We start from the raw sequence: 72,089 nt of genomic DNA on the forward strand, positions 1-72,089 counted from the left end.
ATACATACATACATATATATATATTCATGTTATTGTTTTCATGAGACTATTGGAAAGTTTAATTAGTGACAAGTGAAGGTTGCAAACAAAAATGAGGAGTATAATTTTATTTGAGAAGATGATTCAATAGGTGATGATAATTTTAATTATTTGCAAATGATCATTATATAAATATTTGAACACAAAAAATATGAGATTTGAAATTTTAATTGCAATGCATTATGAAATATAGTTTAAATAATACACTTGTAATACGCAGTTGTATAACTATATGTAGAGTGAAATGATTAAACATGTCTTTATATTCCACCTGCTTTCACTTTTGATAAATACCACAAAATGTAAAATAATTCATGAATAGCTATATGGAAAAAGAGAAATCTTGTATAAATCTTTAGTAAATATGAAAATTGTATACCAAATGTTTTGTTAGAATTATAAAAACTAGTTATTAAAAAAGAATGGAAGAAATTATTAAGAACATCATCAAAAGTAACTGTCCATTTTATTGCACTCTTCAACGATGCAAGCGCTAGTATAAGTTTTTGTTTTAATGGTTCAAATTTAAGAAAGCTTGGCTGTGAAATTGAAGTTTCCGTTGACGAATACAATACATTGTACATCATTGTTGACTCGCACTAAGCAGGCGAGATGGGCGCAAACCAGATATTGAAGCGGATCCCCAGAATCAAATTCCCGAACAGACGTGCAGGTATTCAGCCTGATTTTATATGTAGCAAACTCAAACCCTAGCAACTTCTTATCACGCGAAAATAACAAAAATTTTCTAGGGCACTAGAGAGTTTTATGTAATTTATCGCATGAAAGAAGAAACAGTTTTTTTTTGTTACCTTGCGTTCATACAATGTCCATTACCTTATCGTTATGAGATCTTCATGTAGAATAAAATGGCATGGAAAGAAACGTTTCCAAAATTGCTTTTAAGTAACAGCGATCGTTTCATATTTGTTCCTCTTATGCAATCAGAAGTTGAATGTTAATTGGGTACACTCTCATAAATTTTGGGTAATTCTAAATAGACAATTAGACTGAAACCTATCCCATAATTGGATCTTTTTTTGATTTGGAGTAGCATGTTAGAACATATTATGCTTTGCTTTTTTCATTGTTTATATTTTGGTAAGGGCCATAGGCCTTTTTGATTGCCATCTTGGAGGAAGCATTATGTGACATCAATATATCGTTCAGTGGAATTCTGTTCGAAATGAAATAAATATGTAAAGGAAAATGGAAAGTATGCGCACCGAGTTTAACAGAGTTCTAAGCTCATATGTAGGATAAAATTGATATTTGTAGAATGAATTTGTTAACAGACCCATTTAGGACAGAGAACTTGTAGTAAATATTCCAGGCTGCGGTGAGTAATCATGGAGACAATTACAGTTGCTATTTTAGATTGAGGGCCATTTGTAGGTAGTAGGTGGTAACACAAAATTGAAATACGAAGATGCAGAAGTTCGGAAGGTAGGAGAATGGATCCAAGTAGAAAAATGGAAATGGCCGTTTCAGGCCAGAGTATCAATCCCATATTTGTCCAATTGTCCTTCCGGAGGTTGGTGATGAAAGAAACTTGTAGATTCCCAAGATATTACTGTAGAAATTTTTACAGCAGTAGTCAGACAATTTTGGTGGCTAAGCATACTGGATGTCTGTCAACAGCAGCTATCAACCTAGCACTAAAATTTCAAGTTCTAGACCAAATTCTCAATGGTGTTCTATGAAGTGAATCGTGTGTTTTGATATGTAGGTTTTACGGATTAAGCTTTTGCCTCTCGGAACCTTGAGGTGATTCACTAATACTGGAATGACAAGCTCTGTAAGGTCTCTGTAGTAGGTTTTTCTGTCATATAATTTCAAGCACCATAGATATGGTGTATTTTCCAAAATGACCCATAATTGTTTAGGACTCCTTGCTATTCTCTATATGGCTATCGGAGGCCAGGCCCTGCCAAAAGGCATGTCCTATTGCTCAGTTTGGATTAAAATTTGATAAATGTTTTAATGTAGTTTGAAATTGTCTTGACGAAATTGTAGCATCCTTACAAGTGAGTACCTATGTTACTGGCTTGTGTCAATCGGTACAGTAAATTTTTCTTGGCGGTTGGCTTTGTTTTGGTTTCTATATATATAAAAAAAACAGGAAATGTTCTTCAGAATACCATAGGTCACGCATTTAATAAACAAAATCACTATAAAGTTAAAAAATACTACTCAAATGTATATTTTTCAATCTTAAATATCACGATCGATATTTATTGTTTAATATGAAAATAATTAAATCAATAAGTGAATCATATGGGTCTCGATAGAGATGATGATGATCTTTGTCCTTACATGCTTTGAATCCTTTTTCTTTGCTTAGATTTGAATTGACACTCTTAGTAGTTTCAACCAGCTCTTTAATTCCCTTATTGTTATTTTCATTTTGTGCTGTTTGTGCCATATTGGATTGGAAAGCCTTGTAAGATATATTATTCATTCTTGGTAGGATCATCACAGTTTGTTTCTTGTGTGTTTGCCTTCGTTTTCGGATCTGTTTGCACTTCAAAACTCTCTTATATTGCACCACATTTACCATTATCAGTCTTTCATCTGTGTTGCCTGCACATTTTGAAAGAAATCTACTAGGAAAGAACCCCATGACCTTGTTAAATCGTCCAATTATGCAACAAGGTGAGGAGCTATGGGCCCATTTTCCAAATGTAGAGTGACTAAAACAAAAACAAGATCTCTATATTCACCACTCAAGGAGAAATATTATATTTTGGCTATTTTAATGAAAGGATTGCTAACAACGAATCTTTCTAGCTAAGTAGTTAATAAAAGGGGGAAACTAATTCTTTATGGTTGGAGGAAGGTGGAGGTTACTCTTAGGAAAGAATATCACAAAATCAACAAGTTCACCACATGAAAAAGAAAACCCTTCCCAAAGGTTAAATCCTCATGAATTAGGATCTGTAATGCTTCTCTTAATTATCATTTTCATGTTATAAAAATAACAATGAGAATAATTAACCAATGAGGCAGGTAGTTATGTTCATTGTAGTTTGCTGATTCCAATAATTTACAAGGCTTTAAGTCCCCAAAAGGTCTGATCCTAAGAAGGGGTCTACAAATATTTTTCTAGCAAACCTGTAGTATAATGAAGAATTCATAGTAGCCAAGAGACCACTGAAAGAGAGAGGAATGGACAAAGAAAACAAGAAAATATATTGAAAATTTTTCTAATAAAAAAGCAGAATATATGGATGCAAGAAGGTAGAAGCTAATCTCTCTTTGAAAACACAATCCCAAAGGCTTTTGGATATGAGACTCTTTTTGTTTTCTATTAGATGCCTAAGGGCGATGCAATGATCAATGGTAGAGTATCTAGGCTTGATACATGCTTATCCTTTTACTCTTTTTCCTTCACCTTCTGCCAAGCTGTTGATTCTGCCCTCTACCATGCTCCCAAAAAAGTTTGTCAGGAAGGTTGTTGATCAAAATAGTGTGGTAGTTAGATGGATTGTTGATATCCCCAGTTTTAAAGATGGGGTGAGCACACTAGTTGTCCAGTACTTTGGAAAGCCAACCTGAATGACACCATTGAAGGCCACTTTTAGTTTTATTTGAGGGGCAAGAATCTCACCTTCCATTTCTAAAATTCAGCTTGAAGCCCAAAATGTTCCCTGCATTACCATTTGCTAAATTCTTTATTCTTTACTGTTGTGTCTACTGTGAGAGAGGTGCCTTTATTGTGTATCCACTCATAAAGCAGTGTTGCATATTCTAGCCATTACACATTACTAATATTGTAATTAATCCATTTTCTTGTTTATTGTAGTTCATTCCATAAATCTTGCAGATTGTGTTTTTGAAGAGAGATCGACTCCTTTCTTCTTGCATTTACATACTCTTTTTTTATTGTTCCAATTTTTCATAGTTCTTCCCTTTTTTTTGTTCGATTCTCTCATTTGCAGGGATCGCTTGGCTGCGTTAAATTCTTCATCATATCACAAATTTATCGGAAACGTATTTGCAACACTCTTCCTCCGGCAAGGCCTTTTACATGCACTTAATTCCTTTTGGATTATAGGATCTACATACTACTATGAATATGACTTCCTGCTTCATTGGTCATTTTATCTATCATGCTATTATTTATACATGAAATTGCTTCTTAGATGTCTCTATTTTCTTGATTTATGAGAATTTTGACTTTGGTAACTATTTTCTTTTACATGTGCTGATCTTGATTATTATGTGGGCTAATTCAATCAAAATCCAACTTAACAAAAAGAGATGTGTGATCAAATTTCATCTCTATGGGGCACTTTCCAATTTCAAACTCCAACACTGTTGAGATTAAATTTTGAGAGCTTTTTATGCTGTCTACTACACTCTAGCCATTATATGTTTTGCATGTGATACCCCCCGAAGCTGGCAAATCTCTCTTACCATTGTAGATAACCATGCCAAACAAAGTACAAAGTCTTAATAATTATGCTTCGAAGTGTGTGACACTCCCATTAACATCTCGTGGAGTTCTTTCCCATGATTGACCTCAATCCTTTACCAAACATACTAGTTTGTTTTACCCTTTTCACCACTGTTCAATTATAGAGATTGACTATTAGCTATCCTTGCATGAAAATTGCCCATTAACACTACTTCTCTAAAGTTCTTGAACAAAGAGAGAATTTTTGTAAAAGAAGCATATGGTTCTGCATTGTCTAAATTTCTCCTCTTATACAACTTTGAGTGTTTTTGGAGCAAAATACCAAGCAACCAAGATAAAAATTATTTCATTCACTGTTATTTGTACCCAAACATATTGTTTATTTGAGTCCTCTTTTTCAATTTTACAATGCCACACTTACCATTTATTTGTATTGCGACTCTACTATGTCCTTTACCTGTCTTATTCTCTTTGTTCCAAATTAAAAATTTCTTATAACCTTCATAAATTGAGGAATTTGTAGCTATCAAGCTTATGTGTTTCAACAAGAATGATAATATCATTCCCCTCTACTATGGGCCCCACCATAGGACCTCTTCTCCATGGATAGTCTCTATAGTTCCAACTCCTCACCTAAGTTGACCTGTAGGGTCCTTATTTCTTAATTTCTTATTTTAGAAATACTCACTAGTTTGAGCTTTCCCGTTCTTCAACCATGCCCAGTTTTCATCAATTTTTGCCATTTTCACTTGTTCTCACTTTTTCCTTTGTTCCTTCTACCAAGCAAAAGTCAGATCTTCATCTAGATAAAAGTGTTCACTTCTAAGTAACCCTTTATTTCTAAGGATCGTATTTGTATCCTTTAAATTTCTGAGGATTCTTACATGTCTATCTCTTCCTCCATCTATCCTCTCTTATCAATTCTATTGGCTTGCTGAATTCCCCATTCACTTAAAATCATCTCTAACAAAGTCTCTTACTAGAAAGTTCTTTTTTTTTCACCAAAGTCTTTCAAATGTCTGATAATGATGTTTGCAGCCTTGTTTTGGTTATCTCACTCTTCCATTATTTGCATTTTGATTTGTTTCTCAACGATTCCTTTTTGTTTGTTTGCTAATTCATTTATAACTTGTGACCATGAATTAGCCTCTTCTACTCTTTGCATGTGTAGTTTACTGCTTTGTGAACTTTGTTGTCTTCATCCCAGCTCTTTGCTTCTAAGATCTTGAGCCTTTGTGTCATGCTCATGTGCTCCTCCACATATTTTTCAGATGACCACAATAATGCTGTTGGCATTGGGCTATAAAGTTGTTTACAATCCTGTTTATCAACATCTTTCTCCTTATATGTTTTGAATACTTTTGATTTGCTTAGATTTGAATTGGCACTCTTAATAGTTTCAACCGGCTGTTGAATTCCCTTATTTTTATTTTCATTTTGTGTTGTTTGTGCCATATTGGGTTGGAAAACCTTGTAAGATATATTCATTCTTGGTAGGATCATCGCAAATTTTTTCTTGTGTGTTTGCCTTCATTTTCGGATCTGTTTGCACCTTAAAACTGTCTTATATTGCACCACATTTACCATTATAAGTCTTTCATCTATGTTGCCTGCACATTTTGAAAGAAATCTACTATGAAAGAACTCCGTGACCTTGTTAAATCTTCCAACTATGCAACAAGGTGAGGAGCTATGGGCCCATTTACCAAATGAAGAGTGTGCTTCCAAGAGGAACTCAAATCCTTTTGGTATAGAATTTTTAGCATTGGGCCCTTCAATTGGGTTTGAATACCATTGAACCCACCTGCTCTACTGCGTCCGAGTGATTTATGTAACAGTTTCCAGTTGTAAATCACGTCCCTTTCATGTTGGACTTGTGGCATACCAATTCTAATTTTTTTTTTGAACCCTCACCCATTTTACTTTGTGTGTGTCGTGTCAGTTTATTTTATAAATCTTTTAACTAGTGCCATTTTTAAAAGAAAATGCAATGGTTAAAAAGTGGAGTCCGAAATAAAAGGAGAAATAAAATTGTTTGGGTACACTTGTTCTTGTTCGATATCAGCCTAGGAGACCTTGGATATAATGCCTAACAAACTTTGCTCCCTACATGTTGGGGAAGGGTTCTCTTGTAAATTGTGTCCCTTTTGGAAAAACTGAACCTCAATCTGAAAATTTGTTCTTGCCCGTGTCCCTTCTGGGAAAATTGAACCCAAGTCTGAAAATTTGTTCCTGCAGATTGGTCCCCCTGAACACCTATACCTAAACTGGTTCCCTCACAGAATAAAGTGTGAAGTAGTTCATGTGCTTCAAACTCAACATCTACATGTTCAAGTTGTCTCTTAAACTGTTGCAATAGAAGCCAGCCTTCAACCATCAAAGTGTCGCTAGTGTAGAACTAGTGAAGAATTCAGTAGAAGTCGTTGAGACCCTCCACAAAAGCCATAGGTTTCAAAAAAACCTCAGTACACACAAGACTCACTGAGTGGACTTGATCCTTGAACCCAAATTAAAATTGATTTCCACTAAATGTTTTTCAGGCAGACTTGACAACCGAAAACAATACAGGGAGGATAGAAAGCCTTCTACTTCAGAATAGATGCAATAAATTTGAACTTAGGGACTAGAAAACCATGATTTTTTTTTGGTTTGCTGGTCAAGCTAGTTGTCCTTTATGGTTGTGAAGTGTGGGGAAGGAGCATGTCAAATTGAAGTTGGAGACAAAGAATCCAAAAATATCTCTAATCACATGCAATCTCAAAGTCAAAACCCATGCCTCTGTTTAGAAATGAAGTTATCACATGCCTCTCTTTATTATGCCGGACTTTGTTCTAAGTAATCCACACAATAAACAAGACCCCCATAAGCAAAAGGTATTATATTATTATGGTAAAATAATGAATGTGTTATTAAACAAAGATCATGAATGATCTATATATACAAGATACAAGAGAATGTTTCTATGATGAACAAGAGAGAGGAAATAGAAACATTCTTGTAGAGTGAAAAAGAAAGTTTCCATAACAAACAGAAGGAGTTTATGGAAACATTACAAAAAGAGTGGCTGTTAGAAAAAGACGGAAGAGAGAAAATAAAAACTATCTAATATCGTAATAAAAGGAAGCTGTTAACAAAGGAGGGATCCTCATAAATCAGGAAAATAGGGGTATATTCAACATTGCTTTGTAAACAACAACTTCATGAAATAGACAATATTTAAGGAGATTGGCTATGTGCATAGTAGCTTGCTGATTCCTATTATACACAAGGCATTAAAGGCACCCAAAAGATCTTGCAATAAGATGAGGGCTGCAAATACTTTTCCGACATATCTCGGGTACAATGAAGAATGTAAGGCAGCCAAGAGATATGTGAGAGTGAACAATCTGAGCAAATAAAAAAAAAAGAAATATGCAAAATTGATCCAAGAAAAGAAGAAGTGTGTAAATGCAAGGAGGAGAGAGTTAATGTCTCTTGGCAAACACAATCCCAAGGACTTTTGGAAGGATTCATAACAGGGAAGAAAACCATTTGAGAATAATGTTATAGATGCTCAATTGTTAGAATATGCAAAGTTACTTTATGAGTAGACACACAAAGATAAATCTCCTCCCATAGTGAACACTTCGATGAAGTTCTTCACGGTGGATGATATCAATTAGGGAATAAAGAAATTGGCAATTCGTAAGGCAAGTGACATTGATGAGCTTCAAGCTAACTTTTTAAAGTGGAGAGATGGCTTCAAGCTGAATTTTTAAAGTGGGAAGATGACTTCCTTACCCCCCTCATAAAAGGAGTCTTCAATAGTGTCATCCTGGATAGTTTTGTGGTGGGCTGGACAACTGTTGTGACTATTCCTCTCTTTAATAAGGGGGACATCAATAACCCATCTAATTATCGATTGTTATGGTCAACCCTCTTTTTGGCAAACTTTTTGGGAGCATGTTGTAACATAGAATTAGTAGTTGAGCTGAGTTTGAAGGAAAAAGAGCAAAAGGGCAAGCTGGTTTCAGGCCTAGACATTCTACCTTTGATCATTGCATCACCCTTTGACATCTGATAGAGAAAATATGCGGCAATCAGAGAGGAAGCACATCGCATCATCCTTGTTGAAGAGTAAGGAAAAACAAAGTACCTTTCTTTTTGAAGTCAACACATCAGAAATTGTGAAAACATACAAAAATTTGGGGATTGAATTCCATTACAGACTTAGTTGGAGACTTGTAGAATGACAAGGATATAGGCAAGATCGAAAGCATCATATCTACTTCATAATAGATGTAGAAATGTTGAACTTTGGGTCTGCAAAACCAAGAAAATTTTTAATGATTTTCTGGGTACACTGGTTGTTCTTTATGGTTGCAAAGTTTGGGGAGGCAACATGACAAAATGTTGGAGACAATTAGAGAGAATTCAAAAATATTTAATCACAAGTAGCCTTGATGTCAGAACCTTAGTGCCATATGAAATTCTATTAGTAGAAGTTGACATTTTCCCTTTGGAGGCGACAACGATAACTCAGTTAATAACCTATTTAAAGAAACTTGAAAACATGGATAATCGGTAATGAGCCAAATTTGCAATGAAAGAGGGTTTGGTTAGCAGGAAGAAAACCCAGATGAAACAAAACATGAAGTTGCTGAATATGTGGAACATCAAGTTACAAGAGTGCCCTATTACCAATGAGGAAATAAAAATGTTTTGTCATAGAAAAATTTCAGACTGCCATGTGGACTAATAACATGGGTCAGAAAATAGCTCACTACATCAAAGTTTTCAACCCAACTCGGGAACATGGTGAGAAAGCATATCTATGGGCAGCTACTAAAGAGAAAGCTAGGCTGTTAGTGGTATGATTGAGGAGAGGTTCACATCATCTCAGATGTGAGACAGGTAGATGGGAAAGGCCAAAGGAGGCGTGGGAAGAGCGGACTTGCATGTTTTGTTGGACGTGTGTGATTGAGACAAAATGAAACTATTCTTATAGAATGCACAACATATGAAGATATCTAGGGTCAGTATGAAATCATCTTGAAGACCAACAACATGCACAATTTTTATTTGAGGAGGATAAGATCAACCAAACAACTATTTTGGTTGTCAAGATCCATAGCAAGAGGTTAGACATGGAAAGAAATATGAGATAGCTAGCTTAAGGCTGTGAATCTGTGGTCCTTTAGAGTGATCAATCTTGTGGACATCATTAAAATCCTTCATTCATTCAACCACAGTTTTGTATGTTTTCTTTTGGCTGAAGCAAGTACTTTAGCATTTGAGACATCAATGATGACTCGTTTGGTAAGTTGTTTAAAAAAGGTTGAAAATATGAACAACTATCATTGACCCAGAATAGTTGTGAAGGAGGTATGTTGGAAATATTGTCATTGATGTCAAGGGCACTTAGTTGTGTTCGTTAGTCATTGATATCAAAAGAGATGAATGCCAAAGGTGAGAAAGCAATGTTGTGATTGATTTCAAAGGAGAATGTCATTAGCTATTAAGGAATTGGGTAGTTGTGATTATATCAACAAAATTTAATACACAAACCAACAAAAGGTTAAGTTTAGTTTGTGGTATTGAAGAATAGATCATACGTGTCAAGACATTATCCATGCATGTAAAAGGCACCAACAACTTTAATAAAAGTTAGTTAGAAGAGACCAGCAACTTGTGAAGACATATGCATGCACATATAAAGCCAGCAGGGGCTTTATTAGATGTTGATTAGAAGAGAGAAGCAAATTAAAGACAGTGTTTGAGTATGGACAGTGATGTGCAAATAAAATAGGTCCCTATCTTAATGCACATTGATTACCATTAATAAGCAGTACTTATACCTTTTATTATTTTAAGGTCATGTTAAAAAATGACTCTTGAGTGAAGATTATAATCAGATGTCATGCATTGGTTGAGAGTCAATGAGTATGAGCCTTATGTCATTGCTGGTTGCCATCTTCATAGTTGGGCGGCATTGGATGTTGGCTTATCTGGAAAAACTTGCTGTTGGACATGAGACTATTAGAGTCTAATGTGCAACATTTACAAAAGACTGCGCTTTACAAGGAAATGATAATGATAAACAACATGAATCGTATAAGGGTTCAAACAAACAAGGATGTCTGACTTTTTTCAGCAATGTTGACTTTGAAGTAAAGATTTTAATGAAGGCAACAAAAAGATAATATAAGCATAGAAACTAAGTGAGTAAACTCTTCAAAAGGAGAGATTAAATTAAGGATATAAAAGATGGTGCTTCCTAAAGTAACATCAATTAATTAAGATTTCTCAAAGACTCGTGTGAGGAAAGAGGATCGTTGGTTGATGCTATTTCTAGCAATAAGATCATTGTATAACTATAAATAGTGACAATAATTTCTTTGATTGGGGACTTCTTTATGGAACAGTGATTATGAAGAAAGACAATAGATCGATAGTGATCTATGTTTCAAGGAGATATTTCGGAGGCAACATTTACGAAGGAGATGGCGATGTTGCATTAGCAATTTTAACTAGCAGCAATGAAATAATAAATTAATATGCAATGACCCAAGACAAGTGGTATTTAATGATAGAGGTACGATTTATTAAAAGAAAAAGAGGGATGCAAAGTAATCTTATAAAGGTGCGATTAATGAACAGTCAAGATATTGATAATTTTCTTTAATAAATATCATGTACTTTTGAAAGATCTCTATTCCATGAGATCATTGAAATATGAGAATATAAAAATGGTTAAAGAATTTAGAAAGAAAGGCGAGAATTGAGCGAGTTAAATATAGAAGATTAGCACTATGGACCAGCATCAATTTGGTGAGCAGATGTATGAGTAATATTTGTATCAGGAGATTTGATAAATATATGTTGTTGGGTGAATATTTTGCAATCATCTTAAATTGACCAATTGTAGTAATTTCAACCAGAGTGTGAGAGAATCTCTCCTCTAGGAAAGGGGAGGCTCCCTACTTATTGCTACTGAAGACAATAACACCTAACTAGAATATGTACGCTAAGCTAACAATAGGGTGTTATCTTCACCATATTCTCTCCTTTCAGAATAGCTAATCTTTCCTTCATTATATTCTCTTCTTTCACAATAGACGATCCTTTCTTATAACAAACTTTCTAATAAAATCTAGCAGAGTTAGTAACCAAGAAGCTCACAAAAGCTCGAAGACTTTCCATGACTTCGTATAAAAATTTAAGGAACAAAGATGAAATATACATGTGCTCCAAGACTCTAACATACGCTACACCTTATTTGCACAGACATAGAGGATAAAATCAGCTCAAAGACCAAGCTATCTCTAGGTTGAACATATAATAGTAGCTCCAAACATAATAAGCAACTCAAAGAATACAAAGTTAGGTTTGAATCCCTTTTTAGACAACTCTGCAATACTCACAATCAACTCTGTATAATTTCGTTACATAACAATTTGTTCCAATGCAAAGATTGAAAGATAATGTCCTTAATCACGATTTGGTCCAACACAAAGATTGAAAGCAACTTGCCTCTTTTATTGATTGCAATTAGATTTGAGAGTTTTTTAAACTGACAAAGTATGGTTGCATTGCCAAAAGATCATTATTTACAATCAGCACCCTTTTATGTTTAGGGTAAAGCTTATGAGCAAAAAGAGGGAAAAGTCAAACAATTAGCAATAAAAATCTTGAGGAATAAAGGCAAAACCCTAATGCTGATCAGAGTGAAAAACAGATCAGAATGCCCCTTAATACATCCCTAAACACACCGATTTTGATCAGCAAGCAAAGAGAAAGAGTAAGACCAACTGTTTAAGTTCAAATGATTTTCTTGGCCTAATGAAGCAAATTGGCCTAGATTGGGATTGCACCCTTTCAACTTTGAGGTCACCAAAATAAGAAGGGGAGGATGATTCATTTTCACCAAAAGAAAATAAGATTTTCTTCACTCGAATGGCAGCGAATTCATGTTTAGCAGAGATTTCACAACTTAAAGAAAACAGTTTTGGGGAGTTTAAGAGAAAACCTCCCTGACTTTCTTCAAAAGCAGAAGTGTAGAGTGCTAGAGAAAAACTAAATCTGGGCAGATATACAAATACCAAGCGTTATTAAATCCAAAACTTAGGAAAAATCAGAATTGAAAAAAATAAATTTGGTTTTGAACTAAAGAAACTCCATCTTCGAAATGCATTTTGCCTCCTTGTTTTTGTTAATGTTTTGGCCCAGAAAACAAAAATAAACAGCAATATGAGAAGTTAGAAAATGGCGCAAAAAGGCAGCGACTTTATCCTGAGAAAACCCTTCCACTTGAAGGGAAAAACCCAGCCACACCAAGAAAACATCACTTTTATTGATCAAGAAAATGATCAAGTACAAATCTTTTTGCTTGGTGGGATGCATTTACACAAAGTAATTATACAAATATATAGAATTGAGAGAGTCCTCACCATTGTAAAAATACTTGCTTGTTATTAATAGAGACCGAAAGGTCATTATATACAAAAGAATGGAACGATGTTTCCTTAGGAAATGATCATAAAGAATAGAAACATTCTATTTTAGTTAAAAAAGCTTAAAAAGCTACAGCTAACTGAAGCTAACTAGATATTCACAATAGATTACCATTAACTAATAATAGACGATTATCTATCTAGAACACCAAGCTGTCCTCTGAATTTGACAAACTTATCAAAACAAAGAGGCTTGGGGAGAATGTCTGCAGTCTGATTTGTGGTAAGAACATACTGCAAATCTACGGCCCTGTCTTCAACCAGCTGTCATATGTAGTGACAGTGAACATCCACATGCTTGGTTCATTCATGGAAGATTGGATTTTCTGTTAACTTGATAACGCTTTCGTTATCAAGAAACAAAGCAGTTGGTCCTGCTGGTGACATTTGCATATCCCCAAGCATCCGACAAAGCCAAACAATTTCACATCCTGCCTTAACAGTCCCTCTGTATTCGGCCTCTATAGAGGAGAGAGAAACTGCCTGCTGCTTCTTACTAGTCCATGTGACTGCACCAGATCCCAAACTGAACACATATTCAAAAGTTGACTTTTTATCATCAACAAAGCCTGCCAAATTTGCCAAATCTGAATCTGTGAAACCATTGAGTTTAGGATTAGAACTTCGAGAGTACAAAAGTCCATAATCGGAAGTGTCCTTCACATAATGGAGCACTCTTTGCTGCCATCTAATGATCAACCTTAGGAGTTGTCATAAAGCGTGAGATATAGTTGATTGCGAAGTTGATATCAGGCCTAGTAGTAGAGAGGTAGATGAGGATGCCTACTACTTGCCTGTATGTAGTATCATCAATGAAAGGAGAATTAGACTTTGCGGATAACTTGAGACCTTTCTCCATAGATGTAGATGCAGGCTTACAATCCTGCATACGAAATTTGTCTAACAGGGACCTAGTATATTTGGACTGAGAGATGAATATACTAGAAGACTGTTGCCAAACTTCAACACTTAGGCAATAATGCATGAGCCCAAGGTCAGTCATATCAAAAGACTGGCATAAATTTTGTTTGATTCCTTGAATCAAAGATGCCAAACTGCCAATGATGATCAAATTATCCACATAAATAACGAGAAGGATGATATCATTGTCAGTAGTCTTGATGTATAGATTTGAGTTTGAAGAACTCCTCTTGAAGCCTTGATCATTGAGGTACTTATCAATTTTTATGTACCATGCCCGAGAGGCTTGCTTCAAGCTGGAGAGAGCTTTTACTAATCTGAGAACTTGATGGTCTTTACCAGCAACCTTGAAACCAGGAGCCTGCGTCATGTAGACCTCTTCATGGAGATCAACATTCAGGAAAGCACTCTTGATGTCCATCTAATGGACCTTCCAGTCAAACTGTGCTTCCATGGCTAGGGCTAATCTGATGGTGCTCATCTTTGCAGTAGGAGCAAAGGTCTCCTCATAATCAATGCCCTAACATTGAGAAAAGCCCTTCGCAACTAAATGAGCTATGTACTTATCCAAAGTACCATCCTATTTGTATTCGATTTTGTTAACCCATTTGCAGCCAATGGGTTTCTTCCTATGTGGAAGATTAGAAAGGACCCAAATGCTATTCTTCAGTAGGCTCTGGTGTTCAGATGTCATGGCCTGTTCCCACTTTGGAATTTCATTAGCCTCAGAATATGGTTGAGGTTCAAACACGCTGTGAATGCTTGCCATGAGAGCAAAGTTAACAGACTTTGTAAGTTTGCTCTTTTTCTGAGCAGTTCTCCCTTCAATGAGCTCATCATCACGAAGATCAACAAGTTTCTTAGCCCACCGCTTAGGCCGGAGAGGAGAATGACCAACATTAGTATCAGAAGATGCTTGGTGATCTGGTTCCTCATCAGAAGAATTTGAATCAAACTTAGGCCAAGCATCTACAGATCAAGGTAATCTTGCAGGAGAAGATGAAGGTGTCTGTACAGGGATCACTGGTATAACTAGAGCCCTCCCATCAGGTGGACCTAATGGAAGCCGAACTCCCAAATCATGAGCCTTCATAGGTTGGTCTGCTAGACCAGGAACATGAGAAACAGGCATGAATGGTCCTCACTATCCATCAAAGATTATATCGTGACTGTAGACGAGACTAGATGTCTCAACATCGATCAGGCCGTAGGCTTTTTGAAGATTGTTGTATCCAGCAAGCATGAGTTTCTGACTCTTGGCATCCAACTTGGTGCATGACGCATCAAGGATCCAAACAAAAGCAAGAGAGCCAACAACCTTCAGGTGATTGATTCTGGGCTTGCGACCTGAACAAGCCTCTTCCATATTTTTACCTTTGATTGCCACTGTCGGTGACCGATTCAACAGATAAATTGCACTGTTGACTGCTTCTGCCCAAATCTTCTTTGGAACATGTTTGTGTTTGAGCATGGATCGAGCCATCTCGGTGATTGTTTTGTTTTAACGTTCAACTACACTGTTCTATTGTGGTGTGTAGGGTGTGGTTAATTGGCATTTGAGGCCATGAGTATCCAAGAGGCTAGAGAAAGCATTAGAACAAAATTGCCCCCCATTATCTGATCTAAGAGTGATAATAGATTTTCCAGACTCTTTTTCAACTAAAGTTTTAAACTTTTGAAATACAGGAAATGCATCTAATTTGTTTTTAAGGAAATACATCCACATTTTTCTACTAAAATCATCAACAAACAACATAAAATACTTAGACCCAAGAACAAAAGGAGTGGCCATAGGGCCGCAAATATCGGCATGAACAAGCTAAAGTACCTAAGAAGCTTGCCATGAATTGCTGCTAGTCAAAGGTGTGCGATGTTGCTTCCTAGCCTGGCATGTATCACAAACTCCAAGCTGTTGAGTCTCAATCTCTGATAATCCAAGAACAAGCTCATCCTGAGCAAGCTATGAGAGATAATGCACATTTAAGTGCCTGTATTGCTGATGCCAATGTGTGCTAATAGAAGACCGCCGAGCAGCCATAACTAAGTCCTGAGAATCACCAGAATAAAAGTAAGTCTGAAAAGATCATGATCCTCAAGACTCACTACAACAGTAGACTGAATTGCCCGATCAGTGATGGTGCACTGATGTGAAATGAAGGTGAAATCCATGTGTGGAGAATGTCGCAGCAACTGATTGAATGAGAGTAGATTTAGTTCCATCCTTGGAACGTAGTACATAGCGAGGAAAATGAGATTCCTCCCAGCAGATTGAATCTGAATGTTGTGTTCGCTAACAACTGTGTACTCTTCTCCACCACCAAAAATAATAGAGTCTGAATACGGCTGGTAGTCAGTAAACCAGTCTGCGGTGAGTGAAATGACGAGAGGCACCTGAATCAATGTACCAAGCATACGACTTTACATGATTTGCAGGTCTTTTAGCCATGAAGTTGTAAAAGGCAGATTTCGTATGCTCAGTGTGCTTTGCACTGTTCGCTTTGGGTTGCGAAGTTGATGGCTTAGATTGTGCAATTAAGCATTTCTAACATTCAACCTTCATGTGTCCAAACGTGTGGCAATAGTTGCATTGAATGTTCTTCTTCCAAAAGCCATATGATGCTGGAGCAAAAGACTTATCTTGAGATGGCTGCTAAAACTTGCATTTATCCTTTTGAAAGGATTTAGCAGCAAAGGCTTGCTTTGTGGAGGTGGAGGTGGAGGTGGAGTTGCTACCGAACTGTTGTTTCCATAGATCTTGCTAGAGTAGAAGTGTGCAGAGATTAGTGAACTTCAAATCAACACCAGAAGATGTGATTGTGAGAGTCTCTATAAAATGCTCATAGGACTTTGGTAAACTCCGTAGAGTGATAACCACAATATCCTCTTCCTCCATCTTGTGACTGATGGCAAGCAACTGATCACAAATTTCTTGAATCCTATTTAGGTGTGCTTGGAGCGAGGTTCACTCATCCATGACAATAGAAAATAGAGTGTTCTTCAAAAAGAAAGCTCTACTTTTGTTAGAAGTCTCATGAAGCCCCTTGAGAGATGTGTCCAGATCTCGATAGCTGTCTTGCCAGATGGAATTTGAGAGAGCTGATCATTAGCCACGGGTAACTTGAGAAGCATCACTGCCTCTCGATTATTCATATCCCACGTATCGTGATCAGGACGAAGAGGAGTCAGATGCTTCGTAACACCTAGAACAAGTTGATTGGTGTTCCGATATTCAAAAGTTGTGATGATCCGATGCTTTCAAGTGCCATAATTTTGATTGTTGAATTTGGAGTTGTGTTTGAGTAGAATGTTTGTTAGAGATGCCATGGCACATTTGCTAATGAAAAAATGTGAAAATTTGTGAATGCACATTCTTCGAGGCAAAAAATGCAAGACCCAGAAAATTTGGAGAGTGACCTAGAAGAGAGCTCGGAAAACTAGAAAGAATATGTTGTCGGTTTTTGGATCCATTGGCTTGAAAATTGAGGCATGAAAATCGAGGCACCTAGAAAAATCTAACGACAACCCAGTTGAGCTCTTAAAAAATCCACCAAGAATTTGAAATCAAAATATTTTTTTGAGCCAAAGAATTAGGGTTTTGAAGAAAACCCTAGTCGACAGCAATGGAAGAAGAAAATTGCAGAAGAAATGGCGATTTCTTGGAAAAAATTGCTGATTTTTGTCACAGATTGTGGTTACAAGTGGAGGTGGCATGGAAGATCATTGTGTTAACTCCAAACAATGGTCGAATTTTTAGTCACAGGTGTTTCAAAAGGGCAGAGCCGTTTGAAGAAAAATGCGAGTATGCACAGAAAACCACGATTTTGAGGTCGTGAGTTTGCTGAAAAAGATCACCAATGGTAGACGTTTCCAGTTCCAAGCTTTACCCTATTTTTTAGACAAGAAGCTACCAAAACTGGCACGATTTGTGTAGATGCATTTTGGAGCCACAATTTGTAGTCATGCCTAGCTTGCTATTTTTCTCTTGCTTGGACAAAGTTGCCATTTTTAGATCCTCAAATCCTAGATGGTATGTAATAAACTCACAAATAATTTTGAAAATTTTGTAGCCGATAATTTTGAATGAAATTATAAAGTTTTCAAAAAAATTTGAATTATTAGCTCTAATACCATATTACGAAGTAATTGGTAAAAATACTTCCTTGTTATTAACAAAGACCGAAAGATCATTATATACAAAAGAATAAAACAATGTTTCCTTAGGAAACGATCATAAAGAATAGAAACATTCTATTGTAGCTAAGAAAACTAAAATAGCTACAACTAACTAAAGCTAACTAGATATTTACAATAGATTACCATTAACTAATAATAGAAGATTATCTTTTATTGTAATATTCAAATCACAACTGGAGGTTTCTTCAATTTCTATAAACAAGTCTCATCACATTTCCATACACATGCCTCTTCTCATGACGCACGACACATGTCTCTTTATGTAACATTATCTCAAATATTATTACAAATGTCCTCTTCAATTGAAGATGACCAAAACGATTATAACTGTCATAATTCTATTTTCTAAAATCAAAGATAAAGATGTCTATCACAACAACAATCTTCAACACTCCCTCTTAGCAAGAGAGAGATCTTTTGTATGGTAGGTACACATAGCTGCAACCATAACAATATTGAATATAGCAAGCAAGGGTTGGTCATTGGCTAAAGTTGGGACAGAGGTACACATAGCTGCAACCATAGATGTCAATAATACATCACATAAAACATGTTATCTCAACATAACATAATTCACCTTAGTTACTTTATAAGCGCATAAAATTATAATCATAGAGTCACACACAAGACTTCAACCATGCCTACTCACAGAGGGTGGTCCACCATACCTATTTGCAGGGGATAGAATGAGGGCTTTCACCTTAGACTTCTCCCAAAGAAGAATGCATTTCCACTTTGCCTACTTGTAGAATGTGGTCTGCTATACTTGTTCGCAAAGGGTGGAATGAGGGCTTTCACCTCAAACTTCTCCCAGAGAAGAATACACTTACAACATGTAAGAATGGTTGAGATCTTTCTTAATAGACTCCCTCTTAACATGGACAACTTTGATCATTAAAATAAGGGAGTTGATGTAACCTCCCTCTGAAATTGAAACATCTCCCCTTGAATGCAAAGCAATATCATCTCATTGCTTCATCCTCAACAAATTTTGACAACAAGAAAAGGAATGCTTGCTTTTCCAGCAATGGCCTTCGCTAGTAGTGTTAAACATCAACACCCACAAATTCACTGGTTTTCTTCAAAAGTCTTACAACTTGTAACTCATGCTTGATGTATTCATGTTTGGCAAAACCACCAAATGTGAGATTTGTACTTGCTTCCGCGGTAATGAATTTGGCCCCGCCCTTTGCAAAAACTCCAAGTTCATTGTTCTTCTCAACAACAGAAGGTTCATCTTCTTCTTTAAACTTTGGGTGCTCAGGATTATTTCATGAGAAGATCCACTACCTTGTCATATGGAAAAATAACTGCAACTGAAAACCCAACTATTTCATTGTGCTACCAGCCGGCACCTTGGACACTCCCAATAAGGTAAGTTGGGGAAAATCTTTATCGGCTATTAGATAGTATTACCAAGAACTGATATGTATGCAACTTCCACTCCAGCAATGGAGAAGTTCTTTGATTCTAATAAGTTTAATTTCAATTGAAACAAACCTCTGTCCCAACTTTAGCCAATGACCAACCCTTGCTATATTCAATATTGTCGTCAACAACACAACATCCATAAGTATGATTTTATTTATATTGCTTCATCAAGAAGTATAACCCAATAATAAATACGTTGACTTAGAAACGACACTCTCTTCGCAGATCTTCTATACACGATTCCATATCTCTAGGAATCTCCAATGCACAATACATACAACCTCAATAAGATTTGCCAAAGGATACAAAAAATAATTCGATGATCAATAAGAAAGAGATGAAAGAATATGAGAAGATTTTTGTTACCCAAATAAGGATTATCATTACCCCAATGTTTCAAAGAATAACACTGCCTCTTGAGAGCTCGATCAAACATTGCATTGAACCCCTTTCTTGCCTTTACCATTCTAGAAAATACCAACAACATCCATAAATGATGAAATCAAGCTAAGAAAAACAAATGTCAATGAAGGATCCAAACAAACATAATAAGATGGGTGGAATTATGAAGACGAGAAATTTCTTGAGCGCATAATGCTAGGAAATGTTATTCCAATATGTGTATGAAGTCAAACATTATTCATGAATGCACAAGAACTTGGGAGTTGTGTTGGTATACTGGACTTGAAGAGCAACTCTTCTCTGAAACACCCAAGGTAGAAACCTTGATTCTACTCTTGTTCTTTAAGGTTTGACGGATGCCCTAAAACCCAAAGAGGGTGATTTGAAAATTGAAATGGGTTACCCCAAGCGTGTCTCGACAAGAATCGGTATTGAGAATGGATGTAAAATCTTCTTCACTTCATGTGGGTTCTGTTCAAGTCAAATTAAATCATCGCCCAAACAAGGAAGTCGATGAAGAATTGTAACCGATGGAGAGAGAAAACTGATTACATCAAAATGAGGCCAACATTAATACGACAAAAATGGAATGTTCTCGTCTTTCAAATGACCAAGATGATGGAGTCCAAGAATGCCTGAAAAGAAAACAAATATGAACTCTGTGTTGTTGATCACACAAAATATCGTTGCTATCTATCTTGAATGATACCATCATTGTATCATCAGATAAAAACTAGCAAGGATTCATCTGCCATTAGAATGCTAAATGTAACACAACACATGAGATGCCAAATAAGCCACTATTCAGTAACAAGACAAATGTCATCCGATGATAGAAAAAGGAAACTTAAAGTAACAATAATTCATTGTTAAAGAAACATATACGACTTCGAAAAATGCATTGAGACAAGTGAAGCAAAACAAAACTGCAATTCCATAGTGATACTCAGATTAGGAGCAGTAGTATTGCTTGCAAAAGCTTCAATAGAACCATATTCAATAGCTTGTAAACATTGCAAAAAGAAGAGTACAATCAATACAGGCTTGGTAACCATATTTCATTGCTCATCATCGAAACCATAACACCACATGAGTACACATTGCATTAAAAGAGAAACTAGGATATCACAAACAACTCAGATTCAATACATAGCCGAATGCAATGAAGGCAATGCAAAATACACACAATGCCATCATAAAACATATAGAATGCCAAGTCACCATTTCCTCAACGAACAAAGTAAGAACTATTACAATATTAGATAGTTTCTATTTACTCTCTCGTCAGTCTTTTTCTAACGGTCACTCTTTTTGTAATGTTTCTATTAACTCCTCTTGTTTGTTATGGAAACTTTCTTTTTCACTCTACAAGAATGTTTCAATTGCCTCTCTTGTTTGTTATAGAAACATTCTCTTGTATCTTGTATATATAGATCATTCATGATCTCTATTTAATAACACATTCTCTATTTTACCATAATATGGTATCAGAGCAAATTCCTAGCCTCTTCGAAAATTTTTAATTTCTTTTTTGAAAAAATTAGTTCAAAATTTTCAAAATATTTGCTCGAGTGTGTTCAAAATTTGCATCTTTCTTTTCCTCCAAACTCGACTAGGGATTTAATGTCCAATTTTTATTGCAATTTTCTTTGTGCTGTGTGGTTTAAAATCTATGTTTGTTTTAAAATCTGCCCTTTGCTCAAAAACTCCACAAAATATTTCAAGTTTTTTTAATCCAACTACGGTTTTTTTTGAAAACCCTCGATTCCTGTGTTGGATTGACATTTTTTTTGCATATTCCTGGTGAGTTTTTGCAAATCTCAACTAGGTTAGTCTCACTTCTTTCTGGGTGCATTGTTTTTAACCTTTTCGTGCCGCAATTTTCAAGCCAATGGATTCAAAATCTATTGCAGATTCTTTGTGGGTTTCCCGAGCTCTTATCCAGATGTCTCTTCAAATTTTCTGGGTCTTCCGTCAATCTGCCTTGAAGTTTGTGCCATTTGAGTTTTTTTCACTCATTTTCATTGAAAAATGTTTAATGACATATCTCACCAGTCTCATGCTAGAAGGTAGTCAATGATACAACGAAAAGAACTACAACACCTGGAAACAGAGTGATGACGATCTTCAAGTATCGTCACCTTGAGGCACTTGTCTTGGGTACCAAAGACTCGTCCTACCACAGACCGACATTGTAGAACATGCAAACCTGTCTTATCAATCCTAGGCTGCCTTTTACGCTTTTTGAGGACATGCAAATTTCTGTGTTTTGAAGATAGATTGACCTCTAAGGGAGGGTATTACAATATTAGATAGTTTCTATTTACTCTCTCTTCCATCCTTTTCTAATGGTCACTCTTTTTGTAATGTTTCCATTAACTCCTCCTGTTTGTTATGGGAACTTTCTTTTTCACTCTACAAAACTGTTGCTATTTCTTCTCTCTTGTTTGTTGTAGAAATATTCTCTTGTATCTTGTATATGTAGATCATTCATGATCTCTGTTTAATAACAAATTCATTATTTTACCATAATAAAAACCCAAACAATATCTAAGAACTGCACAATAGGACCATCACCATTGACAATAATCATCATCCATTCTTCTTTGAACACTTACACATATACGAGATACTATTTCTACACTATTAAGGATTACAAAGATCCTCAAGATTTAATTTGTCTTGTGAGAGAGTCAAGGCTAACTAGGCTTTGATACCATGTTAGTGTTGTGGCCCAGAAAACAAAGATTAACAACAAAATGAAAAGTTAGAAAATAGTTAAAAAAGACGACGTCTTTATCTTGGGGAAACCCTTACACTTAAAGGGAAAAACCCAGCCACACCAAGAAAGTATCAATTTTGTTAGAAAATGTTCAAGTACAAATCTTTTTGCTTGATGTGATGCATATACACAAAGTAATCATACAAATATATAGAAAGAGAGTCTTCACATCACAACTGAATGTCTTTTCAATTTCCAAAAACAAGTCTCTTCACATTTCCATACACATGCTTCTTCGTATGAGGCATGACATGTCTCTTTATGTAATATTATATCAAATATTATTACAAATGTCCTCTTCAACTGAAGATGATCACGATGATTATAAGTGTCATTTCTATTTCATAAAATCAGAGATAAAGATCTCTATCACAACTACAATCTTCAATAGTTTTGATATAGAAGAAAAGGTTGATCAAAAGCAAATCTAGTTTTGATCTCATAGCATGCAAGCTTTCCTTCATTTCGTATATACTCAATTTTTTGAGCTTAATGTCATTTCGCCTTTTGTTTTGCAATGTAACTATGAAGAATGAAATGCTTGGAGAGCATGGGAATGATGACAAGTCCAGTTCAAGACCTCAAGCAATGCGAGGAGGTGATGCTACAGGCTCAAGCTCGAGGACTTCAAATGAGAAGGAGGTTCAAATTCAGATTATCATAGTGCAAATTCAAGTCAAGATCAAGATGGAGTACAAGAAAAATCAAAGAACAAGGAGAAGGATTAATCCTAAACTTGAATTTCCTCCGGGAATCCAAGTTCACTTTGATGGATCCAGCTACATGAAAGCTTCACTACTTCAAGAAGATCATGGTGTCAAAAGAGACATCAAGCTTACAAGGACGATCAAGTTCAAATTATGGCAATGAGAAAATTCCCAAGAGCAAGGATTAAGAAAATTCGAAAAGATGAAATAATTTGGGAATATGCCATCACAATTGGAGACTTGATAATATTAAGTATGAAGAGATATTTTCTCAACCACCAAAGAATTGGTCAACTCTACAAGATGAGAAAGTTGAGGTTGTGCCCACTTGTCCTCAACTAGTCAGAAATTTCTAGTTACAGGTGTTCAAGCACATTCAATCATATTATGTCAAGCGTACCTATTTTCTCACTGACTCTCAAAAGCATTGTAATTTTCTTATTGGTCCATGGGGTGGCACCTTCATGCAATTGGATGATAGAGTGACAACCCTAATTAGAATTTGTAATGGCTTAATCTTATCCCTTGATCTTGAATTGATCTTGGCCCTTCATTATAATTGAGCAACTATAAAAGGTCAAGTCCTTATTTGTTAAAGATTAGATTCATTAGGCCAAGTGTAGGGGTAGAGTAGGGAGAGAAGACTTGTTGAGATTGTTGCCATAATGCTATCAAAGTAATTGTTGATTCATTGTTGGTCGTTATGGTGGACGACTTGTGTTGCTTTGGAGTATTACATGGTTTCTTTTATTCCTCACTATAGATTTCATTTCATGTTGAGTAGGATTAGTTGGATGGAAGTCATCTTTGGCGAACTCACTTAGACCACACTAATAGTTACTAATTTTAAGTTTTCCTTGTGTAGTCAAATGGCTTTTAGCATGAACTTAATTTTGATTATTTGCTTGTATATTGATATGCATCAATGTATGGTGTTAATGGAATGGTGGTAGTTTGAACATCTTACATTTACCTTAGGAGATAGTGCTAGCTTGGTTTATGTTGATGGCTAAATAAAGTCTAGTGGAATCACAAAGACATCCACAATTTGTTGCATTTTAGGTCTAGAGTAGCTTTCTAAATCCTTCCCCTTTGAATTTGTTTGATTGGAAGAAGTTAAAGCATTTGATGTCCATTGATTGAACAATGTAAGTCTCTCTGTGTTAACCAACATATCACATCATTAAAATTGAGTGAAAGTCCACAATAAGAAGGAACCTTGAGGTTGTCTCATTTGATCACATAATTCATTGACATTGTTTTAACATATGAGCATCCTTATTCAAGAGGTGGAAATTTGGTATTTCATCTTGGAATGCTAGGTATTTGATTCTGTATGTTGTAGTGGAACAAAACTCACATCAACAGGACCACTATTGTTATGCATAAACTCTTCTGAATTGGTGTTGAAACTGAATGCAGCAGAGATGCGGAAATAGCTAAAAAGTTATCAACCGAGTCCAAGAGTTGGACATTCTGGTGCAGTGAGCAGATAGGCAATTGGTGGTGTCTTGAGTGAGACCAGACAACAGTGTAAACTGATCAAGCACCAGTTTGAGTACGAGATATCCGAGTCTGTAAGAAATTAGAAAGATTCAAATTTCAGACCGAAGAAACCTTATGGTCAATAAAGTATTGGTAACTATAAGTATATACTATGGAGAAGTGCCTGCCATTTTCTGATTTCCAGTTTTTATCTTCAAGTTCATTGTGTAGGGATAACATATGCCTACATTTTGACAGATCTGGGAAGTAAAAGCATATTCTGGTTCTAGTCCTCAAAATGAGTTGATATGGATGGAAAATATATTTCTGGTGTTTTTAGTTTACTAAGATTTTTAGCTTAGATTTCTATACAGATGCAGTCAGTAGGAGAATTAGCTGGGGCAGTTATTTACTTTATTTTAGAGGAGGCGTCTAATCACTTTAGCATAACATTCTCTAAAATAATTAATACCTATAAGCCATAAGGCAACTCAATGGTTGAGGAAATTAAAGCTAATCATCCAAGTAATTCCTCTCGATAAATCTAACTAAACATTTTCAGTGCAGGAAATGATATTTTTCCTCAAATGAACCATGCCCATCTCACTGTCTTTTCTATATAGTTTTTCTTTTCCATCAACCCAAATTTTTGTCGGTGCCAAATATGTTTAATCAGTTCATGCCTCTTCATGAAGTACTTTTTGGTAGATAGCACAGTGAAATAGAAAATCACCCAACTTCCACAATGTTTTTGCTTGGGACTTTTTTCTGCAATTTTACTTATCAAGTCTTTTGTTTCTCTTGAGAGAGGCTCTGTTGTGTAGCTAATAGTTACATTCTGAAATTGTTAATACTGGGTAGAATTACTGTATAAAGGTCATCTTGCTGATTACTTGAATTAAAGTTACAACCACAAGAGTATTATAGTGTCTAAAAGTTGAGCTAGAGAAAACTTAGAACTTTTTTGTTGACGTTTACAGGTGAACATTTGTCACGTCAGGTGTCTCCTGAAGCACCTAAAACTGAGAGCAAATCAACAGAAACATCATCTTTTTCTGTAGCCCCTCCCAGGAACCTTGGTGTTGGAGGAAAGGCTTCAGAACAACCAAAGCGGACTCCAGTTTCTGAGAAGGAAATAGAAGCGATATTGGTAATTTATGCTTTCTATCACTTCTGAGTATGGAATGAAACTTGAATAATATCTTTCTTTAGTTATTATTTCAGTAAACCATCTGATAGGTTGTATAATTGTATTTGTAATCTGGAAGAGTTAATCTTTCACATCTTGGATATCTATTACTGTTTAGTACAACATTTCTTACTTTCTAAAATTAGTAAGAGTGCCTAAGACTGATTTAGGCATTGCCTATAAAGCTGGTTCTATATGATAGGTGGCTTTTCCTCTTCAGCAACCACCAAAAGAAATTTAAAGGCATGCTTGAAATAGGAATACAATTGGCTCTCATACAGAGATTCTTCATGCCATATTTAAAAGATATTGAGTACCCCTGTAGAATAATTATATCTTGGGATTGAAAGTCCTGATTTCTTTCATCATTTCAACAGCAAGTTACAAACCATATTCTTTAATGGATTGGTTCTACAAGCTGTGCTCCCAAGGATTTTGTGCTTAATATTACCTCCCGAAGCAGATGCATGCCATACTTCTGACATAATATCAATATAAGCTTAATTATTCAGACTGGTTCGACAATTAAAATCTTTTCTTTTGAAACCATTTTTTTGTGGTTTTATTTTGGCAGTTCTGGCACCTGTGTAATGCCCCATCACTAAAAAATCAATTACTTATAATTTTTTTTCATTTTTTATTTTTCAAACAACCACCACAATACTCAGTTGGGTAGATTACTTGGGCAAAACGATTGCATCAAGTCTGTGGTTCCAAAAACTAATGCACATAAAAGATCAAGTTTAAGAATGCATATTATGATTAAGTGAATCCAAAGCTTCTAACTCAAATTGTCTAGAAGAAACTACGTTTTGTACAGAAATTGTTATATCCTTGGACTAAATTTTTGATCAGGCTGTGAATAAATGCAAGCTGCAAATTATTACCAGGAGCTGCAATTTTTTTCTTCTATGCTGAATTTCTTCAAAAACTGATTGCTGGAATTTCCAGTGACTTCGCTGGCTTATTTGCTCAATTAAACAAGAAAGAAATGGAATTGTTGAAGGCCATCCAGAGTCCAGACTAAAGCTCTTCTACATCAGATAGTAATTGTTGCAATCTCTATTTGTACAGTTGGGTGCCTTTAATGACTTTGATTGATTGAAGAATTCAACAGCTGCTTAGGATTGCATCCCAGCGTAGACTTTTCTAGGATTTCGTCCTTAAAAGCTGAAACTCACTTTTATAAAGAGAAACCTAAACAAATTGATAGATATAATTGAAGTTACAAGATTCAAATTCAAATTCGAGTTTGCAATTTTAAATCTCAGATGAAGTTCTACAAGTAATACATCCACAAATTGTCAAAATAGTTTAACATTGCTAGACAATTTAACCAAATAATGCAATGTTATTTTAAAATAAAATAATATTATATTAAATATCTTAAAATTTGGACGAAGTTCGGCAAGGGTAAAATTTGCCAAAATTTGAATTCCATGGTGAAGCTCGTTGAATTCTATGACTTAGGATACAATGATTACCCTAATTGGTCCTTTATAAAAATCTTCAGCCAAAAGTCATTCGATTCCCTCCTCTATTTCTGGCCTTTGAATTTAGGCATTTATTGACACTTCAAATCAATTAAATCACCACCTTGGTTCTTCTCCTAGACATGAGAAGTCATTACTTAAGTGGCTCTGTTTAATGATGGCAAATGAATTATTAAATTCTTATTTATCATATATCTAATTATCACCTTGTCCCCTTTATTAACTTATTGCTTTAGCCTATGGGAAGGAAAAATAATAGGCTAGCATTTTTATTTATTTTATTTATTGACGTGCTAGGCGAAAAGGGATATTACGAATTAGAAAACAAAATAAGGAATAATTGAGTTGGAATTTGAGAAGAATTCGTTGATAAACCTTAGTTAGAAACAAAGAACAGCGATTAAGATTACTTATGGAGCAATTAAGAACGTGTAAGGTACACCACTTTTGGGAAGGCACATTAAGTTGTGAAGTTGTGAAGGCACAAGATCAGCAATCATGCTTAGCGATAATAACTCAACTTCAAGTCTTTCACATCAAAACAAATAGCAATCAAACTTAACCTAGGCGTCCTTAAGTTTAGTTTGTTGGAATTGCAGAGGTTATCCATGGAGACGTGGGCCTGGGTTAGGACCTATTGCGGAAGGCAAAGACATTATTTGTCTCATAGAGACACATGAGCATGAGGGATGTAAGACCCATTGTTTGAAGGCTACTGGAAGATGGCAGTGTGGAATGAGGTAGTGGGAAATGGTAAAGGTTATGGAGGTATAATGGTTCTAGTAAAAGAAAGGGAAGGTCGTGCCATTCAGTTGGAAAAGACTGATTCTAATAAACAATTCATATGGCTCAAAATTGTGGAAAATAACACTCTTATCAAGATTGCAGCTTGTTACTTTGCTCCACAAGTATCTAAAACTTATAAAATGTGTGGCTTAGATCACAATGACCCCTATGCTGCGTTAAAGAAAGATGTTGCTATTTTTTCGCAGCATGGGGATGTTCTTCTTGTTGGAGATTTCAATGCTAGGACAGCAAATTGGCAAGCAAGTATTTTCAGCTCCAAAGTAAATGATAACCCTATTTGGCTCACAGAAGAAAGAAATCATCAATGGGAAAGAATATCCGAAGATGCTAAAGGTTGCAATCATTTTGGGGAAGAATTGATCACTCTATGTGGCACATTTGATCTCATAATTTGTAATGGTTTGGCTAGATGGGCTAAGTCAGGCACTTTCACTTGCAACACATACAACGGAGCAAGTGTGGTAGATTATGTAATTTGCTCGCAGGATTTGTATGAAAATATTGAAGAAGTTGCAATTGGAGAACACATTTGGGATCTCAAATCAGATCATAGACCGCTGTACGTAAATTTGTATTGGGCAAAGGATAGGCGGATTGGAGCAAAAACCCAAGGCCCTCAATACCCCCCTTCTCAGGGCAGAATTTTGTTAACTTCAGAAAACAGTAACACTTTCAGAACTACTCTTGAGGAACTTTATATGGGACACCCTATGTATAAACATGGTGTTAACAGTTATGATTTATCAAATTTGATTCATGAGGCTATTTCAAAATGCAAGAGAGCAAAAAATAGAAAATTTGAAACTAATTGTTTTCCAGCCAATGCTTGGTTTGATAAGGAATGCAAGAGGGCTAGAAGAAACCTAAGGGAGTCAAATAAAACTAATCTTGACATTAAGGCCTACAAACATATCCTAAAGAAGAAAAAAACTGATTTTATGTTCACAAGGAGAGAGGAGTTAATTTTCTTGGGCAGAAATAACCCCAAACGTTTTTGGAAAGAACTCCAACCAAAGAGAAAACAAACTGAAAATAATAATATTACTGCCACCCAATGGTTTGAATATGCTAAGAAACTTTATGAACAAGAGGGTGGAGTGGGACAGCCACCTTTGGTCAATGATGATACAAATCTTTTCACTGTGCAAGAGATAGAGGCAGGGATTAAGAAGTTAGGTGGAGGTAAAGCAACAAACCTTGTTGCACTCCAAGCAGAATATCTGAAGTGGGGTATGAAAACTCTTGCACCGCACATCATTGAAATTTTCAACAAAATTCGCCAAGAAGGGTTTTCAAAAGATTGGACAATCAGCCTTGCAATACCACTTTTTAAGAGTGGTGATGTCAACAATCCCTCCAACTATAGGACTATAATGATCAATCCCCTCTTTGCTAACCTTTTTGGCAGCATGATAGAAACTAGGATCAGCAAATGGGCAGAAGAAAACCATAAACGTGCTAAAAGGCAAGCTGGTTTTAGGCCAAAGCACTCGACAGTGGATCACTATGTCACTTTGAGACACATTATTGAAAAAGAATGGGAGAAAAAGGAAGAGGTATTTTGTTGCTTTGTCGACTTTAAAAAGGCTTTTGACACCGTCCCGAGAGACAAGCTTTGGTTTAGGATGGAAGAATTGGGGATTCCTATGCATCTCAGAGTTGCTGTTCATAAGATGTACGAAGAGGTGAAAGTTAAAATCAGAACTTCAGATGGCATTTCAGAATGTTTTAGGAGCGATATTGGGGTCAAACAGGGCTGCCCTTTATCTCCTACTTTGTTTGGTTTATATATTGACAAACTGGAAGAGTGGTTAAACATGCAAAAGGGTGAAGGCATTCAGCTAGGTGAATTTGTTATAAAGCTGCTCCTATATGCGGACGATCTCATTTTAATTGCCAAATCTGCCTATGGTTTGCAAGATCATCTATCTTCTCTTGAGCGCTTTTGCGGAATGGTGGGGATGCAGGTCAATATCAGCAAGACTAAGGTTATGATTTTCTCTAATAATAAAAAACAACACCAACATGAATTTTATTACAATGGAACTGTTCTTGAAGAAGTTGCGGAGTATAAATACCTTGGCATCAATTTCAACAAAAAACTAAGCTGGTCTAGCTGCAGGTATAAAAGGATATTAGGTGGGTGGAAGGCTTTTTATGCTCTTCAGAATAGGTGCCGTGAAGCAGAGTTGTGGGACTGGAAAACTATTCAAACCTTGTTCGGTCTTCTTGTGCTGCCAGTTGTTCTTTATGGGTGTGAATTATGGGCCAGCAACACTACTATAGCACAATGGAAACAAATCGAAGGAATCCAAAAGCGCTTGATCACAAGCAAGTTTAAAATCAAAAGCACTGTTCCATATGATATCATGCTAAGTGAAATGGGGGCTGCTCCTATTGAGGCACTTGCTATAGTTCGCCTTCTAAGTTATCTAAAAAGAATCGAAAAAATGGAAGAGGATAGATGGCCTAAAGTGGTCTTTAGTGACACACTATGTCAGCGAAAAAGGACATGGATGCAACAAAACATCAAATGGATGAGTAAATGGAATATTCAATTCAATATGTGCCCCACAAATAATAAAGAAATAAAGGTCTTTGTCATGGAGAAATTCTACAAGAGAAATTGGAGAAGCGAGATTGGAAGGAAGAAATTATATTATATAAATGAGTTCAACCCCGCTTGTGATCAACTCCAAAAAGCATACATAGGAGCCAACATTTCTTGGAGGGCTAAAATTCTTATTGCTCAGGTGAGAACCAACTCTCACCAACTTCGTTGTGAGACTGGACGTTGGAAGAGGCCAAAGGAGGCTTGGGAAGAAAGAATTTGCAGATTCTGCAATTCTAGGAAAGTGGAAACTGAACAGCACTTTATTTTAGAATCTGAAGCCTACAAGAGTAGTAGAGATAAATTTGCGGACACTATATGTGACAGTTCTTGGCATAACCTATTCAACGAAGAGTACATTGAGCAATTGGGTGGACTCATCATCATCCTACACAAGCAACGAACATTGTTACTTAAGTCTGCTTGAGTTGTCTTGCTGTCCCATAGGCTATTTTTAGCCTCGTGGACGTTAAAATTTTATCTATCTATCTATCTTTGAGAGGAGTAGGAGTTTATTTCAGATTTACATTTGTAGATCTGTGAATGAGAAGATAAAAGGGAAGATCATTGAAGAAAGGTTGAAAGCATAATTGTATGAAGAGTTTATATGCAAATATGAAAGAAGAATATGCAGATGTTAAAAAGCTGTGTATGTAGGGATATAATAAGATGCTGATGCAAATTGAGAAGGAAAGTATATGCAGACTTAAAGGAGATGTATAAAGCATAGTTACACCACCCTGGGGGATAGGGGAATGACGGAACGGGGGAACAAGTTTCTGGGACGAGGGGACAAAGGTGCCTTAATTTGGGGACGGTGGGGGGATGGTGGAGGGGGATAGGAGGGGGTTTTTATATATATATATATATATATATATATATATATATATGGTACATTAAATTGCTAGTTATCAAAAGATGTATTGCAATATAAGATGTAAAGATGTAAAAGAGTAAATACTTGAACATTGGATGGAATTGGAACATTGAACATTGAACATAAATAGTCGAATCGACAAATAGTCAACATCGGTACATCCCTCATCCTCAACGGAGGTGGTGGAATCTGGTGGCACCATTGGGGACGGGGGGATGGAGTCCCCAAGTCCTCGGTGCGTCCAAGTCTCTGGGACGTGGGGTGAAAAGAGTGGGGACGGATCTCCATGTTACTATGGTACAAAGGGAAGATATAGTTTGAATGTATAAATCAAGAAAAAATAATGGAAAAGAAAATAATGTAAGTGAGTCCTTCAAAAGGAAGAAGTTATGAAGTGTTAATGATCTTCTAGAGGGTGGTAGTTATGGAGATTCTTCCAAAAGGTGGTAATAATGAAAGGTTGCAACTCTTCCAAAGGGTGGTAATTGTGAAAGGTGGTGACTCTTCCAAAGGTTGGTAATTGTGAAAGGTTATGATCATTGCAAAGGACAGTCATGATTAAGACGTGAGACTCTCCCCCACATTGGAAGATATAAAGATGAGAAGGCTTCATTTGAGGAGAATATCTAAGAGCGATAATTTTGGGAATAATATATTATTCTCAAAAGCAACAATGAAAAGTGGAGACTTCATTCATATGAAAGATGTTGACCCTTTTACCAATAGAACATAGAGTAAGATTCATTTCAAGTATCGAAGGATCTTGTACCAGTCATTAGTCATGAATTCACAAAACCAATTATCAAATCAAGCAAACAATCAATCAGAAAATCAGTCTATCAAATTGGCATATATTCAATTCACTAATATTTAATACCAGCAAACTTTACACCATCACTCATCTATCATCTAATCAACAATATCTTAATCGTCACTCGCCAATATCTCAAATCATACAATCAAAAGAATTCATTCATTCTGTCAATCATTCATACAATTATCAGTCAACCAAGCAAGACCATTTTGATAAGGAAAATAATTAAAACATCAAAGAAGTATTCTGATAAAGGAAGCAAAGAGATTGCAGATTGAATCACTATCCACTTAACAGAAAATACATCAACTAATTTATATTCAGATCCGTCCTAAAGGCAATGGTCTGATACTCTTTTCAAATCTGTTCTTCTCAACATCTCATAATCTCATCACTGTCTTCTGGTATATATTGAGTTTATGTAATGGTTAATTGATGTTGTAGTTGTATTAAACAGAGGAGATGAAAGCTCCTTATATAGATTTACAAAGATGATGTTTCTAAAAGAAACAATCGTGAACTAAAGTCGAAAATAGAAACTATCTAATGATCGAAAGACTAACTAAGATGATCATTAAAGAAACATTACAATATTCAAATGCTCTACCTTAATGGTCATTTTCTAATTGCTGTCTTTTTGGTCACAAATTGTTCAAAATATTTTGCTGCTGCAACAAGATGCCAAAATCCATCCATAAAAGAAAAGAGAAGGGTGTTCCCTTCTTCAGAATGCTTTGCAACAAGAGACAAGAGCTAATCACTAACTCTACCATTAAGATGAATCTGCCACTAACCCTTCTGGAATCAACAAAACATATGAGCAGAAATCATCACAAACCTATAAGGGAGCTGCTCTTCCCTAGAGATAGAGACAAGTAATGAGAACAACTAGCATGATTTTGAGAAGTTGACAAATCCTCTAAACTTCGCAAATGAACATGATTCCCCAAAACGGACTGCAAAAAGGCACAACTTTTTAGGAGAAAAATTGATGAAAACCCAACACAATTTTTGAGGTGAAAAGACAAACAAGACCAAGCAAAATCGGAGACATGAATAACATAATACAAAACTTTGTTTTTGAGGAAAAATGGTAAAACTCAACAAATATTTTTGTTAATGTTATAATTCTGAAGGATAAATTATATTATATATATGAGATATATAATATATGACAAATATTATATATGAAATAATTAACTTATATTAAGAGTGAGATATATATATATATATATATATATATATATATCGCTCTTAATATATCTTATTATATAATCATTATATATTGAGGGTATATTAATTGTGTTATAACCAATGTAAGTTAATATATTAAAGAGACATGTCTCTTCAAGAGGCATACCTCTTTATATCACATATATATTCATTCGTATAGTAACTTGGAAAACACATAAAATATCCATAGGTGCTATTACAAGTTATAGAACAACAAATTCTATTTCACTAACATGGTATCAGAGCAGGTTCGAATCAAGGGAAAAAAATAAGTTGATCTTATTTGCACCTGGATTTTTGTATAAAAAGTGCTAAAGTTTCATATAGACCAATATTGAGATTAGTATACCTGTGTGTAACATTGAAGTCTATAGATATTAAGTAGCATAGAATGAGATACAAATTGAATCATTTCAACTGTCCATTGTTTGGCAAGAAGATTTCATTCCGAACTTGCGACAAAGCTAATAACATGTGGTGCAAAAGACGTGTGGTGGTGACAACATAACTATTGGTCCCTTTGGTCGTGAATTAATCATGGCACATGGTCAAGCTAGATGTTAAGACCACCGGACCCAATATCCTTGATTGAAGAGAATAATTTGGGATGAGTTGAGTTTGTGCAAAGACATCATCAAATTGAAGTCTAAGTTAGCAAAGACAATAAAGAATCTCAATCCCAATCCCTGTTGATAAATGAAAATAGTTGGTTGTCAGTGAGGCATGTTTGAACCTGTTTTTTATCGACTTGGCAGAGTTTGTAGAGATGTTGCACAAGGATGTTAGAGAGGAAATGTACACATGGGGCCTAAAGAATGTGTTTCATTTCATTAGATATCAAATTGTAAACACAAAGTGAAGGGATATTTCCAAAGTAATACTGCATGGCTTGGCCAAAGATACGACCCCATTAAAATAAGGACATAGTAATAATAACAAGGACTCAACATTGCTATCGCATGGGCTTAGAAATTAACTGCCAGCATGACAAGTATGGGAGATTGGGAATAACAGTCGACAGAGGAGAATAACGTAGCATGGCTTCTTCAATCAACTATTTGATAAAAGAAAGTCCTCGACATGGATTACTTGGAAGAAAAATAACTAAGGAACCCCAATTAAGAATAGGATTAGATCCTTGTTCATATCCTTGTGTTATTAAATGAGGTGAACCAAGGCCAAATGCGTACACGTAGTAAAAAAAAAAAGAAACTATATATTATTTAAGATGTTGCCATAAGTATTTGAGGATGTTGCACTATAATGAAATTGTCGATGGAAAATTCTAGTGGCAGCGTATGACATGAATAATACCTGAAAAGTATGGACCAGTGACACAAAAATATTTAAGGATTCGAAGCTTGCATTGCTATTGTGGTTTTTCAGGAGCCCAGCCCCTGGAATACCAATATGTTGTTTAATTGTTTGCAATAGCTATTTCATGAATTTCTTTAGACGATAGCATCAATTCCCTTCAACTAAAGGAATGCAGATCAATGTGCCAAATGTTCCGAGGATACGATATCTATGTGTTTATGATTGGGAAGGAAGCCTGTGGTTAATAGAATATTGTAAATTCAACATGACATCTGGAGATGGCTATTTGTTCATGACTAAAAGACAAAACCTGATGCTTTGTTGGCACGTTTTTGTTGAGACAACAGAAATAAATTAATTTGGAACAATATTTTCCGTGGAACAAGACTGAAGATCCTTGGTATTGGGTACACGCCCAGGCAGGTCCCAATAAGAGACAGACTTCAATACACACTTGAGATGACTCAGTGGTCAAAGGTACTTCGAACAGTGCTTTTGGAAAACATCGAGCTTATGAAACCATATGTTTAATCATTGTGCCTTCTGGATTAAGACTTCTGGACTCTTAAGCATAATTTTCAACGTTAATCCGATCGGTTTGGTAAACCGTTCATAATTGAACTAGGCCTATTTGGTAGTTAATAAATATACTCTGAGCACCATGGACCAGAAATATAACTTAGTTTTATAATCAGTAATCTCCATATTATCTAAAGTATTAGACACTATCTTAAGTTGTTATTCAATATTGGTTGACATAGCTGATCCAGTTGATTATTATTGCTCCATAGATTGTTGCAACCATTATAAAAGTATTCATCTTATCTCGATGATTTAAAAGAGTCTACTAAGTGTAAGGCATGGGTTGTACCAATATGATTTGGTGATCTATTAAGACTTACTAAGGATCTCCGCATGGATTATCGAATTTTGAGAGATTTATGACTATTGCATGATCCACGAAAATTATTACTTCAATCTGCTTGTAAGGTGGTCAAAAGTGTGCCATATTTAATGCGATACAAAATTGTTTGATGATATAAAAGGGGGAATTTTATATTGTGGGGGAGAAATAATAAACAATATTTGATTCCCACTTGAACCATCCTTAGTGAGGAGCTGATTCAAAGGAGGAAATGTCTCTCAAACAATCTAAGAAGACATTTTCAGATATGGACCTTCATTTTAGCAAACTCGTATCAAGGATGCGTAGATATGAAAGAAGATTGGAACATTAGCACTTAGAGGGGAGATATCAAAGAAGAGACACCATCAGGATGTGTAGGGATGTTCTTCCATCAAAAGAAAGAAAAATAAATGGACCCACCAGAAACAGGCAATGGTAGAATGGAGCCAAATATATATGTGGAAATAAGGCGATTGAGGGTGATGCGACGTAAAAGCATCGAGCCCCATTAAAAGGGGATTAATTATACCATTGCCGAATTTGACATTGGGAAATAATAAAGAAGAAAAAGGATTTTTGGAAGAAGACTAACACTCAAAGAAGAAAGAAGTAAATTGCATTAGAAGGATGTTAATGAGCATTTTGAGATAAGAATTTTCTTGGTTATTATATCTTAAATACTATTATTTTTTTTGTTGTAGTCTATCTTTTAATTATATACATGCATGTAATATAAGATCTATTTTCTTTATTATGCTCTTATTCTTTTCTTGATCTTCAGGGATGATTCTTTGTAATAAAGTAAAAAAAAGGAAGAATGGAAAAGAGATTGTGATTCATGATCTTATGCAAAATTGTTTGACAATATAAGTGGGAATATTACATTGTGTGGGGAATTTGAATCAATGTACCATTCCCATTGGTTGACAAATACTTTTATGAAGGCATTTTCGATTTGGAGAAATTTGTATCAAGGAAGTTGGGAAGATGATTGGAACATTAGTCATGCTACCAAATATTGTGCAGACTCAATCTTATTATAGTAGCTTCAAAGAAGCTGTGATTTAGGATTCATTAAATCATCTGACAATTAGGTTGGATAATTTGAGTCTCTTGAAGTGAATATCCTTGATGATTGACATTATGAGAGGAAGTCTGACAGTTCATTAGAGACAACCTTGGAGAAAGAGAGGGAGCAGAAAAAAAAATGCTTAAATCAAACTTTTTATGATCTTGGTTCAAAAGTAGTAGACCTTGTTGATGGAATCAACACTAGTCAGAAACTATAATAGCAAAAGGACTATAATTCATGGGGTGAAGTGTCATGTATGTAGGCTGTAAGGCCTTATGCTATCAAGATACCCATTGAACTAGGGAAGCATGACATGACCTGCTACCAAGAGGTTAGAAGGATGATAACAGATTTAGAGGAAGTTTGACACTTAATCGGAGAGAACCTTGTGCTAAGAGGTTAGAAAAGTTTATATCAAACTAAGAGGGAGAAACCTTATTCTCTTACATGTTTTTATGGTGAATGTTGTGACAACACCACATGACAGTATTCGTGGAGACTTCATGTGAACTTTTGATGTCATACATGTATGAGCCTGTCCCCTGTGTACATTGTGAGGAAGTGATGACTTCTAAATGATTATCCCTTGTATTAGGAGAAGTTGTTGTGAAGTGATGTCCTTACAATAACTTGTAACATGATTCAATTTTTCATTTTGTGAAATTGTTTCATGTAAAGGCTTTATCTTATAAATCAACAACCAGGTGTTTGAAATCATTAATTTGATTATCTACAAGTTGCTTGTATAGATATATTTTCGGTACTTGGTGAATATCTTGCCTTGATATTCTGATAGGCCAATACCACACTGAGTACTTAGTGATCATCATTCAATTGATGTTTTTGATAGGCCATTACTTTTGAGAGCTTGGTGAATATCATATTATAGATATTCTAATAGGCCAATGCTCATGTTACCTAATATGATATCAAATAGTAATTGGTGAATATCATATGTTGATATTCTGATAGGCCAATACTTATATGATATCATATATTGGAAATCTTCTGATCAAAGATTTCCTATATGTATTATTTTTGAAATATTACCTATGGTGTAATATCTATGTGTTTTATCCTTCTTCATTAAGAGGGAGTGTTAATGTTATAATTCTGAAGGATAAATTATATTTTATATATGAGATATATAATATATGACAAATATTATATATGGAATAATTAACTTATATTAAGAGTGATATATATATATATATATATATCACTCTTAATATATCTTATTATATAATCATTATATATTGAGGGTATATTAATTGTGTTATAACTATAACTAATGTAAGTTAATATATTAAAGAGACATGTCTCTTCAAGAGGCATACCTCTTTATATTACGTATATATTCATTCGTATAGTAACTTGGAAAACACATAAATTATCCATAGGTGCTATTACAAGTTATAGAACAACAGATCCAATTTCACTAACAATTTTCGAGGAAAAAATTATAAACCCACCTGATCTTCAAAAATTTTAAACCTAGAAAGGAATCCCATGCAACTTTGCGAATTATATAGTCAAATTGTTTTGAGGGAAAAATTTATGAAAATCCATTAGAAAAGTTTTTTAAGGGAAAAATTATGAAAATCCATGAGAATTTTTTAAAGGGAAATAATTGTAAAAAATCCAAAAATTTTTTTTGAGGGAAAAAGTTATGAAAACCCAAGAAAGAAACCCTCATGCGGCAAAACACAAAACTTCGCATGCTAAAACAACACATGCAAATAACAAAGTGCACATGCAAGCAACATGCAAGAACATGCAACTCACATACAAATACATGCAACCTTCGGAAAACAAATGACTTTTGCCCAAATCAAGAAATTGCATAATCAAAACCCTCAACTAGGTTTTTCATTTTCAGCAAAAATCTTCAAAGAAAAACCATAAATTTCATAAAATATCTCTTACATTTTTATTTCAAAAAATCGGAAAACAAATTTCTAGAAAAAATCTATATCAAAAGAAGCTCGATTTTTCTTAAAAAAATCCACCAAATTTTATGAAATCCCATTGACTCGCTTTGATACCATGTTATGGTAAGTCCATTTTGTTGTAGTTGTATTAAACAAAGGAGATGAAATCTCCATATATAGATTTACAAAGGCGATGTTTCAAAAAGAAACAATTGTGAACTAAGACAAATATAGAGACTATCTAATAAGCTAAAGACTAACTAAGATGACTATTAAAGAGACATTACAATATTCTAACAGTTTATACATTTTTATCTCTTATGTATGTGCATTCATATAATGAAATGAAAAGTGCATCTGTTTGAGGATAGAACTGTGTGAAATCCATCTAGTATGAAGGAATAGGGGTGTAAGAGGGGAGTAATAAGACGGTTATCCAATTGAGCCGCCCTACATATGACCATATAAATGGCTCCAAGGGCCAAGAGAAATTTTATATCAATCTGCTCTTGGGCTTAGAACAAACAAGAAACCCCTTTTACAAGGATAGTAGGGTCCCCACCATCTGATATGATTGGTGCCTTACCCTCGATCCCGGCCACCTGATGATTTGTGTTGCATCGACCATCACAATCTTCTCTCTGACCCTGCAATGACGGTTCTTGTCTTTAGGGGGATCAGTCATGGATAGGGAAAGCTTGTACAGACACCCCACTAAGTAGGCCACTTGGGTGGATGTCCATGTTGACTGCCAACTGAGGCCAAGAGGGTTTTGGTTTCAGCCTGCTCTTGGACATAGTGTTATATTGCTTCAGGTAGACCTGCCATGTTTCTTCTTCCAAACACTAATGCTTTTGTATACTATAACATATATTATATGAATATGCAGTGTGTCATCGAATCATATTAGTTGAAACTTGAAAATATATACATATATATGTATTTATATGTATATGTTACTTGGGTTATGATTGTAGGATTCAAATCTAGGATCACGTTGTCTTTTGATAAATTTTACTTTGTAAGATGTAACCCTAACCCTAATTGTTCGCAATTATGACTTTAGGGAAAATTTGGAAGGGGACATTACATAATCTATGGCTCACAAAATTTTGAATACATTGCTTGTTTTAAGAGAAATGATTGACATTGAGAATACTCTTTTTTTCCTTTCTGAAAACGTGTGAAATGAGAGGACAGTGTGAACAATATGCTGATAAGAATTTCTGATTTAAATATTTTTAATGTTCATTCAATATGGCGCTACAAATTTCTTGGAAGTTAGACATTCGAATAAAGGCATGATTGCATGAAATGCATATATGAAACCAATTTGTACTTCCAAATCAGCAATCAAGGTGACTGTTACAGTCCCAAGAACAGAATAATTTACTTTCTGTTGCAGACTGAACTCAGCTAGCCACCTAACCAATCACAACTCTCCTGTTTTGTACTCTTGAGGATTAAACACCTGAAAAGCTCATCTCAAATGCCAAAGAATGATCCTGACCAACACTAACAAGTCTGTAATGCATCTGCAGACATAACAGCGTTACTGGGTGCTGCAAACATGGGCCTTTGTCTTCAAAAATTTGCATCTTCAGTTTTTGACACCATCTGCTATCTAACATTGTTATCAATCCTCCAGGTCAGCGCGCCACCTCAAGAAGAATTTGCAGCCTAAAAACATCAAATTCTTATCCGTCAATTCGTGCCAACAAATACATGAGTGATTTGCTGGAAAGGGGACAACATAACTAGAAATTGTTTGCCAGCTGATAACTGCAGTCAAATACCTGCATAAGGATTGCTGAGCTTTTAAAACTGATTGGAACAATATCCAGAAACATTTGACAAATTTTACAATTTTGGCACAAATATGAAGGGGTATGACCTGCACAAGGTGGGTTATGATGAGGCCCAAAAACACCCGCTATCCATTTCTGGAAACAACACCAAAAATTAAAAAAGCCAATGCCAGCAATCTCTGAAACTTGCAGTCAATTTTACTTTGAAAACCTTCATTTGGTTGAAACCCCAAATCATGATGACGACATGAGAATCTGTTAGGTAAATCAATGCTGTATAAAACAAAGGATATGAAAGCTTCTTATATAGATTTACGAAGATGATGTTTCTAAAAGAAACAATTGTGAACTAAAGACGAAAGTAGAAACTACCCAATAGACTAAAGGCTAATTAAGATGACCATTAAAGAAACATTACGATATTCTAATGCCCTTCCTTAATGATCATTGTCTAACTACCCTGCAGAAGACTGTACATATCTTGTGGTCATATATTCTTCAGAGCACTCTGATGTTATTGATATCCTCCTTGCATCTGCAAAATGTCAGTGATCATGACTAGCCAAAATCTGTTCAGAAAAAATAAGAGAAGGCTGTCCTTCTTCAGATTGCTCTGCAACAAGAGACGAGCTTGCCACTGACTCTGACATTGAGACGAGTCAGCCACTAACCCTGCCATAATCTGCAAAACTTCCAACCATAAATCACCACAAAACAGCCAACTTGATGTTGGATAACAAAGCTGCCACTCCCTATAGCTAGAGGCTTAGTGAGAAAAACTGCTATGATTTTGAGGAAAAAAATGGCAAACCCTCAAATGTTTTGTAGAAAAGCACGACACCCAAAAGCAAGCTGCAAAAAATCATGATTTTTTAGGCAAACATCACCAAACCCAAGATTACAAATTACTTTTTTTTCAAGAAAAACCGGTAAAAACATACAAAGGAATCTCATATAACTTTGTAAATTACTGAATGAGAAGTATTTTAAGGGAAAAAGTTATGAAACCTATCAAAAAAATTTTAAGGGAAAAATTATGAAAACCCGTCAGATTTTTTTTAAGGAAAATATTAATAATTATGAAAACCCATCATAAATGTTTCAAGTGAAAAAATAATGAAAACTCATCAAAGAAACCTTTATACAGCAAAACACGAGACTTCACGTCGTAAACAACATATGCAAGCAACATGCAACTCACAAAATGAACATGCAAGCAACATGCACTTCACAAAATGCACATGCAAGCAACATGCAAGAACACACAAATCACATGCAAGTGCACACAATCTTTAAAATTATAAACTTTTGCTCCAATCAGAAAATCATGCAATCAAATCCCTTGACCAATCTTTTGTGATTTTCAGATTTTTTTTGAACGCTAACCACCAAACTCTCATAAAATACCTCCGACAATTTTAATTTCAAAAAATAAAAAAACGAATTTCTAAAAAAATCCCAAATCAGACGAGGCTTCAATTTTTCTTAAAAAGATTGCCAAATTTTATGAAATGCCATCAACCCTCTTTAATACTTTGTTATGGTAAATCAATGTTGTATTAAAGAACGGAGATGAAAGCCCCTTAAATAGATTTACAAAGACAATGTTTCTAAAAGGAACAGTTATGAACTAACGATGAAAATAGAAACTACCCAATAAACAAAAGCCTACTTAAGATGATCATTAAAGAAACATTACAATATTCTAATAGAATTGATGTGATTCTTGTGTAAAATCACCAACCAAGTTAGGACAGATTTCTCACCATCAATACTAGAGAACATTGATGAGAGTTTTTTGTTACGAAGTAATTGGTAAAATACTTACTTGTGATTAACAAAGACCGAAAGGTCATTATATACAAAAGAATAAAACAATGTTTCCTTAGGAAACGATTGTAAAGAATAGAAACATTCTATTCTAGTTGAGAAAGCTAAAAAAGCTACAGCTAACTACAGCTAACTAGATATTTACAATAGATTACCATTAACTAATAATAGACAATTATCTATTATCGTAATACCCTCCCTTAATTGTTAATCTATCTAGAACACCATGCTGTCCGCTGAATTTGACAAACTATTAGGACCAAGAGGCTTGGTGAGGATGTCTACAGTCTGATCTGCGGTAGGAACATACTGCAGATCTATTGTCCCATCATCAACCAGTTGTCGTATATAGTGACAGTGAACATCCACATGCTCAGTTCGCTATGGAAGACCGAATTTTGTGCTAACTTGATAACGCCTTCATTATCAATAGAGGAGTTGGTCCTGTTGGTGACATTTGCATATACCCAAGCATCTGACGAAGCCAAACAACTTCACATCTTGCCTTAACAATGCCTCTATATTCGGCCTCTGTAGACGAGAGAGAAAATGCCAGTTGTTTCTTACTAGTCCAGGTGATTGCACCGGATCCCAAATTGAACACATCTAGAAGTTGACTTTTTATCATCAACAAATTTTGCCCAATCTAAATCGGAGAACCCACGGAGTTTAGGATAAGAGCTTCGAGGGTAACAAGTCCATAATCGAAAGTGCCCTTCACATAACGAAGCACACTCTTTGCTGCCATCCAATGATCAACCTTAGGAGCTGTCATAAAGCGTTAGATATAGTTGATTGCGAAGTTGATATAGGCAAGGTCTAGTAGCAGAGAGGTAGATGAGACTGCCTACTAGTTGCCTATATGTAGTATCATCAACGGAAGTAGAATCAAACTTTGCGGATAACTTGAGACCTTTCTCAATAGGTGTAGATGCAAGCTTGCAATCCTGCATACAAAATTTGTCTAACAAGGCCCTGACATATTTGGATTGAGAGATGAATATACCAGAAGATTGTTGCCAAACCTCAACACCTTGGCAATAATGCACGAGCCCAAGGTCAGTCATATGAAAAGATTGACATAAATTTTGTTTGATTCCCTGAATCAAAAATGCCGAACTGCAAGTGATGATCAAATTATCCACATAAATAACCAAAAGGATGATGTCACTGTCAATAGTCTTGATGTATAGATTTGAGTTTGAAGAACTCCTCTTGAAGCCATGATCATTGAGGTACTTATCAATTTTTATGTACCATGCTCGAGGGGCCTGCTTCAAGCCATAGAGAGCTTTTACCAATCTAAGAACTTGATGGTCTGTACCAACAACCTTGAAACCAGGAGGCTGCATCATGTAGACCTTTTCATGGAGATCACCATTCAGAAAAGCACTCTTGACATAATCTGATGGACCTTCTAGCCAAATTGTGCTGCCATGGCTAGGACTAATTTGATGGTGCTCATCTTTGCAGTAGGAGCAAAGGTCTCTTCATAATCAATGCTCCGACGCTAAGGAAAGCCCTTTGCAACTAAACAAGCTTTATACTTATACAAAGTACCATCCGATTTGTATATGATTTTGTAAACCCATTTGCAGCCAATGGGTTTCTTTCCTAGTGGAAGATTAGAAAGGACCTATCTGTTGTTCTTAAGCAAGCTCTGATGTTCAGATGTCATGGCCTGTTCCCACTTTGGAATTCCTTTAGCTTTGGAATAATTTTGAGGTTCAAATACACTGTGAATGTTGGCCATGAGAGCAAAGTCAGCGGACTCTATAGGTTTTCACTTTTTCCGAGCAGTTCTCCCTTCAATGAGCTCATCATCACGAAGATCAGCACGTGTCTTAGCCCACTACTTAGGCCAGAGAGGAGAATGGCCAACATTAGTATCAGGAGATGCTTGATGAGCAGGTTCATCTTCAGAGGAATCTGGATCAAACTCAGGTGAAACATCTACAAATCAAGGTGATCCTGTAGGAGAAGCCGTAGGTGTTTATATAGGGATCATAGGTATAACTAAAGCTACAGGAGCTATTGGTGCCCTCCCATCAAGTGGACCTAATGGAAACCAAACTCCCAAATCATGAGCCTTCATAGGTTGGTCTGTTGGATTAGGAACAGGAGAAACATGCATGAATGGTCCTCGTTGCTCATCGAAGACTATATCACGATTGTAGATGAGACGAGATGCCTCAACATTGATCAGACGGTAGGTTTTGTGAAGACTGTTGTATCCAACAAGCATGAGCTTCTAACTCTTGGCATTCAACTTGGTGCGTGTCGCATTAGGGATCCAAACAAAAGCAAGGGAGCCAAAAACCTTCAGGTGACTGATTTTGGGCTTGCCACATGACTAGGCCTCTTCCGGAGTTTTACCTTTGACTACCACTATGGGTGACTAGTTCAATAGATGAATTGCAGTGTTAATTGCTTTTGCCCAAAACTTCTTTGGAACATGTCTATGTTTGAGCATGGATTGAGCCATCTCAATGATTGTTCGGTTTCGACATTCAACTACACTTTTCTGTTGTGGCGTGTGGGGTGTGGTTAACTGGCATTTGATGCCATGTGTATCCAAGAAGCTAGAGAAAACATTAGAATAAAATTCCTCCGCATTGTGTTATCTAAGAGTGATAATAGATTTTCCAAACTCTTTTTCAACTAAAAGTTTAAACTTCTGAAATATAGGAAATGCATCTGATTTACTTTTAAGGAAATACACCCACATTTTTCTATTGAAATCATCAACAAACAACAGAAAATACCTGGACCTAAGAACAGGAGGAGTGGCCATAGGGCCGCAGATATTGGCATGAACAAGCTGAAGTACGTGAGAAGATCGCCATGAATCGCCACTGGTGAAAGGTGTGCGATGTTGCTTCCGAGTGTGGCGTGTATCACAAACTTCGAGCTGTTGAGTCTGTATGTTTTGCAATCCATGAACAAGCCCATCCCGATCAAGCTGTGAAAGATAATGCACATTTAAGTGCCCAAATTGCTGATGCCAAAGTGTGCTAACAAAAGACTGCCGAGCAGCCATAGCCAAGTCTCGAGAATCACTAGAATCAGTAAGTCTGAAAAGACCATGATCCTCAAGACCCATTGCAACAGTAGACTAAGCCGCTTGATCAGTAATGGTGCACTAATGTGAACTGAAGGTGACATCCAAGTGTGGAGAATGTCAGAGTAATTGATTGACTGAGAGAAGATTTAGTTCCATCCCTGGAATGTAGTACACATCGAGGAAAATGAGATTCCTCCCAGCAGACTATATTTGAATGTTGCCTTTGCCAACAACCGTGTACTCTTCTCCGCCACCAAAAATAATAGTCTGATAATACTGGTAGTCAGTAAACCAGTCTCTGCAGTGAGTGAAATGACAAGAGGCACCTGAATCAATGTGCCAGGCAGATGATTTCACATGATTTGTAGTTCTTTTAGCTATAAAGGAGTACAACAAACTTCGTTTGCTCAGTGTGCTATGCACTAGTTGCTTTGGGCTGCAAACCTGATTGCTTAGATTGTGCAGCTAAGCGTTTCTGACATTCAACCTTCATGTGCCCAATCTTGTGGCAGTAGTTAATTTGAATGTTCTTTCGGGAACCATCTAATGCTGGAGTAGAAGACTTCTGTTGAGATGGCTGCTGAAACTTGCCTTTATCCTTCTGAAAGGATTTAGCAGCAAAGGCTTTCTTTATGGAGGTGGAGCTGCTATCGAACTATTGATTCCATCAATCTTGTTGAAGTGTGCAGAGATCAGTGAACTTCAAATCAACACCAGAAGACGTGATGTTCAGTCTCGATAAAATGTTCATAGGACTTTGGTAAACTCCGAAGAGTGATAACCACAATATCCTCTTCCTCAATCTTGCGATCAATGGCAAGCAACTGATCACAGATTTCTTGAATCCTATTTAGGTGTGCTTGGAGTGAGGTTCGCTCATCCATGAGAATATAAAATAGTGTTTTTCAGAGAGAAAGCTCTTCTTTTGTCAGAAGTCTCATGAAGACCTTCGAGATGTGTCTAGATCTTGGCAGTTGTCTTGATGATGGAATCAGGGAAAACTGATCATTAGCCACAGATAATATGAGAAGCATCACTGCCTCTCGATTATTTAGATCCCATGCATCTTGATCATGACCAGGAGCATTAGGATGCTTCGTAACACCTAGAACAAGTTGCTTGATGTTCCGATATTCAAAAATTGCGATGATCCATTGCTTCCAAGTGCCATAATTTCGAGCATTGAATTTTGAGTTGTGGTTGAGCAGGATGTTTGTTAGAGATGCCAGTAAAAATCTTTGAAGGCATTTTGTTGATGAAAAAATGCAAGACCCAAAAAATTTGGAGTGACCCAGAAGAGAGCTCGAAAATCCTAGAAGGATTATGGTGTCATTTTTTGGATCCACTGGCTCAAAAATCGAGGCACAAAAATCAAGGCTTAGAAAATTCTGACAACCTAGTTGAGCTCTCGAAAAATCCACCAAGAATGTGAAATCATAATATTTTTTTGATCTTAGAAATTAAGGTTTCAAAGAAAACCCTAGCTGGCAGCCATTAATGGTTGAATTGCAAAAAAATGGTGTTTGCAGGAAGAAAGATGCCCCATTTTTTTAGAACCGAGTCGTTTTGGCTAAGACGGTAGGGAGGATGAAGATTTGATACAGAAACATTCAGACTTTCACCCTAAAATCGTGCATCTGCTGGTCGCGCAGATGGTGGAAACAATCTCAAAAAAAAAGAAGTCTTAGATAATTATCTGAATCAAAACTATGGATTCTATGTATTTAGTAGGAAATACAAACCCGTGCAACTACAATGTGAACCTCCAAATCACATGGGTGCGGGTTGAAGACACGATTTTTCTAGTCACGAGTAGGAAAAATCGTGAGATGCAGTCAATTGCTGATTTTTAAATTTTTTTTATTATCAACAGACCCTAGATGAAAATATTGCATAATCTCCAAGATTCAAACGGATGAAAGTCTTCACAAAAAATGGAAACCCTAGCCGGGTTTATGTGAAAAGTCTCAGAAATAATTTCAAAAAATTTTAACAAAAAATTTCAAAAGAAATTATAATTTTTAAAAAAAAATTTGAAGTATTGGCTCGAATACCATATTACGAAGTAATTGGTAAAATACTTGTTAATAGCAGAGGTCGAAAGGTGATTATATACAAACTAATAAAATGATGTTTCCTTACGAAACGTTCGTAAAGAATAGAAACATTCTATTCTAGTTGAGAAAGCTAAAAATGATACAACTAACTAAAGCTAACTAGATATTTACAATAGATTACCATTAACTAATAATAGACAATTATCTATTATCATAATATTTTCTTCGTTGGGGAAGAACTCATTGATCACTCTAACATCTTGATATGTATGCAACTTTGAATGAATAAAAACGGGAGCCAAAGCTCCTTCATATAGAGTTGTCAAGAAAAATTGCAATCTAAACACTCAAATATATTCATTTCCTTCAAAAAAGGCTTTTTAAACAATTAAAAACAACTTAATGCCCAAGTTCCAATTCCCTAGGTGTCTAACTTGGTGAACAAAACATTACTTTATAAAATTAAAACACTGAAGAGAACAATATACGTTGCAAATTTATTGCAATAATTAAAGTAATCTTTAATCAATTTGTGAATATCCCCACCAAAACACCAAAAATTGAAAATGTTCATGATGAAGTATAATTGAAGATGAAGTTGATGTCGGGTGCCAAAATGGGCACTTCCTAAAAACAAGTGTTGTCCAAGAATTGGGGAGAACAAACTAGAAGGCCAAAGAAACTACAAAGAGCATTGCCGCCAATTAGAATGCCAAATAGACACCCACATAGATCTTGGAAGCCAAGAAAACTAAAACTAAGCTCTCAAAGCATGCTAGAGCAACTGCCACCAATTAGCCAATAGGAGCCGAGGAATAGGCTAATTGGAAGCAAAAGCCAATTAGGTCCGAGAATTTGACATCTGACATCTTTCCATTCATTGGAAACAATGGATACCTTCGTTTCAATGCATGAATCCTTTATCGGCTTCAATGAATCTTCTACAAGTTAAACCTTTTTTTCCCAATAAGGGGCCACACTTTTCATAGCTCAGGCCTTTGTACTCTTTGGGAGCTCAATTGATTTTTCTCATCATTTTTGGCCAATATGGTGAGTTAACAAAACCAAAAGCCAACCCATTTGCATAAATACATCTTGCTATGTGTGGATCGGCAATTTTTGGAGTCTTGTTTTGAAATGCAGTTTCAAGATGTCCCTTTGTATTTTTGTTTGTAGCGGGGTCTTCATTTCCAGGAGTGGCTGAAAATGGATGGCTCTCTACCACAACATTGGGATTATATGATGGCATAGGGGGCTTATTCTTTTTGTTTTTCATTTTGGTAAGGGAACATTTTCTCTATGGATTGCAAGATAATCTATCTGCTCTTGCTCTGTAATATATGCTATCACTTGCTTCGATGATACATGTACACCATTCTTGGTAGGAGAAACTTTGATGCCTTGTGAAGATATTCTACACGGGCTTTCACTTCACTATGTGAACTTTTATGACTAACTTCACATCCTTGCCAATCCAAATATATCTCCCACCACTTGAAACTGGTTGTATCATATTAACATACTTCCATACAGAACACATTTGTTTTGAATTTTGGTTAGGTTGTGGAGTTAAATTAGCTGCCATTGTAATCCCTATGGCAGAAAATTTTACAAGCACATTCATAACAAATAAAATTTTGAAAACAAATAACAGATATATAAATACCTAGCTCTTCCGATTCATTTGTAGAAGAATAAAAGAAAATTAAAAAACAAAGAAGAGACATTGCTCCATGGTTGTAAAACAAAAATGAAGGGGGAAAATGAGATAAACTTCTTTGCAAAAATATCCTTATACGATCTTCTTAGCACCCAATCAACACTGCAAATATGTAAAATGACAAAATAATTGTTGTAAAACTTTCGAAGGTCAATCTTCAGCTCCCTTTGTTGATTCAAAAAGTTAAAAATAGTGTTCAGCTTTTTGGAATGATACTTGTTTTATGCCACAGAATAAGCTAAAATAAACTTGTTTTGGCATTTGAAATGCTCTAGAAGTGATTTTTACAGTTTGAGATCCCTTTTAGGCCACAAAGGGCAATGTCAAATCATGAACCCAACCCCACAATCAATGAACCCAGCCCCACAATCTTGATTCCTGCTTAAATATGCAGGCAGATTAAATTAGATTGTAGATCGAGTTCATACTGGACTTAGATTGGCAACATAGCCAGAAAGCTTGTCTTGGTTGTTAGAGCTATCATTTCCCTTAAGGATCAACAATTTCTTTTCTAATTGAAGCTTCCATTGTTGTTTTGGAGCCAGAATGTCATAAAGAAATAAAGATCTACAAACTCATTTTGTTTTTCCCTTGATGCTTTTTTTATATTTGAGTGAACCTTCTATTCTCTTGTCTCATGAGTCACAACCACTATCCTTTATTTCCTAGGGGATTGTGGACTTTGTTATTCTTCTTGAAGTAGATTTCATCTAATTATATCTGTTCTATTTGGATAGATTTGGATTTCTATGGCTTTGCTGCTTGATCACGTTCAGAACTAGAGCCATTTTTTTTTGGGTATGGTTGTTTTATTAGAATAATCTTTATGTTTCTTTTTAATGCTCACTATTGTATCTTATTGTATCTCTGTAAATATTAGAATGTTTCTAATATTTAGGTGTAGTCTAGAATAGAATGTTTTTATTCTATTCAACTCTCCTCTTTGTATATATAGATCATTTGATATCTGATTAACAAGTCCAGTATTCTGCCATTTACGTTTGTAACATGGTATTAGAGCAAGGTTGGATTTTTTTGAAAATAATAATTTCTTATTGAAATTATTTGAACCTTATTTTCAAAATTATTCTTTCCCTAAATTGTTTTGCTTCATTATACCTAGTTCAGGCTAGGGTTTGGGATGAGAAATATCTGCAACTCGGGTTTGTAAAGTGCAACATCAGTCAGCAAATCACGAGTTCCTTGATTGAATTGTGTAGGGTTTGTTACTCACGATTTGCAAACAGCCAGTTCTTGACTTGTGTAGGGTTTGTTACTAAGGGATCTGGCCTTTGTAACTACAGCAATCACGCCTCTTGTTTGCAACTTACATGTTTTCTCAAATCGCGTTCTCTACAACTCACGTTTTTTCTGAAGTCACGGTTTGCCAAAGACAGCATTTTTAAGGGTGAAATCACAGTTTTTTTTTGCTAAAAACTCCTTGCCTATGCTGTCTTAGACAAAAACGTCCCTGTTCTGATCAAAATCAGGCATTTTCAGACTTGTGAACACCATTTTTTTGTTGTTTTGACCTCCATGTCGCAGACTGGTTTTTTGGCTTGAAACCCTAATTTTTGGGGTTGGAATTTTTTTTTGTTTTCAAATTCTTGGTGGGTTTTTTGAGATCTCAAATGGGTTGTCGGATTTTTCTCGTTGCCTCGATTTTTGAGCCAACGGATCCAAATTCTGATAGCATATTATTTTTGGGTTTTTTGAGCTCTCTTTTGGGTACTTCGATTTTTCTGAGTCTTTCATTTTCTCACCTCGAAGTTTGTGCCATTCACACATTATGAGCATCCATATCAGCAACATTAGAAGTCAGACTCAATTAAAAAGCAAGCCAATGCTGCCCAACACTCGGAGTAGAAAGAATCTATCTACCATGCCTTTATGGCCAGCATACTTGCAGAGCATGTGAAATCTTCTGCGTGGTACATAGATTCTAGTGCCTTCCAACATTTCACTCATAGGCGTGATTGGTTTGTTGAATTCACTCCCTATTCTAACTCAGTAATCTTTGGAGGTGGCGAAAAATACAATATTGTTGGCAAGGACAATGTTCAGATTCAGTCTAGAGGAAGAAGACTCATGTTCCTCAATGTATGTTATGTTCTTGGCATGAAACGTAATCTTCTATCTGTTAGTCAAATTATGAAGCACTCCCTGTAGTTGGATGTCATTTTCAGTGGAAATAAGTGTTCAATTATTGATCGTGCTTCTATCACTACACTTGCTATCGGTCTTGAGGATCATGGTATTTATAGGCTTGTCAATTTAGGCAATTCCCTTGAGCATGCCTTCATCGCCAAATCATCCGCTCTTAGCGGCCTTTGGCATCAGCGATACGGTCACCTGAACATTCAATATCTAGCACAACTTGCTCTTGATAATTTAGTTCATGGCCTACCTGATATCTAGACCCAAAACCATCGCGTTTGCGGAGCTTTCCAAGCAGGGAAGCAACATAGGACACCATTTAAGGATGGTGAATCATGGCGGGCATCTAAAGTACTCCAGCTGGTCCATGCTGATGTATGTCGTCCTATGAATACTCCTTCTGTTACTGGGAATAGGTACTTCTTGTTGTGGATGATTTCAGTCACAAAATGTGGGTATATTTTCTTAAGCGAAAATCAAATGCTTTTCCTATATTTCAGCAATTTAAAGCCCTAGTAGAAAAAGAGTTTGGTTCCCCCATCTGTACTCTTAGGACCAATAATGGGGGGGAATTCTGTTCTTCTGCTTTCTCTGCCTTTTGTACTACTCATGGCATTAGACGTCAATTCACCACACCTCACACCCCTTAGCAAAACGGTGTTGTAGAGCGTCGAAACCGTACCATCACAGAAATGGCTAGGGCTATGCTAGAACATAGAAATGTTCCCAGAAAATATTAGGCAGAAGTAGTATCCACAGCTGTCTACCTTCTTAACCGGTCACCCACCCTTGCAGTTAACCATAAGACTCTTGAGGAAGCCTGGTCTGGTCGCAAACCTAGGATCAACCATTTGAAAGTTTTTGGCTTTCTAGCATATGTATGGATTCTTGATGCCAAACGCATTAAGTTGGATTCCAAAAGCCAAAAACTCATGTTTACAGGATACAATCACACACATAAGGCCTACAGATTGATTGATGTAAACACTGGTCATTTAATCTTCAATTGTGATGTTGTGTTTGATGAGGAACTCAAACCATTTCAGCTCTCTGCCTCCCCGTTGCATTTCGAGATTTAGTCTTCAGCAATCTCTGACTTGGGTCCTTTTATTTTATATGAGTCGTTTGATGCTACTGATACATCACCTCAGCCACCTCCAGATAATACAACTCCTGCTCCTACTCCTCATCCAGCTATTCCGACAGCATCTGATATTGGCTCCTCTACTCTTCAGCCAAAATGGTGGGCTCAAACGATTAGTGATCTTTGTCTTGATGAACTCATTGAGGGTAGAACCTCCAAAAATAAGAGCATTCAGCACAACACAACCAACTCAGAACCAAAAGTATGTAGACTCCAAAAGGTCCTCTATGGTCTTAAACAGGCCCCTCGGGCTTGGTACATAAAGATTGATCAGTACTTGGTTGCTCAGGGATTTTAGTGTAACTTGTTAGATAGTAATCTGTATATTAATACTCTAGTAATGATATTCTTTTTCTTGTTGTCTATGTGGATGATTTGATCATTACTGGGAGTTCAGAACATTTGATTTTAGAAATCAAACAGGATCTATGTAGAACTTTTGATATGATAAATCTCGGATTGCTTCATTATTGTTTAGGTATTGAGGTTTGGTAGACTGACAATAGTATTTTTTTTTTGTCTCAGTCCAAGTATGCCAAAAATTTGCTTGATAGGTTTTGAATGCAGGATTGCAAACCTACCTCCACTCCTATGGAGATTGGTCTGAAATTGTCTACACAATCTGATTCTCCTCCTATAGATGAAACACTCTTTAGGCAACTAGTAGGTAGTCTCATCTACCTTACTACTACTAGACTTGATCTTAGTTTTGCAGTCAGCTACATCTCATAGTTCATGATGAACCCCAGGACTGATCATTGGATTGCAGCGAAACGTATGTTGCGTTATGTACATGGTACTTTAGATTATGGTCTTCTTTACACAAGGAGTGCTACTCCTTAGCTCAGTGGATTCACCGATTCCGATTGGGCCGGCCCAATTGATGACAAGAAATCTACTTCTGGCTATGTGTTCAGTATCGGTTCTGTCGCAATTACCTGGACCAGTAAGAAGCAACAGGCATGGGCACTCTCCTCTACAGAAGCAGAGTATAAAGGAGCTGTCAAGGCAGCTTGTGAAGCAATTTGGCTCCGTCAGATGCTTGCAGATATGCATATTCTTCAAGCAGGTCTGACTTCTTTGTTTTCAGACAATCAGGGAGTACTCAAACTTGCCAAGGACCCAGTGTTTCATGAACGAACCAAGCACATAGAGCTTCATTGCCATTACATCCAACAATTAGTAGAAGATACCCATTCTTGTGATGTTCTGCATTTAAATGTGTATTTTTAATAATCAATAGGTTCTTTCAATTCTATACAGTATACCTTCATGCTTCAAGTTCTATAAGAGTTCTGGTCAAGAGAGACCTTTCCAGGTCAATGTTGACATAGATGGTGGCTTAATGTTAAACATCAGGCTGCATGGTCAACTTGGAATTAACCATGAACTCCCTATTCACTTTTGTATTTTGCTCAGAAATGTCTTATATATATTTTTAGGGAGTAACAGCAGTTTGCCTAAATTAGAATGCTGCTCGGGAGCTCATTTATTGGACTGAAATCAGGATTCAGCAAGAACAGACCAGATTTGCTATAGAACAATAGAGCACCTTGGAAAGGGTTTTCCATTCTATGAGAAATTGATTGCCTTGAAATACAGTACAATTTTGACAGTTAATATATCAGATTTTAATTTCTACACAATCAAATCCAGAAATTAAAATCTCATTTACATGGATTGTGGAAATCTAATAGATCTGAGTTAATATATCGATCTGTCCTCTTGGTTTCCAATTTGAACGCATCCAGCTTGCCAGGAATTTGGGCCTGGGTATCCTCCTATAAATGAGCACATCAAGTCTTTCTTTCTTTAAACCTTCAATCTTAGTTACATTTCATCCAATCAGAATTGGGCTTCTTGAGGAGCTTTTTAGCTTTAATAAATAATCCTTACCCATTCTTGTTGAACTATTGGTTGATTACTGTTATCTGATCATTATGAAAGATAGTTTTTAGTAGTTTTTTTCTGGGTGGTGGAGGACCATCTGGCAATACAGATGTTTAAAGAGAGAACTGAGGGCATGATTTCTCTAAACCAGCATTGGTTAAAAAATGTACAGCCCTAATTCTAGACAATATCTGAAGAGTTTGGGAGAAAATTCAGGTTGCTGATGGAAATATTGACCATAAAATTAGAGAACCAGGTTCAGAATGGAAGGGAAAATTTTAACTCAGACAGAAGGTACCTCAAAAAGTGAAGATTCAAAACAGCTAGGAAAATAATGGAAAAAAATATCACCAAATGAAGTGAAGCTATCTAATTATAAAATAGTGGGAGGTGGGCTTAAATTCTCATGATGCAAGATCTCTAGAAAGGACAGAATGCTGGAGAAATCCATATCTTGCATACTGGACAATATTGACTTTTGTATAATGACTTTTATTATAGCTCAAGTTCCAATCTTTTTGATTCTTTATACAGATTCTAGGTGAATTGGCCTACACATTATCTTTGTTTAATATAGAAGGTTACATAAACATGACTGGTGCTAGTGTGTGGGGGTCTATCCTGTTATGTTTGTTACAAACGTAAATGGCAGAATACTTGCTTGATTAATCAGAGATCGAAACGATCAATATTTACAAAAGGACGATAGAATAGAATAGAAACATTCTATTCTACACTACAACTAAATATTAGAAACATTCTAATATTTACAGTAAACTACAATAGTGAGCATTTAAAGATTATTCTAATACCCCCCCATAATGCTCAATCTATTTACTACACCAATAGATCCCCTGAATTTAACAAACTTGTCAGGACCAAGGGGTTTTGTGAAAATATCTGCTGGTTGCTCTGAGGTAGGGACATAGAGTAACTGAACAGTTCCATCTTCTACTAATTGTCGAATATAATGGCAATGAAGCTCTATGTGCTTGGTTCGTTCATGAAACACTGGGTTTTTGGCGAGTTTGAGTACTGCCTGATTGTCTGAAAACAAAGAAGTTGGACCCGCTTGAGAAATATGCATATCTGCAAGCATCTGACGGAGCCAAACTGCTTCACAAGCTGCCTTGACAGCTCCTCTATATTCTGCTTCTGTAGAGGAGAGGGCATGTGCCTGTTGCTTCTTACTAGTCCAGGTAACTGCTGCAGATCCAATACTGAACACATAACCAGAAGTAGATTTCCTGTCATCAACTGAGCTGGCCCAATCAGAATCGGCGAATCCACGGAGCTGAGGAGTAGTACTCCTTGTATAACAAAGACCATAATCTGAAGTACCCTGTACATAGCGTAATACACGTTTTGCTGCAATCCAATGATCAGTCTTGGGGTTTGTCATGAACCGGGAGATGTAGCTGATTGCAAAACTGAGATCAGGTCTAGTAGTAGTAAGATAGATGAGACTACCTACTAGTTGCCTGAAGAGTGTTTCATCTACAGGAGGAGAATCAGATTGTGTGGACAATTTCAGACCAGTCTCCATAGGAGTGGTGGCAGGTTTGCAATCCTGCATTCGAAACCTGTCAAGCAAACTTCTGGCATACTTGGACTGAGACAAAAAAATACTGTTGTCAGTCTGCCAAACCTCAATACCTAAACAATAATGAAGCAATCCAAGATCGGTCATGTCAAAAGTTCTGCATAGATCCTGTTTGATATCTGAAATCAAATGTTCTGAACTCCCAGTAATGATCAGATCATCCACGTAGACAACAAGAAAAAGAATTTCATTACTAGGGTGTTTAATATACAAATTACTATCTGACGGGCTGCGCTGAAATCCCTGAGCAACCAAGTACTGATCAATCTTTATGTACCAAGCCCTAGGAGCCTGTTTAAGACCATAGATGGCCTTCTTGAGTCTACATACTTTTGGTTCTGAACCGGCAACCTTAAAACCTGGGGGCTGTGTCATGTAGACTTCTTCCTGTAATTTACCATTGAGAAAAGCACTCTTCACATCCATCTGATGAACTTTCCAACCATACTGAGCTGCAATGGCAAGCAGAATACGAATAGTACTCATCTTAGCTGTTGGAGCAAATGTCTCCTCATAGTCAATGCCTTCACGTTGGGTGAATCCTCGAGCAACAAGTCTGGCTTTGTATTTGTCCAAGGTACCATCTGCATGGTACTTGACCTTATAGACCCATTTAGAGCTAATGGGTTTGTTCCCAAGAGGAAGATCTGAAAGAACCCAGGTGTGGTTCTTCTGAAGACTTTGAAGCTCAGCATCCATTGCATGTTCCCATTCTGGAATTCCTTTGGCCTCTGCATATGTCTGGGGCTCAGGGATACTATGGATGTTTGCCATAAGAGCTATATTAACTGTGTTGTGCTGAATGCTCTTATTTTTGGAGGTTCTACCCTCAATGAGTTCATCAGGACGAAGATCACTAATCGTTTTAGCCCACCATTTTGGCCGAAGAGTCGAGGAGCCAATATCAAATGCTGTCGGGATAGCTGTATTATCAGGAGGTGGCTGAGGTGGTGTATCAGTAGCATCAGATGACTCATGTAAAATAGAAGAACCCAAGTCAGAGATTGCTGAAGACTGAATCTCAGAATGCAGTGGAGAGTCAGAGAGCGGAAATGGTCCAAGTTCCTCATCAAACACAACATCACGACTGAAGATTAAACGATCAGTATTTACATCAATCAACCGATAGGCCTTATGTGTGTAACTATATCTTGTAAACATAAGTTTTTGGCTTTTGGAATCCAACTTAGTGCGTTTGACATCAGGAATCCATACATATGCCAGAGAGCCAAAAACTTTCAAATGGTTGATCTTAGGTTTGCGACCAGACCAGGCTTCCTCAGGGGTTTTATGATTAACGGCAAGAGTGGGTGATCGGTTAAGAAGATAGACCGCTGTGGATACTGCTTCTGCCCAATATTTTCTGGGAACATTTCTATGTTCTAACATAGCCCTAGCCATTTCTGTGATGGTACGGTTACGACGCTCTACAACACCGTTTTGTTGAGGAGTGTGAGGTGTGGTGAGCTGACGTCTAATGCCGTGAGTAGTACAGAAGACAGAGAAAGCAGATGAACAAAATTCCCCCCCATTATCGGTCCTAAGAGTACAGATGGAGGAACCAGACTCTTTTTCTACTAGAGCTTTAAATTGCTGAAATATAGGAAAAACATTTGATTTTTGCTTAAGAAAATATACCCACATTTTGCGACTAAAATCATCCACAAAGAGTAAGAAGTACCTGTTCCCGGAAATAGGAGTATTCATAGGACCACATACATCAGCGTGGACCAACTGTAGCACTCTAGATGCCCGCCATGATTCGCCATTCGTAAATGGTGTCCTATGTTGCTTCCCTGCTTGGCAAGCTCCGCAAACGCGATGGTTCTGGGTCTGGATGTTAGGTAGGCCATGGACTAAATTACTCGAGCAAGTTGTGCTAGATATTGCATGTTCAGATGACCATATCGTTGATGCTAGAGGCTGCTGAGAGCGGATGATTCGGCGATGAAGGCATGCTCAAGAGAATCTCCTGAATCTATAAGTCTATAAATACCATGATCCTCAAGACCGATAGCAAGGATAGTGCGAGAAGCACGATCAATAATTGAACACTTATTTCCACTGAAGACGTCATCCAACTGAGGAGAGTGCTTCCTAATCTGACTAACAGACAGAAGATTATGTTTCATGCCAAGAACATAACATACATTGAGAAACATGAGTTTTCTTCCTCCAGACTGAATCTGAACATTGCCTTTTCCGACAATATTGTATTCTTCGCCGCCTCCAAAGATGACTGAATTAGAATAGGGAGTGAATTCAACAAACCAATCACGCCTATTAGTGAAATGTCGAGAGGCACCAGAATCGATGTACCAGGCAGAAGATATCGCATGATTTGTAGGTATGCTGGCCATAAAGGCATGATAGAGAGATTCTTTCTGCTCTGAGTGCTAGGCAGCATTGGCTTGCTGTTGAATTGAGTTTGACTTCTGATGTTGTTGATACAGATGGTCATAATATGCAAATGTCTCAAATGGCACAAATTTCGAGGTGAGAAAATGAATGACCCAAAAAAAATGGAGAAGTATACGGACAAGAGCTTGAAAAACCCAAAAATAATACGTTGTCGGAATTCGGATCCGCTGGCTCAAAAATCGAGGCACAAAAATCGAGACACCCACAAAAATTTGATGAAGACCCATTAAAGATCTCGGAAAACCCACGAAGAATCTGCAAACAGAAAAATTTGTCTAGACCCACAAAGTAAGGTTTCGGGCAAAACCCTAGTCATTGGCTTTGAAGGTCGATTTAGCAAAAAAAATGGTGGTTTTACAGTCGACCAGTACTGGAAGTAGGTCACGGCAGGATGGAGGAGGTCATACGAACACCGAAAATCAGAACACTGACGCCTGGAGGTCACACGAATGGGCAAAAAACACGACCATAAACCTGCGAACGTCGGACCTCCAATAAATCACGAATTTGCAGAAATAAATGGCGGATTGACGTCTTTGCAACCAGAAGATATTTGTCTTGATTGATGTCAGTCGCAAGCATAGACCAAAGATCCGCTGTTTGTAACTGAGATGCAGATCACCAAGGAACAAGAAACGTGATTTTAAAAAAACCAGCAATTTTCAAATTTTCTAGAGCCGCGATTTTACCATAGGAAAACGTGATTTACAGTCATCCAAACCCTAGCTTGGACTAGATATAACGAAGCAAAATTATTTAGGAAGAAATAATTTCGAAAACCAGGTTCAGATAATTTCAATAAGAAATTATTATTTTCAAAGAAAATTTAACCTTGCTCTGATACCATGTTACAAACGTAAATGGCAGAATACTTGCTTGATTAATCAGAGATCGAAACGATCAATATATACAAAAGGACGATAGAATAGAATAGAAACATTCTATTCTACACTACAACTAAATATTAGAAACATTCTAATATTTACAGTAAACTACAATAGTGAGCATTTAAAGATTATTCTAATAATGTTCATCAAACGGCTTTTACATTGGATCTTGCCTTCTTACCGTATGTATTTACCTATCCATTCAAGTAGGTTGATTTGCCTTATGATTGCAAGCAATTGTTTAGCAACTGAAGTGGGTCAGGTAAATTGTGATATCGTGGTCTTATATAACAGCTCATGCTTTTGGCTTTTCCTTCACAATTGTTAATTATAGTGATACTAGTTATTTAGTTAACAACCTGATTCAAAGTATTCCATGTTATGTATGGCTGGCCTGGAGATTACTTTCTTTGGTAACTAGTTTCCTTCACTTTTCTTTATCTCAAACAAAATCTCACCATAAGATATCTTGCTGGTGGTTTGATGTGTAGAATGTAGACCATGCTGAGCAAATTTGGGCAAAATTTATATTTAATATTTTAGCGGTACTGCTTCTATTTATAAATGACTGGAGGCTAATTAAATTAATCTGTAAAATTAAAGATTTTTGACTCAACCACATTAACAATCTGATGGATTATGAATGTATCTCGTCTTTTCTTGGACAAGCAAAAGCTTCAGTTTTTGCTGTTTCCATTTTGATGTGAACATGCAGTGGATTAAACTCTAGACTTCGTGGTTTACATTTCTCACGGCATCTGTTTGGGGTGATGCTTATGCAGTTGGGTGGATGCATTTGATGATAGCGTGGAGCATCAAGAAGCAAAATGAATATGGCATCTTGCTATCTTCTGTCCCAAAAAATTGTCTTCTTTGGCATCGTGTATTTTACAGGTCAAATGCTGTGTCATTTCATTTGAATATCAGTATACAATTTGAACATAATTAAACTCCTACCTATTGGAGAACATTTATATATAAAAAGGAAGTAAATGACAATATTTTGTTTGCAGAAAATTTGTTTAACTGATTCATTACTTGTAATTGGCAAATGAGTCGCACCATTTTTTGATACTTGAGCAATATAACTCCACCAAATAGGTTGCCATTGTTAGTAGATGACAGCCAGCTTGCGATGGCTTAAATATCTGATATTTCGCTTCATATGTAACCTGTGTATTTCTTCCCATCACCAGTTTCTCACCTTATAGCACTTTTATCAGCATGCATCATAATACAGTCCAATGAGAGGTGTATCATCTTGAGACTTGATTTGTATGCTTACTCTATTTCAAAGAATAATCTTATACTAATTTGTATTGTGAGTAAAAAATTAGATGAATTTTGTGGTCAACAATTTGAGCTAAATCTGTAAAATCTAGTGCATTTCACGTTTAAATAAAAAATGTAATATGACCTCTTGAATTATGTGTTGAACATGATATTGATGTTTAAGTTTGGGTTTGGATCTTGTGAAAGGAACACACATCAAAACTAACATTTAACTATGAAAACCTTTTATGCTGTTGGCAACTCCATCAATTGCTCTCATCTGCACACTAGTGTGTTTGAAGTCTTTGTGAGATGTCACACTTCTTGATCCATGCTTCATGTTTTTAGGTCTGTTTCATTGCAGAATCTAGCGGCAAGATGTAATTATATCTTCAACAATTATTTTGCACATGGCCAGTATCACAAACTCATAATTAATGTATGAACAAATATACAAGTACATGTATACTTGTTTAATTGTTATGAACACCATTTCAAATATGATATTAATAACAATAATTAATAAATGGATGGAGAGTTATAAAATTAATAATGAATATTATTATTCTCAATAATTAAATTAATGGATCATTTTATTAATCAATATACAAATATTAAGTTTTTAATATTATTATCCACATTACTCTAATAAGTTAAGAAAGCAAATAATAAGTTAAGAAAGCAAATAAAACTATTATCAGCATGATAAAAAACCGATGGAAATAATAATACAGAACCAATCTCATTACCATCGATGATAATTATTTTATTAACAAAACATTGACAATGTCAATGATTATGGACTTTGGTTAGTGTTGGATAGCAGATTGTCCTTTTCTTGAAAATGGTCTTAGCCCCAACTCTTTGCCCAAAATTAAAGGAACAAACTGATACCAGCATAATGGGTCTAGGTAGGTGCTCTATCAAAGACCTTTGAATTTTAAGGGTACAATTCCACTCGAATGATTTTCAATCTATTCTAGTCCTACAACTAACTTAGTCCTACAACTAACTTAAAGGTATGCTCTTAACCCGAGAGCAATAGAAGAAGAACCAAGTAACCTATAACTATAGAATACTCAAGCAGATTTTAGGACTATCTCTAAACTACTGTCTACTTCTTCATGCATCTAAACTAACTAAATGCAAATACAATGAAAATTGGAATTGTTCTCGGCCTAAATCGATCACAGTCCATGTGAAAACCACTATTAGTGACTTCCCAACCAATTCACATTCGAATCCTCAAACAAACTAACATGCTTGGCTTGATAGTAAGGTGACAATGAAAGAATCAAAGTGACAATTAGTCATGAGAATTGCTTACCCCAATAAGCAATGAAGGCTCAGACAATTCCCAACCTTTTCATCAGTCAACCCTCTACAACTTCGAGTCTCACTCAGTAGTCCCAGCTACTGGGGAAAGATTGCACAAAAACTTGCCGATCTTATTTACTTTTCAAAAAGTTACATTTATAGGTCCTTTAGAATTGGCCAGTTACATTTCATGATTACTACGTAGAGCATAGACGTGTTCTAAAACTAGGATTGACTGATCAATCATTTGTTACAAAGCCTTAGCCTATGAAGAGAATGCCAAATATGGCCAAAATATCAGACAAAGAGAGGAAGAAGGGTTGGCACTTGTCACATCTTGCAGGGAGAATATAATGCTTTTGACAGAGCATCAATTCTTCTTTAGAGTTATGGATTTAGCTCTGTAGGCCTTCATTGCATTAGTTACATTCTTCAGCTCCATGATAGCTGGAATGAGGATATTGTAAGCTCTGCTCAATAGATTGGAACTAGCCCCCCTACAATGAGAAAGAAGAGAAAGATATAGAAGAAAGAGGAATCCTAGATCCAATCTGTTCATGACAAGTGTCCATTTGAAATCTCATCTCACTATTGCTACAAAGCATCTCTCATCTATTCTCTTTTTGTTGATATACAATACTCATATATTTGAATCAAAATCAGACCTTTTCCAAGCTTAGTCAAATCCTGGTTGACTCTTTTTGACATGTGGCCTTCTTTTGATTGGTTCCCTGATCCCTGTCACCAACTTTGTCATATTACACTTGGGTGCTTTGCCATGTCAATGCCACATGGCCTCATCTTGTTGCTTCTCATCTTTGATAGCTCTAGGTTGTGGTTGGCTTCCTACACAATCACTTGGCAGCAAAGCGTAACTCTGGAAACTTCAGATTTGGCCATATGATGTTACGCTTAACTGTCCATGGACGTATGCCTTTACGCTTTCCTCTTTGGATGTAACATTGTGATCGCCCTTAATTTGCACTTGTGCTCATACGTCTTCCTTTCTGGGCGTAAGTTCAGGAGACATAAAACCTTATCATATAATCCTTTACGAACTTATGTTCATTGTCTTGGTCATATCTTTAGATGACTTTTCAAGTCAATTTTGACCGTTTTAATTTTTGGCCCGAAATGGAATTGAGTGTGGACAAGTGTCACTATTCTGGAGACTTTCTCCAAACTTTTTGTCCTTCAACATTTAGGCTTGAAACATGACTAGGGCCATTTGATCTTTGTTGATTGAACGATGTGTAACACTTGTTAAGGATGTCGATATCGTAATAGTTATTACGTCACGTATGCCATATGTCCTCTTTTCGGAGAATATGTGAATACAAGACGACTGTTGCCCAAAATCTGTTTGAAATTCATTTGGAGTTGTTGATCTTAGCTTGTTGGACGATTAGGATGAGTTGATGATCTGGGCCCGCAACTTACTAAGTGGAAGGAGATCTACGACTCTTGCTACACCGTGAAGATCAAAGAATTTGCATCTGGCTAAAGTGGTAAAGCGAGGACCGTTGGATTTAATTGCTTAACCACTTCACTTTGTTCGCTATGGGCTAGCTGCCATGTCAATCTTTATGACTGGAGAATTGACTCTTCAATGCTTAGTTACACGAATCCTTACTTATTTGATATTTGACTTTTCTTCCTCCCAATGTGGCTGATCACGATTTGGTCTGGACCATTGCTTTGATCACATCAATGACTTGAAATGCATTGCCAACTTTTGTCTATGCTTTCCATGATCTCTTTGTTGAATTGGTTGCTTCATCGCTTTGGCTCTAGATCTTCATGGAATCTTTTCCTTTGATGTACACATAATTGATTATTCACTTCAAGCAGGTTCTGAGCATGGATAGTTGTATCGATAGAGCTCATTTAGCTTTCTTCTCATCTTAGGGAAAGCTTGACACTTGCCCACCCATCCTAGAATCACCTAGCTGTCTGATAGTGCTTGACTTGGTCCATTTCCCACATGGGTAGGTTCACAGGGGTAGATGAGAAGAAATGCCATCCTAATGGCAATCTAGACTTGACACATTTCGTATTGGATTACCGTTCACTTAGGAGCTCAAAACTAGGAAGACCTAAAGTACACCAAGAGCTGGCTCTGACTTGGGGACTTAGGGATGAAAATGTCTAAGTAGGAACCTAGATATCTTTGAGTTTCGCCAAAGGAATTGACAAAACACACAGACACACACCAACGAAAAACTACCTACTTCTTTACTACATCAGAACACTCTTGGAAAGATTGGTGCCTAGTCCATTGTTACACAGGGAGATGCGTTTGCAATTGGGTGGTGGGGAAGCAAGGTGGTCAACACAATAGGAAAGAAAACACACAGAAAGCAGGAAAAAAAACTAAACTAAAGCACACAACCTAACCTAAGATATGTACAGAGGTAGGAAGAATCCTATCTAGAAACTAGTGACATAAGGTACTTACTTGAAACTGTTGACGAGTTGAGAGAAATAGGAGCCTTTCCTCCACAATTGGTTTTGTTTTCCTAGCAGGGCCCCTACTTGCACCAGCATAATGGCAATTCAAAACCTCGAGATAGTATGCAAGACTTGACTAAATGCCCACTCAGGTCCAAAAAGCCATGTTTCATTATATATCACTTCATCCTGCTTAGGTCCTTTTACAATCTTCTTTTGATAATCTTCTAGGAGTGAAAGATGGATAAACCCTTCTTTAACAGAAGTAGGGTGATTAGCACTGGGGCTTTCAGTGTCACTCTTACATAATTGAGCTTCGTCAACCTGGGCACAAAAAGGCTTCTTTTGCACAAGATCCACTATTGGATAGACATCCACTTCCTTGCATTTAATAAATCATCCTCAAATATGCAATAATTTCAATTTCCCCAATTTTCCAATTTATCATCATCATTCTTAAAAATAGTAGGACTAAACACAGGAGGTTCAATCATGAACAACCCTTCTTCAATATGATTTGAGCTAGTAGTTAGGCCATCAGATTGTTCTGAGGGATGACAAAGATCCACAAAAGACATCCTCCTTACAAAGGAGAATTGTATCCACTATTGATGTAGAATTGTCCAAAGACTGACAATTGACAATAAGACTTCCTTCTACAATCAAATCTTGCATAGGAGAAGATTCGTTACTAGTGACAAGCATTACTTTATCTTCCTGAAGATCCTCTTCATACTAGCAAGATTTCGTCATGAGTTGCTCTTTGCACATCTCTTGGAAAGACATTGAAGTCTTACCTCCTAGTTGCTCATCATGGAATGGATGCTTCAAAACAGGATGATGATCATCCACCTTTGATTTGAGATTCACTTCATCAGATGCATCTAACAAAGGCTTACTTTCTTCGTCTGGAGTATCTGCAATGTTCACCTGGTTAGCAAACATTGGAAAACTATCAGGGATGTAATCAAGCAACTTTACCAAGAGTCCTTCATGTTCAACTCTCTGTGCTTGCTTCATCATCTTTCTTTCACATTCTTGTAGATCCTTTAGTTTACAGAAATATGCATAGATGTGGTTCCAAAACATCTTTGACATATGGTCATCTTTAATATTGATGTTCTTGCGGACTGCATAGGAGATACTCTCTCTAAACTGGGCAAAAAGCTTATGAAGCACCTTGTCGTCCGTGGCATGGAGCTCTTCGAGAGTGGGACTGAGCTTCAGCCTTGCTTGCTTCAACCTCAATTCCTCTCTTTGCATGTCTTTTAGCTTGTACAATTTGGCGCACACACATTCCCATAGGGATGCAAAAACATGATCATCTTCAATGCTAATATTCATTTGGATGACATCGAAGATGCTTGCTTTATATAGAACCACGAGCTCTTGTAGTAGCTTATCAGTAGTCTCGTTGAGTTCTTGGAGAGTGGGTTTAGGCATTGGCCTTCTCCCAGTTTTTGAATTTGACATGGCCATTGAGTTACACTGGACCTTCCTAGACTAAAGAAAGTAGGTCCTTCATATAGAGTCACCATCCTCCATCCTCGGGGAGGAACCTATTGATTTTTGAGAATGAAAACCCAAGCACTAGACTTTGATTCAAATCCCTAGTAGAGTCGTCAGAAACTATTGGATAACAAATTCTCCTTTTCTTGAAAATGGTCTTAGCCTTGACTCTTTGCCCAAAACTAAAGGAATAAATTGATATTAGTAGAATGGGTCTAGGTAGGCGCTCTATCAAAGACTCCTAAATTTTAAGGGTACAACTCCCCTCTAGAATGATTTTCAATCTATTCTAGTCCTACAACTAACTTAAATGTATGCTCTTAACCTGAGAGCAATAGAGGAAGAACTAAGTAGCCTATAACTATAGGATACTCAGGTAGATTTTAGGACTATCTCTAAACTACTGTCTTCTTCTTCATGCATCTAAACTAACTAAATGCAAACACAATGAAAACTGGAATAATTCTTGACCTAATTGGATCATAGTCCATGTGAATACCACTATTAGTGACTTCCCAACCAATTAACATTCGAATCCTCAAGCAAACTAATAGGCTTGGCTCGATAGTAAGGTGACAATGAAAGAATCAAAGTGACAATCAGTCACAATAACTGCTTACCCCAATCAAACAATTCACAACCCCTTCATCAATCAACCCTCTCTCAACAACGTTGAGTCTCATTCAATAGTCCTAGCTATCGAGGGAAGATTGCATAGAAAACTATCAATCTTATTTACTTCTCAAAAAGTTACATTTATAGGCCCTTTAGAATTGGCCAATTACATTTCATGATTACCACATAGAGCATAGGCACATATTAAAAATATGATTGACTGACTAGTCATTTGTTACAAAGCCTTAGCCTATGAGGAGAATGCCAAATATGGCCTAAATATCAGAAAAAGAGAGAGGAAGAAGAGGTGATACTTGTCACATCTTATAGGGAGAATGTAATGCACCATCAATTCTTCTTTGGAGTTGTAGATTTAGCTCTATAGGCCTTCGTTGCATCAGTTACATTCTTCAGCTCCATGATACATGGAATGAGGATATTGTCAGCTTTGTTTAATAGACTGGAACCAACCCCCTACAATAAGAAAGAAGAGAAAGTTATAGAAGAATGAGGAATCCTAGATCTGATTTGTTCATGACAAGTGTCCACTTGAAATCTCAAACACTCATATTTGAATCAAAATTAGGCCCTTTCCAAGCTTAGTCAAACCCTAGTTGACTCTTTTTGAAACGTGGCCTTTTGTGATTGGTTGCCTGATCTCTATCACCAACTTTGTCATATTACACTTGGGTGCTTTGCCATGTCATTGCCACATGGCCTCATCTCACTGCTTCACATCTCTGACAGTTCTAGCTTACGGTTGCGCAAGATTTAGACATGTGGAGCTTCTTGCACAGTCGCTTGGAAGCAAAGCGTAACTCCGAAAGTCTTTAAATTTGGTCATATGATGTTACGCTTAAGTGTCCATGGACATATGCCTTTACGCTTTCCTCTTTGGATGTAACATCGTGACCACCCTTAAGTTGCACTTGCACTCATACATCTTCCTTACTGGGTGTAAGTTTGGGAGACATAAAATCATATCATAAAATCCTTTATGAACTTACGTTCACTGCCTTGGTCGTATCTTCAGATGACTTTTCAAGTCAATTTTGATCCTTTTAATTTTTGGCCCGAAATGGATTTGAGTGTGGACATGTCATTATTTCAGAGATTTTTTTCTAAAATATTGTGTCCTTCAACATTTATGCTCGAAACATGACTAGGGCCATTTGATCTTTGCTAATTGAACCATGTGTAACACTTGTTAAGGATGTTGATGCTGTAATAGATGTTACATCAAGTATGCTACATGTCCTCTTTCTAGAGAATATGTGAATACAAGATGACTGTTGCCCAAAATCGGCTCGAAATTCAATTGGAGTCGTTGATCTTAGCTTTGTTGGACAATTAGGATGAATTGATGATCTGGGCCCACAACTTACTAGGTGGAAGGAGATCTATGGCTCCCACTACACCGTGAAGATCAAAGAGTTTGCATTTGGCTAAAGCAGTAAAGTGAGGGCTGTTGGATTCAATCGTTTAACCACTTCACTTAGTCGTTGTGGGTTCGCTGCCACATGGATCTTTATGAGTGGACATTTGACTCTTCAATGCTTAGTCACATGAATCATTAATAATATAATATTTCAATTTTCTTCCTCCCGATGTGGCTGATCATGAATTGATCTAGACCGTTGCTCTGATCACATCAATGACCCGTAACACATCACCGACTTTTGTTTATGCTTTTCATGATCTCTTCGTTCAACTAGTTGTTTCTATATCGCTCTGGCTCTAGATCTTCATGGAATATTTTCCTTTGATGTACACATAACTAGTTATTCTCTTCAAGGTTCTGAGCTTGGATAGATGTATCAATACAACTTGTTTAGCTTTCTTCTCATCTTAGGAAAATCTCGACACTTGCCCACCTATCCCAAAATCACCTAGCTGACTGATAGTGATTGACTTACTCCATTTCCCGTATGGGTAGGCTCATAGGGGTAGATAAGGAGAAATGCCATCCTAATGGTAGTCTAGACTTGACATATTTTGCATTGGATTACCATTCACTTAGTAGCTCAAAATTGGGAAGACCTAAAGCACACCAAGAATAAGTTTTGTATCGATGACAACTGTTGAGAGAAATGGTCGCGTCATTTGACCTTGTTAACTTATATGTGTGGAGTTGGGGAAGTTTGAAAAGACATTGTAAAAATTTACGAAAGGAAGTGGAAAGGAGTTATTCACGTCCTTACCCAAGGGTTCATCAATCTTAGGAACATCATGAATTAGTAAAGCTTGACCAATATAATCTTTAAAAAGATCACAATTTGCTAGGAAATGCCATGAAGAAATATTTTCATATAAATCAGTGAAAGGAAAAGCTAAATTCTCATAATATGCTTGAAATGGAATATCTTGAAGATCATGAAGAAAATTTCAAAACAAAGATAAAACCATGTTGAAATGAAATGCGATGAAAATGAAAGAAATGTTTTTGTATTTTAATATTGTATTATTTTAAACAAATGCAATGCATTAATAAATAGGATATATTTCCACAAGTCAAATTGTGATATTGTTATCAGGATTTAATTGTGTAGTTCTTGAGTCAAACTTAGTGACCTGTGTTTCATGAGCAATGATTCACACATGAATTCATCTCTCATGAGAATAAATGGAACACTTAGCACACACTAGATCTAGGTGATGCTCACAGATGTGAAGCACTGGGAATTTTCAGGAGCTCACCCATCCTAGTACTACTTTAGTTTGAGCACGCTTAACTACATAGGATCCTCCATGGTTATGTTAGATTGTGGTGACTGATTAGGAAAGCACTGTACATACTTCATAAATTCTTTAGTGTTTGGAAATTTTTTTTGGGCCCTATTTTATCAAGATTTTGGGCTGACATATAATTATTAATTATAACTTTAAAGTGGTAAAAATACTTGTATAAAAGAGCTTAGGGTTAGGGATTGTTTCATAGTTGTGATGCGAAATTGGTTCTTGCTACGGTATTGAGCTGTAAGGGATTGCGGATTGTAATTAGGTTATAATCACTGGATCATAATAATATTAGACTTGCTGTTTGGTGGATGTAGCCCAAGGATTGGGTGAACCACATTAAATCTTGGTGTCTTGTGTTCTTTTCTATGTGATCTATTATTTTCTGTTATTGGTTATATTTGTATATAATGTTATTTTTGTCCGTGGTTTAATCCTAACAAGTGGTATCAGAGCGAGGTTTTTTTTACAATTATCCTCTACAGGAAAGTCTCACGGTTGAGTGGGAGTCTCACGATTGAGTGAGAGTGATGGAAGATGATGGTAAGCTAAGGGTTGATAGGTTTAATGGGCTGAACCTCCAGTTATGGAAGATGCAAATGGAAGACTATCTTTATTAAAAGGATTTATGGAAGCCATTGGAAGGAAAAACCAAGAATTAGAGATCTATGTCAAATGATGAATGGGATCTTTTAGACAAAAGGCACTTGAAAGCATTCAATTATGCCTAGCACCATCGGTGGCATTTAATATTACAAAAGCAAAGACAAAAAAAGAGTTGATGAAAACCCTAGTGACACTGTATGAAAAGCCCTCCGCTTCAAATAAGGTATTTCTCATGAAGCATTTATTTAATATGAAAATGACAAAAGGTGAATCTATTGCAGATCATTTAAATGAGTCTAATACTATTATTAGTTAGTTATCTTCTGTGGGTATCAATTTTGGAGAAGAAATTAGGGCTCTCTTGATTTTGTGTTCTTTGCCTGAAAGCTGAAATGGCTTGGTAATGGCTGTAAGTAATTTTGTTCTTGGATCTAGTACCCTAAAATATGATGATGTGATCGGTGATATTTTGAGTGAGGAAACTCATAGGAAATCCTCAGGTGGATCTACATGAGGAAGTGCTTTGAATGCACAAAGTAGGGGCAGAATGATTGAGAGAGAAGTAATTCTGAAAATCGTGAAAAATCAAGAGGAAAGTCAAAGGGGAGGAGATCTCAATTGAGAGGACCAAACGACTACTAGTACTGTGGGAAACTAGGTCATAAAAAGAAAGATTACTGGAATCGAAAGAAAAATGAAGGAGATAAACCAAATGGAGACAAGGAGGCAAATGTGGTAAGTAACAAATCCGAAGAAGATGCTTTGCTTATGTCTTTAGAAAGTGTTGATGATTCATGGGTTTTAGATTCTGGTGCTTCATTTGATGCTACACTTCATAGAGGTTATTTCATTGATTATGTCCAAGGGAATTTTGGACTTGTTTATTTGAGGGATAATGAACCCTGTCAGATTGTTGGAAAGGGAAAAATTAAGATTAAGTTGCAGAATGGGAATCATTGGCTACCACATGAGATAAGACATGTTCCAAGGCTGAGTAAGAATTTAATTTCAGCAAGGCAACTCAGTAATGAGGGTTGCATAGTTACTTTTAATGATAAAAATTGGAAGGTTTCAAAAGGTTCCCTTGTAGTAGAAAAATGTGTGAAAGTAGGCACTTTATATCTTTGGATAGGTCATATTGTTCCTTCTACTTTAATTGTTTCAGAGAAAAATGAATGTTTAGGAACAATTGCTGTAGTTGAGTAGGGAGAACAAATAGCTACTATAAATTCTGATACAATGTTGTGGCACAACAAACTTGGGCACATGAGTGAGAAAGGTATGAAAGTACTTCATTCAAAGAAAGTTTTACTAGGTCTAAAATGTGTTAATATGGATTTCTATGAAAGTTGTGTGTATGAAAAACAAAAGAGAGTTAGTTTTGTAAAGACTGGGAAGGAAAACAAAAATGAGAAATTAGAGCTTGTGCATATAGATGTATGGGGACCGGCTCAGGTATCTTCCTTTGGTATCTTTCATTATTATGTTACATTTATTGATGACACAACTAAAAAAGTATGAGTTTATTTCCTTAGACAAAAATCTGATATATTTCAAACCTTTAAGAAATGTAAATGTTTCGTTGAAAATGAGACTGGTAAGAAATTAAAATGTCTCAGATCTAATAATGGTGGTGAGTATTGCAATCATGAATTTGAAGATTATTGCTCCACTAATGGTATTCATAGACAAAAAACTATTCCAAGGACTCCACAGGAAAATAGAGTGGCCGAACACATGAACATGACTATAATGGAGCGCGCAAGGAGCATGAGGTTGCATGCTGGGTTGCCCTTATACACGTGGGCAAAGGTTGTCAATATTGTTGTATATTTGATTAATAGAGGTCCCTCTACTCCTTTGGGTTGTGGTATTCTA

At 36.3% G+C, this 72,089-nt stretch overlaps 1 protein-coding gene across 1 annotated transcript; it reads left to right on the forward strand.

Moving 5' to 3' along the window:
- The first annotated feature begins 421 nt into the window (after positions 1-421).
- On the forward strand, positions 422-60,722 carry LOC149565575 (uncharacterized). Its single transcript, XM_089819094.1, has 3 exons — positions 422-712; positions 25,854-26,023; positions 60,488-60,722. Exons 1-3 carry the CDS (start codon positions 652-654, stop codon positions 60,503-60,505), a joined length of 249 nt encoding a protein of 82 aa, XP_089675220.1. The 5' UTR covers positions 422-651; the 3' UTR covers positions 60,506-60,722.
- Positions 60,723-72,089: the final 11,367 nt, after the last annotated feature.

This window comes from Cupressus sempervirens, chromosome 3 (assembly GCF_028749045.1).
Source record: "Cupressus sempervirens isolate cs-2001-9-10 chromosome 3, ASM2874904v1, whole genome shotgun sequence".
Lineage (NCBI taxonomy): Eukaryota > Viridiplantae > Streptophyta > Pinopsida > Cupressales > Cupressaceae > Cupressus > Cupressus sempervirens.

Bases quoted from the DNA above. Each gene is read 5' to 3' on its own strand.
- LOC149565575 (XM_089819094.1), top strand. From the start codon at position 652: ATGGGCGCAAACCAGATATTGAAGCGGATCCCCAGAATCAAATTCCCG. The intron at 713-25,853 runs GTATTCAGCCTG...TGACGTTTACAG, and splicing joins ATTCCCGAACAGACGTGCAG to GTGAACATTTGTCACGTCAG.